This window comes from Elephas maximus, chromosome 6, assembly GCF_024166365.1.
Source record: "Elephas maximus indicus isolate mEleMax1 chromosome 6, mEleMax1 primary haplotype, whole genome shotgun sequence".
NCBI lineage: Eukaryota > Metazoa > Chordata > Mammalia > Proboscidea > Elephantidae > Elephas > Elephas maximus.
In genome coordinates, this window is record NC_064824.1 from 40,854,880 (window position 1) to 40,926,968 (window position 72,089).

The following is a 72,089-nucleotide window of genomic DNA, read 5'->3' on the forward strand; positions in this document are numbered from 1 at the left end:
TAATGTGAAAATAAAATTGTCTTTGTTTTTCATTGGCTTGGGGGGCATCTCACATAATAGAAGAACATCCCTAAATAGAAAGACCTAAATTCAGAACGAAAGAAACAGAGAAGGTGAGGTGAGAGAGATGTTCCCAGTGGATTCAGTCAGCACTAAGAAATTAAGGTTTTTGTTTTGTGCAATGCTAGTTGCTTTGCCAGTCTCAAGCTGGCACTGTGGGCTTGCTGTAGCTGCTGAGCCTCAGCTGAGTGAGGGAAGGAGACAGTTTGCTTCAGTTTTATTGCCCGGCTTCACCATGCGTCTCAATATGTTTTTGATTTTGTATTTTAAAAATAAGGTGAATGATCTCTAAAGGAAATCATTGCAGGCGATTTTATTCTTTGCTTTTTTCTAATGGACAATTAAAAAGCAATCCTGGTCCTATTCCAGAGATTTTCTCATTTCTTAGTACAACTGTAATTGAGGCGCACATAATAGTAGAATAGTGTTATTAGATATTATCATGTTTATTTTATTCATGAAAATGTGTGACACGCCTTATTTGTATTCTTTTTGAGGAAATGTCCTGGAATGGGTTTTGTCCCAGTTCCTTTTTTTGCCTGTCATAAGGTGTGTGTTAGCACCGAAGTTCCTAGGGAGAAGAATAGCATTTCTTTTTAGGGGGAGAGCAGAATGATTTTGAGCTTTGTGGAGTTTGAATAGGCTATTGTGGCTTGTTTTTTTTTTTAACAACACTCCAGTCCACCAAGTCCCACTGTGACACATTTTCTACCTCCAGTGGCAGATATTTATATTTCAAATTAAAATATATGAAAATGAATTTTCTTCTGAAAAATTTTTGGATTTTTTTTTTTCTCCTCAGGAACTATGAGATAATTGGAGATACCCTAGGCTATCACAAAACCAGAGCTGGGAATCACTGCTTTAGTGATGAGTACTTTGTAAGCCTTCAAAAAATATTAAAACCAGGACAGATTGTCTAATTTCTAGTGGGTGGATTCACTTCAGTCTAATGTAACGTGTTAGGAAATGCTCAGAGAGGAGGTTGTGGATTCAGAAAGATGGCTTTTATCCAAATTAATTCAAAGTGTAACAGGAACAGGTGTGTATTGGGGCAGAAAGAGTAAGCTGGCTAAATTAAATGATAGAGAAATCACCAGGAAAAAAAAAAAGTCTTAGCCCGGTCTTAACAATAAAATTCTCATATTGAAATCGATAATCCTGTAATAAAAATAATCATTTCAAAAAGGATTCTTTTATTAAGTATTTTTTATATGGTTGGCTATGAACCAAATATTGAAATCAAATATGGCTTTAGTTTAAGAATGATAAAGTTCTCTTCTATGTCTCTAAAAAGAATCTTGAATGAGAAGGATAAAAAGAGTAATTTGCAAATAAATTCACCTGCTGAATTTGTGCCTGAGGCTTACTATATTTACCTAATTCATTTTTGGCTCTTGCTTCGCTCTAGCCATGGAGACACACTGAGAAATTAATGCCAAGTTCTCCAGGGTTGCTGGAACGTTTGTACAAGGCAGCAGTGAATAAGTGAGGGCAGTGCAAGCCCCAGGGTTTGGGTCCTGCTCAGTAGGGGGTCTTCATTGTTGGTCTTAAAGCCTGAAGAGGCATTGTGTAGTCTGGCTAATTGGTACTGCTAGCCTGTTGCCATTTCATGGATCCAGGGAAGCAATTTGGTCCCTGTCCACATTAAGAGTTGGGCCCAAAATACTAGTAGTCCTGAACCCATAGAGTTTCAGCTCTATAATTTGATCCTAAAACCTATGTCAGCTTTGTGGCCTTCTAAGATGGCGAAAGGAATTTTGCCGTGTTCATAGATCTACAACTGTAAATGCAGTTTGAAAAGAAATTTAGGTTAAGTAAAGAAGTAGACTGAACGGGGATATGCTACCCTGAAAACACTTCTGTTTTCTAGGGTGAGCTCCTTTTGGCGGGGATGTCTGGTTTGGGCTTCATGAGGTTTTTGCCTGGTGGTCTGCAGAGTAATTTGCATTCCAAAAGATAGGGCAGGCTGCCTTCGGGCTTCTGAAATCTCTGGAAGTTGCTCTGATTAATAGAAGTTTCCCCAACCTGTTTTGGGGAGATAATCCCCCATCGCCTGGTTAATACAGGTAGTATCTGGTTAATGGAAATCCTGGTGGCGTAGCGGTTAAGAGCTACAGCTGCTAATCATGAGGCTGGCAGTTCGAATCCACCAGGCACTCCTTGGAAACCATATGGGGCAGTTTTACTCTGTCCTACAGGGTCACTATAAGTCGGAATCTACTCCATGGCAACAGTTATTTTTTTTAAATCTGGTTAATACTTCAGCAGTCTTGACTGTATTTTTCCTATAACGTTTTCTGAGGAATAAGGGGCCCTTTTTCCTTGAAACCTTGGTGGCGTAGTGGTTAAGGGCTATGGTTACTGACCAAAAGGTTGGCAGTTCACATTCACCGGGCACTCCTTGGAAACTTTATGTGGCAGTTCTACTCTGTACTGTCTGTACTATAGGGTCGCTAAGAGTTGGAATCCACTCTACAGCAATGGGTTTTTTTTTTTTTTTTTTGGTTTACTTTCTTGAAAAGAGGATATATAGTATTATTTGGAAAAGGGAACCTTTCATTGACTCTCTAGTTCATTGTTAAACTTTCCTTTTTTTTTTTGGAACTATCTAGATCTAAAAGTGCAAAGACACAGTGGACAACAGCTTCAGATCAAAAAGTGATGCTGTGGTCCTGAAGGTTCTAGTTTCTGTATGTTTTTCCCTCATTCTTTTTTTTTTTTTTTTCCTTTACTGTGGTTGAATTTTCATTCATGTTGCTTACCTCTTAAAAAAAAAAAATTTTTTTTTTTTTTTTTAGCTCTCTCTTATTTTTGGATTTATATTTCCTATTTTTAGATTTTCTGAAAGTACAAAATATGTTTCAAACACGAGAGAGAACAAAACTAAAGAAGCTAGTGAAAAATAGTTCCTTCTCTCATTCTAGAATGATTCTGAAGAGGCGCAATGGAACTTTTTTGATCAATCCCATTTTGCTTTGTGCTACTTGGCTTTCAGAACCTTGGTCGCATAGTGGTTAAGAGTCGGCAGTTCAAATCTATCAGCTGCTCCATGGAGACCCTATCGGAAGTTCTACTCTGTCCTATAAAGTCACTGAGTTGGAATTGACTTGACTGCAGTGGCTTTGGGATTTTTGCTTTTTTTTTTTGCTTGGCTTTCAGTCTACGGCTCAGGTCATTGGTAGCCCATGCCAACAAGGGTCAAGGATTTGCTGCTCACTTGGGCCAGTTTGCTACATGTTTTACCAACAGGTTGTATGGAGAGTCAGTGTAATCACTGTAGAAATGCTGGTCATGGAGACCAGGGAACATATGGGTGAATAGGTGAAAATCCAGCCCTACTCCTGGAAAAACAAAACCCATTTCCTACTGCCATTTTTGCTTCTGGGCAGAATGTACCATTTCAAATGCGTGCTTGTTACTCAACCTCCCTGGGTCTCTGCTTCCTCATCTGTAGTAGGGAGATAACATTTGCTCCCTTTCTACCTCACCAGAATCTGTGAAGATTAGATAATGGCTGTAAGGTCCTTACACAAAGGTACAAGCATTATTATAAACAAGGAGATTAGTTACTCAACAAATAAAAAAGGAAATATTTAAAGGATCTCCCCTCAAGTGTGTATTGCTTCATAATTTTGAATTCGTATCAATAGTTTGCCGTCTAATCCATCCTGATTTGGGCTTGGCTGAAAAAAGTTAGGTGTGAGTGTTTGATCTTGCTGTATAATATATTTAGAAGGTGAAAAAATTTGTTTGATAGTGAACATTTGTATTAATAAAAACAAAGTGGGCTTTGGATCTGAAACAGGTTTTATTTGAAAAAGAAGGTGAAGGGAAAGGTCTCTAGGAACATACATGCCACTGAGGAATATTTGCGTACATTTGATCTGCAAGTATGCTTCAGCGGTTGTCGCAGTAAACCTTGGAGTTTTAGTTGTAGCAAAGAGCCTCTGCCACCGCTCAGCAACATAGTGCGCTCTCTTGCAGCTTTATTATAGCATACAGCGACAACTTCATTTTTAACGCTAAAAGAAAAGAAGAAAAAAAAAAAAACCCTCTTCACTTAATTCAGACAGTGACCTGGAGGCCTCATTCCGACTGAAGGAGCCATTCAGAAGACTTCCAGACAAAAGCAGGGCTTTTTCCTAGCAACCAGATCAAAGCCAAATCTCCCAGAATAGCTCCCTCCCAGGTTTCCTTTGGCGCATAGGTTCACAAGGATTCTAAGGCTCGTGGTGTCCAGTTCAGGCTTCTCTTTCAAACTGAAATGGAAAGGAAAACTCCTGAGGAATTTTCGCAGACTCTGAAAACTGGCAAGCATTACACGAGCTCTTGGTCTTGGGGTAACATGGTGGTCATTTGGAGCATCCCTAAATTTGTTATCGCTTGCATCTGCTTGTACTTTCTGTCCGACTCCCACAGAACGAAGTCTCTGTTTCCTTTCTGCCAGTACCTAATATCAGCTATGCCCAGGAGCCGGCTGATGAAGACTTCCTGTTTGTTTTGAGTCACTGTTAGAGTGATAAATATACTTTAGCTTTCTGCTTAGGGAGGAAAGAAACCAGCTGCCCTGAACTAGAGAGAAAAATGCAGAAATTCCACTGAATGGCCCCGTTATCGTGGAGTTTCAAGGGCAGCACAAAAATGAAAACTGTAAGTCTGGGCAAAGTAAATAATTTTCATATACCGGCATCTTGCTGCCTGCGTTAGACCTCAAGTTGTTTGCCTTTAATCATTTAGGCGAAAGAGATGTTTTTCACTGTATTAGAAGGATTCAGCATTGTTTAGAAATTAAAAAAAATGTAAACTTACAGAGTAATGGTTAGCTATGTAAATAAACAATTACAATTGCGTTTTTTTGATCTGACCACAAGTTTTTAATGCCATTTGTGTATGAACATATAATGCTTCTGGATAGACAATGATGTTGAAGTTGTCAGTGGTATCCACTATTGTATTGAATAATTTACATACCTGATTATTTGGATATAGAGTAACCCAAGAACAAAAGAATATTATAAAATTATTTAAAACAAAAGCAACAGGAAATCCTTTATAGTTTGAATGGCACTTCCTAAAGTAAATAAAACTACAGAATTTTTAATTCGTCTTTTAATCTCATTTTTTGACCTGTTTTGAACAGGTTTTGGATTCAATGACCAGAGTATCCTTTGATTGGAATTACTCTCTTGATTATGACCCTGAAGACAGTGAATTTAGGAAGCATTGCTAATCTGGATGTCTTCACCATGATATTCTGGTTTCTGTTGGTGTAGACAACTTCCAGAGGTTGTGAGTTAGGTTGTGAGTTAGCAACTTGCATGTGCTTGGGATGGGAATGGATTGGTTATTTTCTCCCAGTGGTTATTGTCTCTTAAAACAATTTTCTAATAGTCAAAGAGGAAGAATTTACTAAGAATCTACAATAAATGCTTTTGCCAAGGATAAAATAATTGTTTAGCGAGAAAATTCAAAACAAATTTAACAATACTTCTGTAAAATTAGTGATGCAGGTATCGAGGCAGGATAGTGTATGCTAGCCTTATGACAATGTATCTGGTCTTACTTGTAAACTGAGACTTGAAAATGTACATGAATACAATCAATGAACTAGTTGCTATAGAAAATAGAGTCAACTCCAATTCATGGTTGACCTCATGTGTGTCAGAGTAGAACTGTGCTCCATAGGGTTTTCATTGACTGATTTTCTCAAGGAGATTGCCAGGCCTCTCTTCTGAGGTGCATCTTGGTGGACTCAAGCTTCCAACCTTTCAGTTAGCAGTTAGCATTAATTCCACATGAATATAAAAAAAAAAAAATACTTGTATATAAAGAAGGCTCCCTATGCTGGAGTCAGTGGTTGAGACATCAGCATAGTGGCCTCAAGAATAGTAGAATGACAGTGCTAAAGTCTTGATGGAGACAGAGTCCTTATCATACAAAAGCTCACATTAAAAAAAAAAATAAAAAAGAATATGATACTGATAGCTCATAAAGGAGAACATGCATTTAGAAATCCTGAGCAGATTAGATAAAGCAAAGTTGAATTTGCCAAATATTGTTTTCGCTTTATAAATACGTTGTGGAGGCTCTAGTTTTCACATACTTACTTCACTCACACAAGTAGGAGGTAAAAAGAAAAACTTTAAAATGTGATTGAGGATGAAAATTTTAAAGGATTAAATGATAATATTTTCTGTCATAATGAAAATTTAGAAAAACTAGACCCAGAGGATGGATGGCATAAGGAGGAGGAAAAAAAAAAAAAAATTAGTGGAACTAGAATTTTTTGTGGGTAGGAAAGAAGGGTATAAAACAAGTATATGAATTGAAATTGTTAGAAGATAAATATACCATGGGACAATTTTAGAGACTATTTCTGCCTCTGTACGTTTTTAAGAAAAAGGTTAAAATTTGATAGAAATATCTGAGATATGGGTTTAGGTGAGGTTTTTTTTTTCAAAACAAAATCTGTCATTTAAAATAAATTGGAGCTCTAATAGGGTGGGACCTATCACTTACCAAACATAAAAAGGTGTGAAAAGCCGCCCTTTACCTTTTTAGTGTTATTGAATGTCAAATATCTAGGGCTTAAGGGAGACTACAAACAAACAAATTACCATTCTCCTCAGCAACAGTAATTGCTTAGATTGGACAAAACTAGCTTTGGTTGTGACGGCACATTTGTGATGCAGCCTCCAGGAATGAAAACATTATAGCCATTCTGCCCACTTATAACCAACCTCCATTTCTTCATGATTGAATAAGAACATAATAATCACATATTTGTATATTACACTACAATTTACAGAATGTTTTCACTTGGAACATCTCGAGAGATTCTTGGTTGTACCTTGTTCTGATTGTAAGTGGAAATAGTAACAGGTGGTCCCTTGTCCCGGGCCCCTGGGGATGACTTCAGTCATGTGGTTCGTTTTTAGTGGGCAGGCATAGTTCCCAAGGTGCACTTTGCCTAACAAAACTTTTGGAGCATCTTGAGAAACAGATGCTGGCAAATTAGTGTTTTCATGTATAGTGGTAACTTGCAGCAAAGTGAAATCGAAGTGTGTTCTATAACAATTAACCCTGTATCTCTCTCAACTTATCATGGCGCCACGTTCCTGATTCCAGGTGTTTTAGACTATTCTATTGAAGCAGGTATGGAATAGGCATGGGAAATAAGGACTGTGGTATATTTAGAAACTTTTACTCTGAGTAGCTGGTTTTAAAAAAGGATTCATTTGCTAGAAAAATGGGGGTGGGGGGATGTTTTTCACACCTATTTTCACACTTCTGAGGTGATAAGTCCAGCCCTCACAAAATAAAATGGCAGGTTTCACACTAAACCCACCCCGGCATATCCCTAAAGTCTCCTAACTCATTTGTTCTTTGAGAATGAAGAGACAATAAGATGTCTTGCCAGTGGCAGAGAGCCGAGGTCTCCATCATTTTTGCTTTGCTCCCTTTCTTCCAGAGGTACATGCCATCTTCTGCATGTGATATGTGAGTCTCCAGGGCACTATTGTTAGGTCTCCAACGATTTTGGCTATAGGTCAACAAGTCTCTTCTATTTCCTAGTTTTAATCTTAATACTTAGTGAATTAAACAACCAAATTCATGAATTTTACCAAGTGAACTCACATAAAATTTCTACTGGTCTTTAATTCTTTTGACCACCATATGTATATCCTACCTCAGTTACTCATTGACATGGTTATAATTTATCTCTCATCATCTCTCACCTCTCAAAATGGCCTGTCTGAAAACCGAAGACACAAGGCAAAGATTAGTCTGAAGGACTAATGGACCACAGACTCCACCATACTGAGTCCAGCACAGCCAGGTGGTGCCTGGCTACCACCACTGACTGTTCTGACAGGGATCACAATAGAGGGTCCTAGACAGAGCTGGAGAAAAATGTAGAACAAAACTCTAACTCACAAACAATAACAACAACGAAAGACCAGACTTATTGGCCTGACAGAGACTGGAGAAACCCTGAGAGTATGGCCCCTGGATACCCTTTAGCTCAGTAATGAAGTCACTCCTGAGGATCACGCTTCAGCCAAAGATTAGACAGGCCCGTAAAACAAAACAAGACTAAAGAGGCACACCAGTCCAGGGGCAAGGACTAGAAGGCAGGAGGGGACAGGAAAGCTGGTAATAGGGAACCAAGGTCAAAAAGGGAGAGTGTTGACATGTCATGGGGTTGTTAACAAACATCATAAAACAATATGTGTACTGTTTAATGAGAAACTAGTTTGGTCTGCAAACCTTCGTCTAAAGTACAATTAAAAAAAAAAAGGCCCATCTGATCATAACCTAGAGTATAACAGAATTCTTGATTTACCTGCCCCCTTTAAATGTGTCCTTCACAATTTTTTCTCCAACTTATTCACACAGATGTTGAAAAGAAATTCCTAGGACTCCTTCTTGATTCCTTGTCACTTTCACTACCTTATCTTCAACCCATCAATAAGCCTTGTTTTCTTGTTATTCTGAATCTATCCAATTCTCTTTCAAGAGTCACCATCATCTTTTGCATTGATATGATAAGAGCCCCAAACTCGTTTTCTTGTTGTGTATTCTCTCACATCACCCTGTGTTATTTTCTACATATCACTTTCTGAAATCTTGTGGATTTATTTGCCTCCTTTGTGATTTGTCTAGCTATGGTACCTCTTAAGAGAATGTAAGTGGAGACACTGGCTATAGAGTTCAGTGTTCTATGTAGCATTTATAATCATGCCTGGAACATCACAGGCACTCAAAGAATATTTGTTGAGTAAATGAGTTTCCTCCTACACAGACTGGAAATATGGGGCACAAGGAAGTTAACTGACTTTCTTGGACTCACAAGATTAGCTAGTAGTAAACCTAAGGCTAGAACTTAAGTCTCTTGAATCTCAGTCTAAAGCTCTTGTTCTTGTACCAAATTGTACTTACTATTGTTATTACTGGTTAAGACTGTGTTGTATAGACTTAAGGAATGCAGTCTTCATAGCTCCTGGCTTGCACTGTGAGGCTGTCTAGAAAGTGAGAGCACTTAATTGTAAGATCAGTAACTATGTGGCTGGCTAAAGTCCAAGACAAACCTGCTGCACCAAATTCTACTCTTCAGCAAGTTTTAGTGTACCATACAGTGCAAGTAAACAGCTTATACAGACACCTAGAGACATTAATTTTCTGGGTGATCTGTCCAATCCCATTGTAGTCGTAATGTCACTTCCAAATATAAAACCATTTAATTAAAAAAAAAAAAAAAGAATTTCTTGTTCTTTAACTATTGAAGAAGAAAAATAAAGTAGGGGGATGCCCACTACCTGACCCCAGAACCTACTATACAGCTACGGTAGTCGAAACAGCCTGGTACTGGTACAAGGACAGATACATTGACCAATGGAATAGAATTGAGAACCCAGATGTAAATCCATCCGTCTATGGTCACTTGATCTTTGACAAGGGTCCACAATCCATCAAATGGGGGAAAAGACAGTCTTTTTAACAAATGGTGCTGGCAAAGCTGGATGTCCATCTGCAAAAAGATAAAACAGGACCCATATCAAACTAAGAAGTTCATAGAAGAAAAAATAAGATCAACACTAGAGGCCCTAATTCATGGCATTAAGAGGATACAAATCACAACCAACAACACACAAGCTCCAGAGGATAAGCTAGATACCTGGGATCTTCTAAAAATTAAACACTTATGCCCATCAAAAGACTTCACTGAAAGAGTAAAAAGAGAACCTACAGACTGGGAAAAAAAATTTTGGCTATTGCGAATCAGACAAAGGTCTAATCTTTAAAATCTACAAGGAAATCCAACACCTCTACAACAAAAAGACAAATAATCCAATTAAAAAATGGGCAAAGGAAATGAACAGACACTTCACCAAAGAAGACATTCAAGTGGCCAACAAACACATAAAGAAATGCTCACGATCTCTAGCCATTAGAGAAATGCAAATCAAAACCACAATGAGGTACCATCTCACCCTGGCTTTACTGGCATGAATCAATAAAACAGGAAATAACAAATGTTGGAGAGGCTGTGGGGAGATCAGAACTCTTATGCACTGCTGGTGGGAATGCAAAATGATACAACCATTTTGGAAAACAATATGGTGCTTCCTTAGAAAACTAGAAATAGAAATACCATATGATCCAGCAATCCCACTCCTAGGAATATATCCTAGAAAAATAAGAGTCGTCACAAGAATAGACATACGCACACCCATGTTCATTGCAACATTGTTCACAATTGCAAAAAGATGGAAACAATTTAGATGCCCTTCAACAGATTAATGGATAAACAAACTGTGGTACATACACACAATGGAGTATTACCCAAAGATAAAGAACAATGATGAATCTGTGAAGCATCTCATAACATGGGTGAATCTGGAGGACATTATGCTGAGTGAAATAAGTCAATCACAAAAGGACAAATATTGTCTGAGACCACTACTGTAAAACTCATGAAAAGGTTTACATACAAAAAGAAACAATCTTTGATGGTTACGAGGGAGGGGTGGGGTGGGGATGGAAAAACATTTAATGGACAGTGGAAACTTTGGTGAAGGGTAAGACAGTACACAATACTGGGGAAGCCAGTACAGCCTGTACAAGGCAAGGTTATGGCAGCTTCGTAGATAACATCCAAACTCCCTGAGGGACTGAATTGCTGGGCTGAGGGCTGTGGGGACCACGGTCTTGGGGAACAGCTAGCTCAATTGGCGTAACATAGTTTATGAAAAATATGGTCTACATTCTACTTTGTTGAGTAGTGTCTGGGGTCTTAAAAGCCTGTGAACGGCCATCTAGGATAGTCCGCTGGTCTCACCCCTTCGGGAGCAAAGAAGAATGAAGAAAACTAAAGATATAAGGGAAAGAAAGTTTAGTCCAAAGGACTAATGGATCACATCTACCACAGATTCCGCCAGACTGAGTCTAGTAAAACTAGATGGCGCCCAGCTACCACCACTGACAGCTCTGACAGGGATCAAAATAGAGGGTCCCAGACAGAGCTGGAGAAAAATGTAGAACAAAATTCTAATTTAAAAAGAAAGACCAGACTTGCTTGCCTGACAGAGACTGGAGAAACCCTGAGAGTATGGCCCCTGGACACCCTTTCAGCTCAGTGATGAGGTCAACCCTAAGGTTCACCCTTCAGCCAAAGATTAAGCAGGCCCATGGAACAAAACAAGACTAAAGGGGTGTGCCAGCCCTGGGGCAGGGCCTGGAAAGCAGAAGGAAACAGAAAAGCTGGTAATCGGGAACCCAGAGTTGAGAAGGGAGAGTATTGACATGTCATGGGGCTGTTAACCAATGTCATAGAACAATATGTGTACTGTTTAATGAGAAACTAGTTTTGTTCTGTAAACCTTCATCTAAAGTACAATTTAAAAAAATATTGTGCTTTAGGTGAAAGTTTACAGCTCAATTTAATTTCTCATTCAAAAATTTATAGACATATTGTTTTGTGACATTGATTGCAATACCCACAATGTGCCAGCATACTCCCTCCCCCTTTCCAACCTGGCTTCCTCATGTCCCTTCTTCCAGTTCCTGTCCTTTCCTGCCTTCTCATCTTGCTTTTGGACAGGAGTTGCCCATTTGGTCTCCTAAATTTGATTGAATTAAGAAGCATGTTCCTTACGTGTGTTATTTTGTGTTTCATAGGCTTGTCTAATCTTTGTCTAAAAAGTGGGCTTCGGAAATGGTAAAACCATTTAATTTTAACGGCCCTCTTCCTTTGGTTCTGAGTAGGAAGTATTTTCCACCTTCCAAGGCATATGTCTCTTTCTAGACTTGTGTTTTGGGTCCAATTTTTCCAGCCTCTTTCTTTTACCCCTAACTTTTAACTCTTTATTGTCTTCATTTACATGTCATTGTACACAGGCTTTAGAATCTGTAGACCTCTTCTGAATCCAGGATCTCCTATGAAATAGCTGTTTGACAGTGCACAACTTACTCAACGTCTCTGAACTTGATTTCCTCACTTATAAAATAGGGACAAGGAAGGGCAATTATATAAACTAAATAAGAAAGTGTATGCAAAGAACTCCCTGACACAGAGTGGACACTAAATGTTGCTATTCACATTATTATAAAAATAATCACATTTCCCTTATCTGAAAAAGTGCATTAACAGAAATGAAAACAACCCCCACATTCTCACCACTACTACCCCTAAATAGCCCTTCTTTGTTCAATATTTACCTTCATGGTAAAAATTCTTGAAGAATATATTCTATATTTATTCACTTCCCTTTCTCATAATACTGTTGTATCGGAACTGACTGAGAAAAGTTGCTGTCCATTGTCAAATGTTACACTTTTGATTTCTCTATGCAAATCATGGTTATTATTAGGGATTTTCTATTTCTCTTATGTCTGTTTTCTCACTTTATATCATGAGTCCCAGTCCCTCAGGAGAGTAAACTAACGTTCACTAAGCTAGCTTTGTGGCCTCAAAAGAACTGGCATTTTCTCTGTCAGGAGGAAATGCCCCATGGTCTTCCAAGCACAATTGGGAGAACCACGGTGGCGATGTGAGGCATTGAGTACTGTAACTGGGAGGTGCCTCAGTGGGCAAAGTTCTATTCAAGATAAGCATAGTTAAAAATGGAGAGGGCTGTGCCATTCTTTGAGGGAGGCCCAAATAGAATCTAGAAAAAACTAATTTGCTTATATAGGAAATACATTTCATGAGGAAATGCTCCTCTGTGTGAGGTGCCCTGTTTTAGAGCTATAGATGCTGCTGAAAGGTAATCTAAAGAAAGAACTTCATAGCAAGTTAGTGGACAATCGTGAGCCAGCCATGATAGCAAAGCTACCCTTTGGGAAAGTGAGAAGTGAGCGGCCCTCTCAGCACTGCCAGAGAAACATTGTCATAGATTGGGTGCATCCACCTATAGAAAAAGACCTCATCCAAGGACCAGAAGGAACAGTGGGAGACTGTCTTAGTGGGGCTGTAAATTATATCTTATAATTAGGTTTGTTGACTTCTTTTCCTTTTCATTAAATGTCTTTCTGCTATAGAGTAACCAGAGTTCTTCCAAGTATAGTTTTTAAGTACCTGCTGTGGGCCTCAAAACCAAGGGCATGAAAGTTCCTAGGGATTCACCTGGGTTCTCAGTGCCATAAACTTCTCTGGAAAAAGGGAGACTATTTGAAAAAGAACTCAAGCAGCATCCTAGACTGCATTCTGTTCTACCATTCTACTCCCAAATGCATAATACCCAACCTGGTAAAGCACAAACCACCATTTCCATGTTTGTTCAACGCATACTTACTGAATAAAATACCTATCACATCTTTTTTTTTCTAACAACTAAAATTGTTTATTGAGAAAAGAGTTACTTTTTATTTTGGTTGAAATACTGCAACAAGGCTGTTATTGAAGATTAAACAGAGTCAACCTTAATTGGACTCGGTTATCTCCAGGGCTTACATGAAGTACTGTCACAGACCATAGACATTTTGAGACCTCTGAGGTGCCACTTGGCATGTAGTCCCTTAAGGATTTCACTTGCAACAGGGATGAGTTTGCTTTTCGAAAAGAGAAACTACCTCCTTTTATTGTTTTGTATTATATTTATCATCACCTTATCTTCACTATGTGCCAAACAGTTTTCCACGGAATGATTGATTCTAATAATTAAAAGACGGCAATATTCTTTTGGTGGATGACTGTTTTGTCTGAGTTATAAAATATAATTTGCCTTTCTTTGTATCTTTGTTCAAAAAGAGATTCATCTTTAATTAGTTTGAGGTGTACTGTGGCTTACCTTTGTCTCCAAGTAAAATATTTTTCTTTTTCAAAAAGAGATGAATTCTGAGATGATAGGGTAAAATCTTTGCAGAAAGGATAAATATACTAAGATTTCCCTTTAGGAAGTTGCTTCTAAATTGCTGTAATCTAGTATTTCAGGTATTGAACACCTATTAAAGAAATGGTTGTTTGCATTATGTTACCTGTAAATTTGGTGACTCCCTTTCTCCATATTTATTTTTAATCCTGTTCTACAGCAGGAACGGAAACCCTGGTGGCATAGTGGTTAAGAGATATGGCTGCTAACCAAAAGGTAGACAGTTCAAATCCACCAGGCGCTCCTTGGAAACTCAGTGGGGGCAGTTCTACTCTGTCCTATAGGGTTGCCTTGAGTCAGAATCAACTTGATGGCACTGAGCTTAAAGCAGGAACTAGGACCAAAAAAATTAAAGCTTTTTTTTTTTTTTGATTTGATGGGTCTAATATTCATCAGTGAGCTGAATATGACTTACAACCTGTCCCCCTTTTATTAGTAATGAAACTGAGATACTGTAAGATTAAGTAAACTCATAATAGCAGGTTAAATATTGAGGCTATAGCCCACTGAACAAGGTGCTATGTTTAAGCCGGTACTGTTCGATGTTGTCCTCAGGTAACTTTACCATTTGGCATTACGGGATGGGGCCACTGAAAAGTAGAGTAGTTAACAACAACCATTGCATTTTGTTATTTTCATTTTTGTTGGAAAGGGGTTCTCACTGTGAAGGGAAAAGAACAGAAGATCAATACTGTGCCAATAACATCTTTTGTTCTTGCTGCATTGATAAATATTCCTGGAGCCTGCTGGTTGCCATTTCTTCTTTATTTAAAAAGAAAAGACTTACTTTGTTTTTCTCTTAATCAAAGGAATTCACGTCCATTACAGAAAATTTAGGAAATGCAGATAAATAAAATGAAGAAAATCAGAAACCATCCACAATCTCACAACTGAAAAAGAACCATTTTAATATTTTGGCACACATTCCTCCAACTTTTTATCTATATATGTTAATGCAAGTATTTTTTTTAATGAAATGCAAATCCTATTGTGATATATATATATATACATATACATTTTCCTCTTTTCACATGAGAATATATATGGAATACATTTCAGTAATATCCTTTCTCAACACCCTTTAACTCAGCTACACAATTATTTATTCAATCAATTCCTTATTGTTGAGCATTTAGGTTGTTCCCAATCTTGTCATGATTATAAATGTGGTAGCATAAACATTGCATGTAGCCAAATATTCAGCTACACTCTTGGTTTTTGTCTTAGCAAATAGTTCTAGAAATGGAATTGCTAAGTCAAAAATATGTGCAGATTTTAGGCTTTTTACTTCATATTGCTACCTTTTTCTTCAACAAGGTTACACTAATTCACAGGCTAATTTGGTTGTGGCTTATTAGTTTGGCATTTACAAACCTCACAGCCATCTCTCTTGTGGCAACCAAACAGACTATGTGGTAATACAAATTGATAATAAGAGGGTCAAAAGTAACTGGCCAGATTCTACAATGCCATGACTATTTCAGTTATTTTAATTTGGCATAATTCTCTTTCATGCCTGCTTTTAGTTGGTTGTATCTGGAGCTGCGATATGTTTTACTATTCTGCAAGAAGCCTCAAATCAGTTGAAAAAGGGAGCTTGTCAGCTCTTAGCCTTCAATTGCAGCCTAATGTGGTATATTAGCCCTCAATCCAAATTCAGGCAAATGTCATCCATTAATCATAGGCAAATGTAAGAAGCAAGAGTTATGATATTAACCAGAGAAATGTTCAAGGATAACTCTGAAGCACAACATGTAACCTATTCACCTACGAGGCTTTCATGCAAACTAAAACTGGCCAAAATTTCCAAAGCTCAAAGGGGTTTGTGCACACATGACACCTCAGGAAGAAGCCCCAGGCACAAACAACTTCATCTTCTAATCTTCTTGTCTCTTCTGATCTGTTTTCTTTTCTCAGCAAATTTTACTACGTGGAGTGGTAGAGATTATGCCTAATTTACGTTTTTGGATTCCAAATTGTGAAAAAACAAATATGGATACATCATGGTATTTTCATTAGCGTCTATTAATCTGTCTATAAGACAAAGTCTATTTGCGAGTCACGGACCAGCAGGGAAAAATAATTAAGATATCAACATCTCAATTAAACCTTCCTCCACTTGCACCCCTTAAAAAGTTTTCAGCCTCAAAAAGGAACTTAGTTCTTGGCAATATTAGCCTAAAATGCTTCTTCAGCTTTTCTTAGACTCTGGACATCTCAAAATGCACGTGAGGTCAAAATTGGCCCATAACATTAATTTTTTTGTGATTGTGGTTGTATCTTAAAAACTAAGCCCTTTTGCTTCCTTGTAAGAAAGCAAATTTGTTGAAGATAATTTCATTTTCCATTTTATGTTTGTAATACCTAAGGTGTCTAATCTTTAATAAGTATTTGTGTAGAATGAATGACAATGTCCTATGTACCCACAAAAGCGAGATAGTATTATTACTGGCGACACACTGTAGCTGAGAGAATCTCAAGATATTGCAGGGTCAATATGCCAAGTTTTTCCTTCTTGCTGTACCAGCTACTAGCTGTGTCACCTCTGGCAAGTTACTAAATCTCCCTGAAGTTTAGTTTCGTAGTTATAAACTGATGAAATGAGTACATTTTCTACTTAAAGAGTAGGCTGTTTGGGAGATCAAGGGAAAAGAAATAATAGAATTTTTGTAATCCGATCAGCACATATTAAATGAAAATTATTATTTCGAAGACACGTTTTCCTTAGTAGAATTATTTCCCAGTGTTGTAGTTGGAATAATAGCCTAGCTGAAGTCAACCTCCTTTTTACGTAGTGTTTCATTGTTCCTGTATTTTTACGAAGATAACACGTGCCTTCTAAGTTTGTTTGCCAACCGTGCTGTCCCCCCGTGATGTATTTTTGTAAGCTCACCATGCGAATTTTTTTTACAGCAACATGTAGAAAACTTAGCATAGCGGTGTTTATGAAAATACCTTGCAGGAGGAGGGAGCGGATGGCAAACAAATGTGGAAGGTGCATGTTATTTGCGGAAAAATACAGTAATTAAGTTTTATATCTAGGGATTTTTACTAGAAATGGTAAATGTGTGTGTGCATATATATTTTACTATATTTAATTATTTTTCTCTTTTTTTTAATTGAAGGATAGCATACATACAGAAAAGTGTATGTAGCCAGCACACTGATCAAGAGATCAGTACCCCACAAGGCCCTCTCTAGCTCTGTCCAGTTACTACCTAAGCCCCCCATCCCTAGAAGGACCAGGATCTTGGCTTTTCACACTATCTGTTAGTTTCCCATGATGTAATGCCCAAATAGAGTGGAGTCAGGTCACCTACCAAGCTGTGTGGTGTGGCAAATGGTCCAATGTCTCTACGCTTCAATTCTGTTTGTCTTTAAAAATAAGGAAATTGAACTTATAAAGCTTTTTTTTCCATCTCAGTTTTTAATGATTCTTCTAAAGGATGCAGTACAATATATCCAGGTTAGTTCTATTTTTGTAATACAACATCTGTGGTTTGTTAACTCAGGTGGAGTTTTGCAGAAGCTAGAGGTGGCCATTTAACTTTATCCGCTATCATGGCTACAGCCCAGCCCCTAACCCCACAGGTCATGTTATAAACAAAGACCCTTGGACGCAGAGTGAGAGAGGGATGAAAGACTGAAGGAAGTGAGGGTCCTTCACCACTACCATGAAGCTAGAAGAACAACATTAGAGCACTCTCCTCTGCTTGGTGCACTGGATAACGTCATATTACATGAAGGAGGGGAAATTCTCTTCAATTTGACGGTTTTAGATGCAGCATTCAGTTGCGGAATGAATTTAGCAATTAAAATATTGTTTGGGTAATGACATAAAAAAAAAGACATAGACTACTTAAATAACAGGATTAAAATCTCCTTTTTGCCTTAGTGATACAACATTTAGAAGGAAGCTATTGTCCTATGACTTCTGTCCTCTAAAGCTGAGTTGAGATGAGGAAGAACAAATTAGGATAACTTCCTCCAAATGCCAAAAGGCAAGCATTACCACCTTCCTCCCCAGCTTGTGACACGTGCTCAGCCGCTGGCTGAGTTTTCTCTAGTCTCAAAGGTCCCTGCACCATGAAGGATTTATTTAAGTGTTTTAATTTTGTAATCGTTTTTTGAATGAATTCTGCAAAGCAAAGGATTCATTTTTAAAGCAACCAAAGAGATAAGTGAACGAGAACCTACTTTCCAACAGGATCAGAACCTCAAGAAACTGTGCCCCTGATGCAAAGTGCACAAATACCATGGACTCAGGGAGCATGTAACCCTGCCACTTCCTGAGCCAGGAGATGTGCCTTCATCTATGACCTAAAATGATCTCTTCTCCAAGGTGCTCATACAGTGAGGTGAGAAGGCCAGTTGAGAACTCAAGTCTCTTTTTCTTGAGAAACACTTCCTGGAATTACAAGGTCCAAAGGTTGTGGAGCAAACCACTTCATTGCTCCCAATCGTGGGTGCCTCAAAGTACATTTTTAGCTCATGGCCACAGGTGCCAGGGATAGGGCCTTGGTGAACAACAGGTTCACAACAGATTATGTGCCATTTGGTAATCCAACTTTAGGAGAGACAGGAGACACATTTCCTCATCTGGGCTCTTACGGAATGTGACTTTTGGCTCCCCCTAAAGGGGAAACTAGTATTCAACTGGGAATGGACAATTGTGTCCTCTGGCTGCCTTGTTGGATGGAGAGAATACTTTCTGCTTACCTTTGTGAAAATTGCTTATATAGGACTAGCTACCCTCCCAACCAACATTTCCCCCAGTTCCTCCAATGCCGAACAAGAAACTCAACCCCCCAAATCTAAACTCCAGACAAGTAGCTTGAAAAATGAAGATAAATTTTTCAAATCGAAAAGCCGTGTGCTTCTGTGATTGAAAATCTTTTTCTTAGCGAGTGGGAGTTGCTTTCATCATGGCTGGTCATATGTTTTTGTTTTTCATTTTCTGGTGGAGAAGTTTTCTAGGGTATTTTTCAAACTTTCCAGCTTAGCAAAGCGTTGGCTAAAATTGAAAAGAGAACTAGGCGTTGGGTCGGAGGCAGCATTAGGTTTGTTCTTGGGGGGTGGGGGGGGCAGGTTGCTGACACAGCGAAAATAAGACAAAACACTTGAAACTTCTGGCTTTGTACTTCTCAAATGCCTCTTTTAGAAATCGCTTAAGTCATTATTAACATCCACCACCCACCTTCCCTTTCTGGTCCTGACATTGGGTAATAATAGATAATGTTGACATATGTTCCCTGCTGGTCAGAAATACTATACTTCTGTGAAAGGTAACATTTTAAAGCTATGACAAAATGTATTTTACTTGGATTGAACCTTCGTTATTGGACTAATCTCAGAATGTGGGCTGTGGGGTAAAAGTTTTAACGTTTTAGTTGTGAGAGAAAGTTTGTTGGGAGACTAAAAGCATCAGTATGGGGTGTGTTTAGATTTCACCATTTCGAGAGGTATTGGCTTGATGTCAAACTCTTATGTCCTTAGGAATGTAAAGGAAACATTCCCAGTATGTATGAAGAACAGCTGTCCATGGACACAGCAACTTTTAAAACTGATTCTACCTCACTTTACTGCAGTGTGAATTATGGAATCAAAAAAATTTTTTTTTCACTGTGTACCAAAGAATTCTGTTTTACAGGCCAGTTTCGAAGCGTTTAACTGCATGAGACATATGCTGCAGTTCTGTTGTTTGTTCTCCATGTGATGTACTCTGAAATATGTTTTAAAAAAAAAAAGAGGGAGAGAGAGAGAAAAGCATGCAAATTCTTCTGATCAAATGTGATCCTCAAAACTACTTTTGAAACTAATTTAGGGGATGAGTTAGGAAAGGCCCCAGCTGGCTTCCATGCTACTGAAGTCTGAACAGCTCTTTGCAAAACTGGAAAAATTGATTTTGTTTTGAAGGCTCACACAGACTTTAGTGTTGTGGAAGTTGGACAGAGTTTTTATTGAATCTGGTCCTTTGTGTTTTATGACAGTCTGAATGGGTGTTAAGATTCCACGAATAAATCTCCTGCCGTTTCTGAAATTTCTGATATAAACATGTGCTCTGTCAATTTGTTCTCTGTACAAGCGTCTTTCAGAATGTTAACAAACATGGCGTGCTGGTGGGTGGGTAGGCCAATGGGAGAACTCTCTGCCTTGCTTGGTAGAACTTTCTGGTATAATTTTTCTCTTGTTTCTCAATTTTGTGGCCACTGAAAACTGCGGCTGCCTGGGGGCAGGGTGGGTGGGGTGGCGTGGAGTATGAGGACTTCACGAGTCAGAAGAGCTAGCTCTAGGCCAGTTGGAGAAGTGTTGTTAAAGGTCTTCAATTGAAACGCTGGTCAAGAGGATTGTGGGTGGACCATCAGGAAATGTATCTTCTTCACTGCCTCAGGTGAATACCTGTGACGGTTACTGGGAGTAACATAGGTAGAAAAGGCAAGAATATATTTTTAAAATATAGTCTTCCTATATTCAGCATCAGTTTGTATATTTAAACTCAAATATCAAATTGATAATACCCTAAGTTTCCAACTAGTTACTGTAATTTAAAACAAGCAAGCGAAAACAAAAAGTCTCCATTTTTCTGACAAAACTTAGGTCATGCACAATATAAACACTTTTGAAGGAGAATCATGATTAAGTTTCAGGAAATGTTGTGTTCCACAATTAATGCTAGTGAAAAATGGCATATTGTATAATTTGAAATTTTATAATTTATAACTATTATTCTGATCTAACATCTGAGCTAACATCTGAAGCATAAGTCTAAATCTTTGTGGCCTAAATCTTATTCTTCAGATATTTAATGCCCAGACTAGAACAGTGATAACTGTGATGGCTCCTTTTCCTTGCATCAACAAGAATTTATTGTTATGTGATTAAAATGCCAAGCGACATCCAGCTATTTACTAAGTTTTTACACAATTGTCCTTCTAGGGTGGTTATCTGGTATAAAGAGCAATTCACTAGATATATATTCCCTTCCACATTGCCTTTCATGGAGACTTGGTAAAAGATCTGAGTAGTCATTTTGGGTGAATTTGCATCATGATGAAATCAATGAGTTAATAGGGACTTCATGGGAGATTTTAATACACTCCGTTATTGGCATATAAATTGGGCCAGTTACTTGATGTGCTATTCTTCGTGGGCCAAATTCTGCCCTCTGTTTCTTACTTGAGATTCCCACTGAAGTAGTAATTACCAAGTGGAAGAAGACTAAAAATGTTCGGCCAAATTCCGTTCTAAGTTGCTATCATGTAACTCCCAATGAAGTTAATTACAACTTAGTAAGAACTAGTGCTACAGAGTCTTAAGGGCTTTGGAACTCTGTGATCTGCCATCCAAGACACCAGGCCAACAGTCTGCCTTTAAATATCTCATTTTAAGAGGCAAATTGACTCTATGGAAGGTAAGAGATGGCAGTGCCAGCAACTACATATATAATGGGGCTTAAAAAGTAGACTTTAACATCTTTGAACTTGAAGAATTTCATCTTTTTGTAGTTTCCCTCTTTGGGAGAGAGTGTTTTATAGGAGCTTTAATTCGCTCTAGTGCGTTAGAGTCTATTGGTATGAGTTACCTCCTGTCCCATTCTCCAAGCATCCCTTAACTATAATAATATATAATTTTTATTTCCATTAATTGTAAAGCATTTGCTTAAGTCATCACTGCTTAGCTATTATTTCCTGGAGCTAAACCATTATCTTTCTTAAATACAGATGTTTATATTATGCATAATATAATTCCTGTCATAAGAATTCATTGTAACTTTTCAAAATTCCTTGGCTCTCATTTAACATATGTCTCAGTTTAGCCTTTTATTATTTTTTTAATGGAAAAAAATAGGTCCCATGACCTACTGGATAACAATACAGTATGTGCCACTAAATAGGCTCCCTGCAGGATTTTGCCTTCATGAAAATAAGACTCCAGGGAAACGAGAGGCCATTGCTCATGGTATGACATGAATGGAACTCACTGTAATCAGGACCATCTGCTGGATTGTTCCAGGTTAAGTCTTCTCCTGAAAGTTGGTTTGTGGAACTGCCCAGCCTCTGGGATCCTCTGGTTTTTGTACTTCAGGACGTTGGCAACTCAGAGAGTATTTTGAGATATGTATTAGGAATCAAGCAGGTCAGGAAAAGTGGTGGATAATGACTAGTTATGTGTCTGATGGAAGCTCAAAGACAGTTGAGACTGGATTCACATTAAAAGCCATTTCAGGTTAAAGCCATGGAAGGAAGAGCCAATTCATCCTTAGAGTAGACTGGGCTTGTCAAAGATTGATTTTAACTGCCTTAGGGTTGCCTTTCTGTATGTTGCTAACAAAGTTAACAGAGCAATATATATATATATATATATTTTAAAAGGGCATTAGAAATTCAGTTTCAAAATTAGAAGTATAGAGTTATTAGGATTGGAAGAAACTTACTTCCTACCATCCTCTTTCTTCTTTGTCTACCTTCTTACCTGCCGTTTTCCGTCCATTGCACCTTTCCTTTTTCCTTCTCTCCATAAGCATTTATTGAACTCTGTATTAGTCACCTAGTCCTGCTGTAATAGAAATACTACAGTGGACACCTTTAACAAACAGAATTTTATTCTTGCACAGTCTGGTAGGCTAGAAGTCCAAATTCAGAGAGCCAGTTCCGGGGGGGGGAAGCTTTCTCTGTTGGCTCTGGAGGAAGGTCCTTGTCATCAGTCTTCCCCTGGACTGGTTGCTTCTCCACACAGGAACCTCAGGTACAAAGGACACACTCTGCTCCTGGTGCTGCTTTCTTGGTGGTATGAAGCCCCCCTATCTCTCTGTTCCCTTCTCTCTCCTATATCTCAAGAGATTAGCTCAAGACAGGATCCAATTTTGTAGACTGAGACCTGCTTTATTAACATAACTGCTGCCTATCCCACTTCATTAACATCACAGAGATAGGATTTACAACACATAAGAAAATCACATCAGGCAATCACACAATACTGGGAATCATGGCCTAGCCAAATTGATACACATCTTTTTTGGGGACACAATTCAAACTCCTAGTATTTACCAGCAATTTTAAAAACCACCGGGTATAAACAAGGGGAGTCACGATTTCTGTTCACTTCTAGCTAGGGTGATTTTTTAAGAAAAGCAACAATTATAGAGGGTCTCTTTCATGTGGGAGCACTAAGGAGAGCTACCCACAGTGGTTTGTGGAAACACCAAGGTCTTAAAGGTCTTGACCACTGAAAAAATTATGTCATACCTGTTTGTAATTAAACAGATGAATAGTATTAAACTGTAAAATTAGTGCAAAGAAGTGCAACAAAGTTTTGATTTAGCCAGTAACAGACAAATAATACTTTCAAAAAAAAATTAAAATGATTTCAAATTATTTTTCTTCTCAGCTTCTTAGTTCTTCTCCTAGTTGGGCCTATTAGACCCATAACGATGGAAGCTCCTGACCCAGGATGGGTTTTCAGGGAAGGCTTTCAAGAGAAGGTGATGCTTGAGTTGAAACTTGAAGAACTTGGGTTTATCTAGGCTTGAGAGAGTTGGTGAGATGCTCTGGCTGGGGCCAGGGGAAAGGGCAGGATTTGTGGGGTGATGTGTATTTGAGGCAGATAAAGTTCTCTGTGCAAATGTATTGACAAAAATTACATGGTGCCATTGGTTTGGTGTGGGTGGAACATAGAGTGGGGATCTGTGGGAATTAGGGCTTATAACAGCATATTAAGGAGTTTGAATGCCATCTGAAAGAAATGGGAAACACTGAGAACTTTGAGTAGCAGAACCAAAGATTCATATGTTAGAATAATAACTTATTTGACAGCATTAAGAAGAGATTTGGGAATGGGGTAGAGACTGGTGGCACGGAGATTAGTTGGGAAGGCTGTTGTAACACTTCTGGCAAATAATGGGACCTTTTGAGTCTCTGAGAGGTGTGAAGGGTTAAGTGCCGAGATACTAACTGAAAGGTTGGTCTTTTGAATCCACCCAGAGGCGCCTCAGAAGAAAGATACGTATACTGAAGATGGATTCTACACTGACTACTTTTCATTCTTTATTCTCTACCCAACTCACCTTCTATGGAGCAGTTCTACTCTGTCCTATAGAGTCGCTATGAGTCGGAATCGATTCGACAGCAAAGGTTTTGCTTTTTTTTGGTTTGACTCACCTTCTGCCCTGTATCCTATTCCTTGAAGGTTCAGGTCTTTGCTTGGGAATTGAGAAATAAAGTCCTCCTTTTTTTTAATGAGTTGATATCGAGGGCAGTGATTCAGTGGAAGAATTCCCGCCTTCCATGAGAGACACCCAAGTGCAATTCTTGGCCAACGCACCTCAAGAACAGCCACGACTTGGCCGTCAGTGGAGGCTTGCATGTTGCTGTGGTGCTGAACAGACTTCAGCAAAAATTCCAGACTAAGACAGACTAGGAAGAAAGGCCTGGCTATCTATTTCCAAAAATCGGCCAGCGAAAACCCTATGGATCACAACATGATTGACTGTTTCCTCTGTCTTGCATAAGAACCACACCCGTGAATTTTTATCCTCTTACAGCTACAAAGATTTTGTTAAGCCTCAGGAAAATCATAAATTTACCTCGATTATTCTTTCAGCAAAGTGGGAATGGCATCAGATAGGCTGCCTAAGAATTGTATACAGTTTTTTTTTTTCTCTTTTACTTAGGATACTTGGAAGATGTCAAGTGCTAAGTGTTCTGAACTTTGGTATGAGATTTAAAGTACAAAATATCTCTGCATGATGATAGATCAGATTTTTCGAGAAATCCCTTTGGGGAAGTTTAAACTTCCATTTATACAATGAAAGTAGTATTTATCTGGCCCCTTAATGTGATTTTGTAAAATCTACCTTAAAATAACACAAAACAGCAAAGCTTTCTTCCTTAAGAGTGAACTTTTTAAAGAGAGTGAAAACATAGTTGTAACATTACTTTTCGTGTGGCATGTGAAAAGAAAATCCTGGAAACACATGTTTATTTTTTTCAGTTCCTGACCACTGTGTTTGGAAAAACTGCCAAGTGTGACTTAAAACTTGCAAATACAGTAACTTGCTTTGAAATTTGGACCAATAACATCTTGGGCTGTTTTATGTAGAAAAGGGAATTGTTATGTTAACTTTGACTCCCTCTGATCACTTTGCTTCCCTGAAATCAGTTGCAAACAGAAGATTAAACAGAGCGGATTCCAATGAATGAATACAACTAAATGTAACCGACAGTCTTTAATATACAAATACTGAACGTGGGACATTATCAATTCTCCAAAGAAGTACCCTTTATGCTTTTATACAAGTGCTTAAGAACAGACTTTATGAAAGGATGTTGAAAGCTTGCCAAACTTTCTTTGTATTTTGAAAGTCTACATCAAGAAGGGATAGTAAACAGTTGTTGAGAATAGGAAAAAGGAAACTATTAGCATTGTTTTCTTTTAAAGATAAAAAGAGAGTCCCAAGGAAAAGCTTCATAATCTTTGAAATATGTATATGTTGTTTAATCAGTTCGAAATAAATGACACTGTAAAATTTATGCTTCTGTAGCCAGAAAGAAAAGCTCATTACCTGTTAATTAACAACAACAAAAAAGGTAACTGGCTCTTTTTATTGAGGGCATATTTTAGGACAACCATTTCTACTTTATGTCATTTGGCAAGTTGCAGGCAGAGTGGGGGGGACCCTAGTTCTGAATTTTCAAAGCCAAGAAGGGATATGTGTAGTAAGTCTAAATACATCTGTGTTTGCTTTTTAAAATACAGTAGCTGATCTCCAAACTTTTCCTTCTCAGTTCCTCATTTTTATCTCATAGGAACTGGCCTGTTAAGTATTAACATGTTAAAATATTTTCATTTGATTTGCAGACAGACATCACTGTTGCACATTTTTGACCAGCATGAGAATATAAAAATATTTGTAAAATTCTCTGTGATCTAGCAATGGCAGTTAAGATGCTGGATACTTAAAACCTGTAGTAGGAGCTGCTGATTTATGAGTTAAAAGAATTTTTTCTTTTTTTTTCTACCCCAGGGTGGTGCAAATGTTAACGTGTTTGGCTTCTAACCAAAAGGTTGGAAGTTTGAGTCTACCCAGGGACTCCTCAGCAGAAAGGCCAGGTGATCTCCCTCTAAAAAATCAGCCATTAAAAACCCTACGGGGCACAGTTCTACCCTGACATACTTGGGGTTGCCATGAGTTGGAATTAACTTGACAACAGCTTTTTTTTTTTTTTTTTTTTACTGGTTCTATGTAACAAGGAAAAAAAAAAAAAACTTTAAAAAGTAATACTTCATAGTTTACTAAAAACTCTGATGTGTGTTATCTCATTTGAGTTTAATAAGAGCCCATAGAGCATGTGTTCATTATTATCCCATTTTTACAGATGAGGAAAGAAGATAGAAAAATTACAAGTGTAATTCCGGCTGCCCTTAACAAGAATGCAAACAAAAGAACAAGTAAACGAATATATTTTTAAATTGTCACTTCTGCCCTCTCTTGGGATAATTCAGAACAAGGAGGATGCCCTGTCTCTTTGTAATACTGACACCTAATAATGGAAGGAAGACGGATTTGTCTGATTGCTGAAATGGCAAGTCTGATACCCATTGGTTCATGTATGTATGGTGTGGTTAATATGTTAAAAGTTATTTTACATACGTTCTTCAAACTTTGGTGTGCACATGGGCCTCTGGACATCTTATGAAAATGCCAATTTTGATTCGGTAGGACTGGGATGGGGTTTGATTCTGTATTTCTGATCAGCTCCCAGGGTCTGTGATGCTCCTCCTGGTCCAGGGACCAAGTTTGAGTAGCAAGATCCTAGTGTTTCTTGCCTCCCCCTCTTAGGGCTGCCCCCTGCATGTATATTTTATTCTCTCCAGGGGAGAAGTCTGTAATTTTCTAGGTCTTTTGCTTGTGATAAGTGGATGGGATGATGGTGGGGAAGAGATAAGTTTCCCGTTTTGCCTTAGATAGAAATAATTTTTCTTCAAGCAATTTACCAGAAATAAAACAAAAGTATTACAACTCCTTATTACAACTCCATCTAACCACTGATCTAATTTCCCAATTTGTTTGGAACTTGGAGAAGAAAGGATTGTGTTATCGTTGTCATATTCTGTTTTCATGCCTTCATGGAGTTTACATTCTAGAGGGGAGAGACAGAGAAAAAGCAAATAAATAAAATGTACAGTGTATCAGATTGGTTTTTCAATTTTTTAACAGGATGATCAGGAAAAGTCTCACTCCAAAGAGGGCGGCTGAAGGATAAGTAAGACGATGTGCTTAGAAGAAATTAGTTTAGTGCCTGACAAAGAGCAGGTGCTAAAAATGTTAGTTTCCCTTCCTTCTGCACATCCAGAGGTGTGGCCTGTACTTGTTTTTTGTATTCAGGGCAGGGAAGAGACTTTCCATGTTGGTGGGTGCTCACATGTGCCATGCCTCCTAGGTTATATCTTGGAGGTTCAACGGCACTTGAAAAATTCTCTGCTGGGCCCCAACCAGATCCCCTGGCCTTTGGCTCCTATATGACACATGTATTTTCCTTATGAGTCTGTCATCAGTGACTGAGGCCTTGTCCCTCTGAGGAAATTCACCCATTCCGCCAAAAATAAGCTAGGGAAAATTCATGAAGTGTGCTTTTGAACAAGACAAGGAAAGGCTTCTGGTTTCTCTGCTGGTGGTCATTCTCCTGGGCTCTCTCTCTTCAAGAAGAGAGAATGTGTTTAAAGGATTCATGGATGAGCAATATCATGGAGTACATACCACAGTGGCTGGCACATGAAGGTACTCAAAAATAATGACAATTATTTTTTAAAAATTTATTATGGTGAAAATATACGTAAAATATATGCCATCTCAGAAACTTCTACTCGTACAATTGAGTAGCATTGATTGCGTTCTTCGAGTTGTGCAACCGTTCTTGCTAGCCTTTTCAAATTATTTCACCACCATTCACATAAACTCAATGCCCCATAAGCAAAAGCTTACCCCTTCCCCCTCTCTTCCACCGCTGGTAACCATGAATAATCTTTGGATTCTATATATTTGCTTATTTCATATAAGTGAGATTATATGATATTTGTCCTTTTGCGACCGATGTAGTTCTCTCAGCATGATGCTTTCAAGGTTCACCCATGTTGTGGCACGCATCAGGAATTCATTGCTCTTTATGGCTGAGTTGTATCATAATTATTTTTTTAATAAGTAGAAAAAGTGGATGATTGAATGCTAAAAAGGCAATATCTAATGAACGAAGCACTTCAGCTTCCTCTTTCACGCGGGGCCATTCTAGGGAAATGTGGTGGTGCTGGTGCTGGGAAGTATATTTCTGATTTAAATGGGTGACAAGTGGTTGTTGTCGTGATTGTCAGTATTATCAGTATTGGTTTATTCGTATGTTAATCTTGGTTTTAAGTGCAGACTCTATGCCAGTATTCTGTAATCGTACAGTAAATTAGACTTGTTACACTTATATTGAAGTTTCACAGAAGTCGTCAACTGGAATCACCAAAGAACTTACTGTGAAAACCACTGTAATAGCTATTTGTTTTAGGATTGACTCTTTGCCATTTGAATAAGCCTTTCACTTTGTTTTTATTATAAACGTATTGCACGTATTTCTAGGTCAACATTGAAAGACTCTACAACTGGGTTAATTTGGTGCTCTGAAACACAGTGTTCTAAAATGGATGTGCTCTGCATTTCTTGTTCCCACATGTAAAATGACCAGCAGAAATTCTGTTGACTCCCTTTGGTTTCTTCGTCTGGAATCCAAGCATAGTGTTTTATTCCTACAGAGGAGCTGGGACCATCAATTAGGCATTTGTTGTAAAGTGCTTTGATAGCTTGAAAGAATGACCTTTTATGAAAACAGGATACATTGTATTTATCCTTACGGTATTTTCTTGATTCTAATTATAACTCTTTTTTTTTTCCAACCAGGGAAGGAGATCGGAAAAGGGAAAATGTGAGTGGCACTGATTTCCATCACACACACACGAAAAAAGAGACTGTACAAAGCTGTAGAGGAAAGTCACACTACTACAACATAGGCTGGCCTGGGTGGTGGGTCTGGTGTTAAATTTAAACACTGCCTTGAACGGAGAGAGAGGGCCCTGTTTCAGAGTACCAGCTCGACTGAAGATTAGAAAAAAAAAAATCAAGAGTTGATGTGTCTCATTCTATATTTGTAAAATTAAAAATTCATGGATTGGCACAATTAGAGGAGACTTCATAGGTCTTCTACTTGAACCCACTTCATAGATGGGAAAATGGAGATTAAAAAAATCTATGCAACTTGCTCCAAATTACACAGTTATTCTCCTGATCTTAGTTCAGTGGTCTTTGCACATGGTAGGGTTTTAGAATATCATGAGCATCATTTCCCAAAGACCTAGTGATATTGAGGTGAATGCTTGTAAACCAGGCTGAGACTTTGGGATCTACTTCACTATGGTATGAGAACATGACTTGTTTGATCTAAATTTCTTTGAGTGGATTTCTGTCTGTGTTATCAGTACTCGGGGCCCCTGTCTCTCTTAGTGTTCTAGGGTTGCAGAAATGGACTCTGGCTAACTTAAATACAAATATACAGCTTAAATACAAAAATAAATATACAAATAAAAAAACAGGAAAGTTATTAGAAAGTTTACAGAAGAAGAGACTGAACAATCAAGGCTCAGAAAGCTCGGGACTAAAATGCATATTTTCAGGAATTCAAGTAGCAGAACCTGATGGAGAGTCTGCTCTCGGCACCAACGTCCTTGGTCCTGCATCTTGTCATCTCAGGAAAGCTTCCCATTTCAGAGCCAGAGACTCTGACAGACTAGGGTAGCTAACGTGCCTACGCTGGCCAGGAGTAGGGAGGCGGGTGAAACACTTTGAGGAACAGGTCACCAAGACTGGACGTTTAGGGAAGGGTAGTTCCCAAAAGGATATTGAGGAAGCATTACCAAAAGAGGGAGGCCTGGATTTAGAGCAAACAGAAACATACAAATATTTTGGAACCCACTGTATTACCATAGATAGGAAAGCATCCAGTGTACACAAATTATGACGTTGTAAGATAACTTTAAAAAAACTCAGATGTTGGCATTTAGTCTTAATTGATAGTTTTCATTTTTTACTTTCTGTAATAATTTCCAGTTTTTTTTAAGTCCAACTTTATTTACATTCCCATGTCCCATTTAAGTCAACTGGAACAAACAGCACGACTATAAGAATTTTGATCAGTTTGGTTATAAGTATTCATTCATTCAATACATTAATTCAACACATATTTATAACAGACTTTCTGAAAATAAAAGGCTCAATTTATGACACTGAATTGACAGAAGGGTGAACCAGATGTTTTCTTTTTTTTTTTTTTTTTTTAAAGTATATTACCTAACAGACTAAAGCAGTGGTTTTTAATCAGTACTCTAGGGTGGCCGACAGTTCCCAGGGGCTTTTGTCAGATAGTGGGTTGGGAACTGAGCAGTTGGACTTCTCAGTTCCTCTGTGACTCCACCTCTCCCCACCTGCTGCTCCCTACCTCTCACCCACCCTCTCCGTTCACTTCAATCAGAAGAGCTTCAGTCTTATCTGTTGAGTTTCTGAGCAAGGTTTCCTTTTATGAAAAAAAAAAAAGAAAATTTAGAAGTCATTGGGCTAAAGAGTATATGTCAACACATTAGCTTTTAGCATACTTATTAGGTTTATTAAATAAGTGCCTTCCTAGTCCTAACTCTAAATAGATAGCAGGCATGTCTATGTAGACATGGAACTCCAATCTTTTTGATTAAAAAAATTTTTTTTTAAATCACTCTAGAATGAATAAATAGAAAATGCTCACTATGGATGAAATTTTGGGGAATGTTGTAGCTGTTGTTAGTTGCCATCAAATCAGCTTCGGCTCATGGTGCTGAACAAAATGTTGTTCAGTACTGTGCCTTCTTCACGGTTATTGGTATGCTTGACTCTGTTGTTGTGGCTACTGTGTCAATCCCCCTCATGGAGGGTTCCCTCACTTTTGCTGACCATCTACTTTGCCAAAGGGAGTAATAAACCAAAAAAAAAAAAAAAAAACCCACTGCCGTAGAGTCGATTCTGACTCATAGTGACCCTATAGGACAGAGTAGAACTGCCCTGTAGAGTTCCCAAGGAGCGTCTGGCAGATTTGAACTGCCGACCCTCTGGTTAGCAGTCATAGCACTTAACTACTACGCCACCAGGGTTTCCAAGGGAGTAATAGATAGATAAAATACAGATGCTTACCTTAACTTAGTTGGAAAGACAAGGCAAACACATAAAATAATAAAAAGCCAACAGAAAAAAAAAAAATGATTTCAGTAGGCAGTACCCAATAATTGCAACCTGGATCACCTCATTCACATCTAGAGGGAATTAGAAGAGAAAAGAAAGTTTATGTATGATTAACCCAGGCAGGGAATGTTTCCTAGATGATGGTATATTCTGTTTGGATTTAAAGTTTGAGTCTAAGGATTTAAAAAATACCAGAAAGTCCTTTTATGCTATGAATTATTTCCACATCTCCAAATTCCTAGGTGCCTTTTGGAGAATTTTTCGGCAAATATAAAAACAATAATCTCATATTCTCTCTCTTCCTTTAATTTGATTTTGCTAAATCGGAACTGAAAAGCAAAGACACAGAGTTTTATTTTGGGATATAAAGAACCCAAAAATACCATTGCAGTCGAGTTGATTCCGAACTCAGGGCGACCCTAAAGGACAGAGTAGAACTGCCCCATGGAGTGTCCAAGGAGTGGCTGGTGAATTTTTGAACTGCCAACCTTTTGGTTAGCAGCTGAGTTCTTAAGCCACTGTGGGTATAAAAAAGGGTGGTATATTTTTATTTTGCCTGTTGCCCTAAGAAGAAACAATTAAGGTTAGACTAATAATTATCAAAACTGCACGGATGATTGGAGTTCTGTATCCACACATTTTACTTTGAATTTGGTCCCTGTCATTGCCTGGTGATGAAGTTTGACTCTATGGTTTTTCTTTATGTCTGTGCTCCAGGGCCCTGGCTCTGCCCTTCCTCAGTTTGAAACATTCCTAAAGTCATTTTCCAGTGAAATCCCACCCAGTGAATTGACTCACATCAGAAGGCATTCCAGAAGTAAGAACAATCCTGCCTTTTCTGTCATTGATGTAATGGTGTTTTTTAGCATACTTTAATAGTTGTGAGCAATATTTTGGCAGGCAGCTGAAATAACCCTAGATATCTGATTGTGTTACTGACTGCTACCTTCCAAGGGGTCCCTCAGGGGAAGAGACATTATTCTAAGAACATTTTTTTATTTCTTAACTTGAGAATGTTATCTGTTAACAAAATAGTAGATTAAAAAACAGAAGTTTTTTTTTTTCTTTTAAGGATAATCTGAAGAATATAACAACATACGCTTAACACACCAAGTTCTGTTACATGGATTCCTTAAAACAGACTGGTATAAACATATTGATAATGCCCGAGTCTATCCTTTTAACATAGTTATAAATTGTTAGATTAATTAAAATGCTTACCATCTAAAGTGGCGACGTTGTCTTTGAGATTTAAGCTTACAATCTATATTTTACTTTTATGTGAGGTTTTACTGGAAATTATTCCTCCTAAAAAATTAGCTAAAACTCTTAACTTGGTTTTCTTTGATTTGTATTAAACACAATTTGCAAAATTCTCTCTCTTTTTATTTTGCATGCTTTGGAATGCTTCCTGTTTTTGATCTAAAAAAAATTTTTTTTTCCCTTAAGTAATATGAGACTGTGACTATCTTAGGTTATGAATGCATGTTTAACTGGTGTTCAACACTGTTCAATTAGCTTCCCACCTCAGGTAAAAAATATCTTTCTCTTGGTCTGGCAGTTCTAAAGCTGCAAATTTGGTTGAACCTGAGATGGGTTTGTGCAAAACCAGATTGTTTTAGTTAAAGTAATCAGTGTACTGGGTGTTCTACCTGGACATCTTGGAGAACTGCCAAGAGTCCCCAACATTTCAGTCAGAGGCAGAGTCTAAGAAGCTGTCAAGTTTTTTGTAGGCCAATTTGCCTTTGCCATGGTTCTAACATTCTCTTCATTTATCAGGAAATAACTCTAGCCTTCTGGCTTCATGTTTTATGCTGGATTTAGTTTGCAGAAGTATTTCCTAAGAGGACATTTTTCCTTAGAAAAAAGGGCTTTACATCATAATGATGTTTTAATTACAATTGATCAAAAATGGAAACACTCCTACTTTTTGTCAGTGCCTTATGCCAAAGTGTCCTGCATATTTTATCAGTCACGATAAACTCAAATACTTAACCTAAAGAAAGGCGGTGAAATATCTGACCAAGAGTTAAAAGATGGTAATAACTGAGTAGTCATTACCATCAGGAATGCTAAACAATCTAAAAATAATTCATTGTTAAATGATCAAAAGTAAACCAAGCTTACTCACCATGGTCATTGTCAAATGTTTTTAAGAGAGCGTACTGCTTAAAAGTAAGAGGTTCAAAAATGAGAAATCTGGGTTAAATTTGCCATTGCCCTAATTGGCCATGTGATACTGAAAAAGTTGTTTCATCTCTTAAAAACCTCAGTTTCCTCATCTGTAATATCAATACCTCCTTCACAGACAGATTAAAGTGTTTAGCACAGTACCAAGCACAAATCAGAGTACCAATCACAAATTCATTAAATGTCGGCTGTTATTATCATGGAAGCCCTGGTAGCATAGTGGGTAAGTGCTACTGCTGCTAACCAAAGATTTGGGCAGTTTGAATCCACCAGGCGCTCCTTGTAAACTCTGTCGGACAGTTCTACTCTGTAGTATAGGGTCACTATGAGTTGGAATCGACTGGATCGCAGTGGTTTGGTTTTGGTTTGGTTTGTTATTATCACTACTTTTAATTTATTTTGTACCATCATCTAAATGTATTGGACTGTTTAAAAAAAAAATTTAATCCCAAAAGTGTTTTTGTCATTTGTCAATATCAGTTAAGAACATGGTAGCAATAGCTAGTGGAATATTTTGATATATTAAGAGTTATGCATAAAACAAATTATAATTTCTCAATCAGAAGTAATCATTGTTGATACGTTTGCAAATTTCAAACCAATTTTTTCTATGAATTTGTTTTGCACATATTGTTTGAAAAATGGGGCTTGCAATGTATATTGAGCTTTTAGTGTTCAATGTTATATTGGTGAGAACTATTTGTTTAGATGGTCTTCAAAAACACAATTTTTAAATTTAAATTGAATAAATAATATTCTATTATGCAAAATGGTAAGACTGTAACTTATTTAAATATTCCCCTATCATTAGATATTTAGGCTGCTCTAATTTTTACTTATTATGAATAACTATAGGGTCACTATGAGTCAGAATTGACTTGTTGGCAATGGATTTATGAATAACATTGTCATGCACATCCTTCCACATACAGATCTAAAAGTATAATAAATGCATTCAAATATCTGAATATTTTAAAGGAGTGTCATATATTCTAAGCACTTTCCTGAAAATTTGTACCAATTAATCTGCCCATCAGTGTCACCTCATATATTTGCGAACCCCAAGTTAAGACATTCTTTATCTTCTTCTTCATGTTGACCTGTTACTCTTACGTAGTAAATGGGTGAATTCGCCTGCTAATTTCCCCTGTACACACAAAATCTGCCTTAGCTTATTTTGATTGACATTTAACTGCATATCTTGAATCACATAGAAATTTCAATAGTTATAATTTCTTTATGAAGGAATTTTAAGTGGCAACAGAAAAAAGAAATGGATTAAGAAGAGAATTATATTATTGGATATAAGAACTGTATGAATTGAAAAATGGCTAATCATTACAAAAAAATAGAAAAGCCAGGCCAAGGTAATTTGTATTTTATGCCCTCATTGCAAAGGAGAAAGGCAATCAGAATGAGTGACTGGATCATCATTCCTTGTTCAAGTAACTGGTCCTTCAAGTGCGGTATATCTTCTTTGCATTATTATTCACGAATACCTTTCAGCCAAAGTATGTTTACAGGATGTCAGATTTAGTGGGCATGTGGTCAATGGAATTTATTTGAGAGGAACACATCACATGTGTAGTGGTAGCCTCAGTCTGCATCTAGGATTCAGTCGTTCATTCTTCAAATATTAATTGAGCACCAAGTGGGTGATGGGGTCCGTTCTAGACAAATAGTGAGCCAAAGATATGAAAACCTTTGCCCTCTTGGACTTTATATTTTGGTAAAGGAAGGCAATAATAAACAAAATAAATATGTTGCAGAACACATTTGGAGGTAATAAGTGCAACACAGTGAGATAAGGAAAGCGATAGGGACATTGGGGTGGTGTCTTAGTTATCTAGTACGCTGTAGCAGGAATACTACAAATGCCTGGGCTCAGCAAACAGAAATTTATTTTCTCAGGGTTTAGGAGGCTAGAAGTCTGAATTCAGGGTGCTGGTTCTAGGGGAAGGCTTCCTAACTCTGTCAACTCTGGAGGATGATCCTTGTCTCTTCTGAGCTCCTTCTACTGGGCAATCTTCATGTGGCTTGGCATCACTCTTCCTCGTCTCTCCTCTGCTCACTTAAGCTTTAATCTCTTTTATATCTCAAAAGAGATTGACTCAAAATACACCCTACACAAATCCTACCTAATTAACATAGCAAAGATAATCCATTCCCAAATGGGATTATAACCACAGGTATAAAGGTTAAGTTTTAGAGCACATATTTTGGGGGCACATAGTTCAATCCACAACAGGTGGGAATTGGGTTAACATGTTAAATGGGTGGTCAAGAAAGGCCTCTCTTCAATGTGACTTGAGCAAAGGCTTAAAGGAGGTGAGGAAAGGAGTGATGTAGATGCTCGAACAAAGTGTTTTCCAGAGTGTCCACTATTGAGAGTTCAGGATTGTCTGGTCAACTGGGACGTTGGCCCCACAAAAGCCTTTGTGAAATGGGACAAAGAAGTCTGAGAGAGAACAAACCCTAAGGGAAAAAACTCTATGCATAATGAGCTTGATCCACAAGGCACTGAGGAGGGAAAGGAGAAGGATCCTGTCTGGTGGCTTATATATGAATCTGGTCCTGGATATGTCTAGAAAGATCCTTGCTAACATTGAATTGTCATAAAGTATATTACAGCAGAGGAAGACCTAACCTCCCCTTTTCTACAGATAGCAGAGCAGAAAGGACTACAATATTTAGGGTGCAGGATGAAAAGCAGCAGTGACCACTATGCTTAGGCCTCAGGATAATTGAAATGTGGATATTGGTGGGTCTTGTGTCTTGTGGGATAAAGGCCACTGTCAGTGAAGAACTACTGCTCTGCATCATGAGAGCCAGAGGAGCTAAATTGTCAGAGTGGCAAGAATTATAAATTAGAGGCAGCAAATGGCAGAGCAGTGTAGACACCAAAGGAGGGGGGGGTCCGTGGGAAATGTCCCTTGGGAATCCCCAGAAGTGCATGTGGGGGTGGCCTTTATAGGGAGGTTGAGGTTCTGTTAGAGTAATTTATGTATGAAAGTTATTTTAACCTAATTTATCCCCACAGGCAAATATGTAGATCGTTGGGTGCTTTCTTAGCATTTTTCAGTGTTGAACTAAAATTCTGAAGTAAATAAGCTTTCATTAAGTTTTTCCTTCTTTAGCCCAAGGATACTGAAGACCAGCTGGTCAGGCTGGCAGCTGGAAAGACCAATGGTAAAATCCAGTAATACTCTCCATAGCAGGGAAGCGGGAATAGCACCACAGATTTGTAATTCAGTAAATCTTGCCAAAAAAACTGTGTAATGATCACAACTCTTATATGCTGCTATTTTTTTACTTGGTCATTTAAAGGCCAGATCAGCAAGAGATCTTTCAAACATGATTTTATTCTGACTGATAATTGATGCAAAGTTGCCAGTCAGCTAGATTCTCTCTCTAAGCCTTCAGTAAGTACCTTTTCTTCCTATTCTGACTTTTGAAGTGTATGCAATTTGTCTGTCTTGGTGTAAAGGAAATTTCCAACTTCTGTACAGGTTGAGAGGGAGAAGAATGGAAATACAGATGTGTAATAGATGCTGCTTTCCCCAGTGACTGGGGAAACTTCTCTCTAGCTCGTGGAATTATTGAGGCTGTTAGACACACCTATTATTCTACATTAATGAAGACATAATTTTTTTGCTAATTGGTGCAGGTTCATCTAAAGAAGGTGGACTCTCACTTGAAATAGTTACTTATTTGGGAGTAAAGAGATAAGAATAATTAAATTAGTTAGCTTGCTGTATTTCATGGATGCTTGCAGAAGATATGAGAGATCTGAGTCCAAAACAAAGGACTTGATTACTTATGACACGTCAAACAGCATGAGAATCAGCATAATTGGTGCCTGGAACCCCTAATCCTATACAGCAACATGAAGTGAGTCAGACTATGTATGTACATATGCAGTAAGTTGTATTACAGGATAGAAATCCTGTGCTTCAAAAAAGCCAAACGCACTCCTATCAAGTCAATTCAGACTCACAGTGACCCTAAAAGACAGAGTAGGACTGCCTCATAGAGCTTCTGAAGTTGTAAATGTTTTACTTAAGCAGACCACCACATCTTTCTCCTGTGGAGAAGCTGGTATGTTTGAACCCCCGATCTTTCAGTTAGCAGCTGAGTGCTTAACTACTGTGCCACCAGGGCTCCTTACCCTGTGCTCAGGAAACTCAAAAGTTTTGTGTTAGACAATAAGTCTGCCTGTCCATTGCTCAAGAGGGAGACACTATCTTTATCTTCCCTGACTGTTCCTTGAAAATGCAGTCCAGGACAAAGGCAATCAGTGCTTTTTCTTGCAAGGTATACAAAATGTGAGAGATCCTTAGAGAATTGCCCGTCAGCATCATTCCAATTGGTTTTAAGGAAATAAGCCAAAAAAGTGAAAAAGAAACCTAAAGCCTTTTGATTTTTTTAAGACTATATCTTCCCTGGTAGAAGCTCTGTCACAACCAATAAATTTTCAATTTACCATCATCTTCGGACAATTACCAACATCCTCTGGGGCAATGTGGACATTTCTGTTGTGACACTGAAGCTACTGAGGGACAGTCCTTGTGTTCTTCAACCATGGTTATTTTAGATAAAAGAACTTATTTTCCTTCCTAGACTCTGTCTTATGCTCTGCAAGTCCAAGGGCATTTAGTCCTAAGCGGGTAGTTCTACTTATCTGTTTACTTAATGTCCTGGGGTTGAGTCTGTGATAGAGAAGAAGAGATTGCTGGAAAGGAAGTCTGACACAATGACCAAATCATAAACCGTAACTCCATTAAGTCCTCTTTTCATATTGAATAGGCAATGAAATTGTATTACCTGCCTCTACAATGGAAAGAAAAATCAATATGTGCTGTTTCTTCATTTAATGAATGTGCTTCTCTAGCCTCCCTGCTGCTGCTACCCCCAACAGTTTACCTTACCATGATAAGAAACACTGTAAAATGTGGGGTGGGCCTGAGTCTTTAGAAGGTGCTTTCTCATATCTGTCAATCAATAAAGTTTTTAAACAAGTCAGTTGTCACTATGGCTAACAAAAAAGTGCATAATCAGGATAGAGTAAAGCATAATTACTTGCTGAAGCAAAGATTTCTTCTACCACCTCCTAGGATGTCTGGGAATTGTAGTTAAGCGTGTATTGCATAATAGAGTGCTAGATTGGGGGACGCTCTTCAGCTCCATACAACTGAGCTATGCTATCTTGATTAAGCCACTTAACGTCTCTGACTCTCCGATGTTCATACGCCAAATGAAGAGAATAATTTTTGTTTTGTTCAACTCACATGTTCACAATGAATATTAAAATTAACAACATACTGTATGCATATGAAAGTGCTTTGGTAATCAAGTCTGGTATAATTGTAATACAGTATTTCAATTATGTCAATATTTAAGCAACTTTTTTATAATATTGGCATTGAGGAAATGTTTAATATTTCCTCAAGCTTCAGCTTTTTGCAACATAGGAAGCATTATCTGATCCATAAAAAGAAAAAAAAAATCTGTGTAAGAAAGAGTAATGTTCTAGAATGTTAGGAAAATCTAAGAAACAACTGTACAAGATTGTTCTGATTTTTCATTAATGTGGTTTTCTTAGTTGCACAATTCCCAAAGGTAAACAAGAGTGACGACCAAATAAGTTCCGGGAATGTTCTCTACACTCTCTTCATCTGAACTTCCTGTGATAGTATCATTCTCAATTTATGAGTCGTGGTAATATTAATATTTTTTTTTTTTAGCAACTGGAAAACAGGAATCAACAAATATACTTAGGATAGGTAGTGGGGAAAAAGGCTTTGCTTCCCTACTAGAGTAATTCTTGGAAACTTTGACCTACGAAGTAACCTACAGTATTTGCTTTTGTTCTAACTTTGAAGATAAACATGAAATCCATATGATTTCATAATTTTTAGCAACCAACACTGGAAATCAGTAAACACAAATACTGACGTTTGTTTGTTTGTTTCTTCCCCTGATTAATTAGCCACTAACTTGGAGCCCTGATGGTGCAGTGGTTAAGAGCTTGGCTGTGAACCAAAATGCCCACTTTTCAAATCCACCAGCTGCTCCTTGGGAACCCTGTGGGGCAGTTGTATTCAGTCCTATAGGGTCACTATGAGTCGGAAGCGACTCAATGGCAGTGGGTTTAACTTATGTAAGTTCTCATCTTGAAACTAGTGATGGCTGACACAGAAACATTTCTAGGATCAAAACTGAAAGCAGGTAGATGCCGTGGTTGTCTAGCTAAGAATACCAAACCTGTCTGAATTGAATGTTTGTTGATGTTGCTAAGATTTGGTTCATTGAACAACTGGGTGAAATTCATATCATAGTTCAGATATGACTGCACACTTGGAATTTCTTTTACTGGCTAAGTAGGTGTCGAGTGTGTGTGTGTAGGAAAGCTACATGGCACAGTTAGCTTGTAACTCAGGTGTTAGTTCTTTCCTGCGATACCAAGAACCAGTGGTTTCACTGGAGTGGTGTTGGCTAAACCTAAGGGAACAAAGGAGAATGATAGAGAAGGTAATAGGAAGCTGAGTGAAATTGTTAGGCTGAGTCCTGTTTCCTGGATAAATTTACGTCAGTCAAAAGCGTTCCAGGATATCTGCTTGCTAATACCCAACTTGGGAAGGTCTGAGTCACTCTTTGGGACATTATTTAATGCCTCATGTATTATTTTCTTAGGGCAACCATAACAAAGTACCACAAACTGAGTGTTTTAAGAAAAAGGAAGTATTCTACTACACTGAATGGTGCTGGTGCTGAGGGGTTGAGTAAGACAGGAACAAAGAAGAGAATAATGAATTGGGCATCATGGAGGTCGCTGTTGACTTTGGCTGAAGCAGCATCAAGATGATGGGAATGGATGTGTTTTCAAGCATACAGAGGAGAGAATTTGAGGTGAGCAAGTAGAGACAATGCTTACAGATGACTTTTTCAAGCTTCTGGGATATGGTTTGCTTATTTCATTAGTGCTCGGAAAGTAACAATCACTCTTGATTTCTCTTTTTGTCATAGCCAAACTCCTAACCACATCTTTAAAGGTACTCATAATACAAAGTACAAAAGTTCTGGTCATCCTTTTAAAAAACTCATAGTAAGAGAGAGATGCACACAAATGCAATGTACCGGTAACTCTGTTAGAGTGGTAGGGGATTATGAGTTGGGAAAAGAGCTAATATTTATTTTTCTTGCATTATGCTAGACCCTTTGTGTATGTTATTTGATTTAGTCCTCACTACATTCTTTTGAAGGAGGCTGGGTGGTACAAGCAGTTTGCCAACAGTTGCTACCCAAAGGTTGAAGGTTTGAACCTACCCAGTGGCTCTGTGGACAAAAGGCCTGGTGAGCTGCTTCTGTAAAAATTACAGTCAAGAAAGCCCTGTGGAGCAGTTCTACTCTGTAACACATGGGTTTGCCTGAGTCAGGGACCAACTCATCAGCAGCTAACAACAACAGCGTTCTTTTGAGATTATCCCAATTTTACTAACTGGGAAAGAGAAGTTCAAGGAGGTTAAGAACTTGTTTTTGTGTCAGAACTAGTAAATGGAGGAACTAGAATGAATCCAGATTCACTAATCCTAGTGCCATATTCTCACTACACCATGTTGTTTTCGTAGTGGAACAGGGAACATATAAAAATTATGCTTAGCAAAATTGTGAGTAATCCTTCCTGAATCATAATATAAGGATTTCATACTTTATCAATATAGTAGAGTTGCATCTTCTGCAGTGCTGTTTAACGCCAGTGCATAAGGACAAAATTATGAACTGATCCTTGAAAATCCATTCTTTCACCCACATGTCCCAGGGAAATGCTTACACCATGAAAGGCACTTAGAAACTGAGACCAAATGAAGAAAGGCCAGACTTATGTCTCCCTTCTCACTCAAGGAAACACAGTCATTAAGGGGACTAAGTGTAATATTTGCTTTATTATTACTGTTATTATTATTTGCCATGTACACATGATTTATTTGACACATTGAATTCATACAGTATATAAAACTACTAATAGCTAATATTAACAGAAAACTTAGGATGTATGGTCAGTATACTGGGAACCTGACATGCATGGTCTTATTTTAATTCTCATGCTAACCCTTTGAGGATTGCGAGGATGATGCAGGACAGGGCAGTGTTTTGTTCTGTTGTGCATAGTGTCACTGTGAGTCAGAACCTACTTGACGGCACCTAACAACAGCCCTTTGAGGTAAGTATATTTACCCACATTTCACTGATGGGAAGACTAACTCGCTTATGGTCATACAAGTATTAAGTTGGAGAATTGTTTTTCCAACCACCAATGACTCCAAAATGGGCACGCCTTTCATTGTGCACACGGCCTCCTTGTCTTTCGGACTGTACCGCTAGTCAACAGTAAGGATTTGTTTGGCTGGCACAGTCTCCCTAAGCAGGGCTCCCTAACCCTGTGGTCTGCCTGTTCCTCATCAGCAATAGCTTCTCCCTTTGTCTCCATCTCACACTTCCTTTCTTCTCTTTATGAAGACTCCCTACAGTTCATTTTCCTTCTTCAGTTCCTGCCAGAGCACACTGGTATCTGTAGATTAGCTAGAGAATTTGCATAAATGAGTCTTTAAGTTAGAAGGGAAACTCCCGCCAAAGTCAGAAACCATTTACAACCTTGTGACCTGATTTAGTTGTGAACACAGTAAACAAATTTCTGTCAGAGTAAAAATTAGTTCTTTGCCTTTCAAAGTTGTCAAAGCAACTGTTTAAAAAGTTTAAATGCTTGCAAGTACAACCTAACAGGCTCAAAAAAACTTAGCTCAAAAACCGTTGCCGTCCAGTTGATCCGAGTCATAGTGACCCTAAAGAACAGAGTAGAATTGCCTCATAGGGTTTCAAAGGAGCGGCTGGTGGATTCAAATGGCTAACCTTTTGGTTAACAGCTGAGCTCTTAAATACTGTGCCACCGGTGCCCCATAATTCAAGTCAGATATAATTTGATATTTTTATTAGCATTAGTCCTCTTCTAAAGGATATTTACACCTAGTTTTTCCCAATTCTCTTAAATGACTCTCTGGATAGTGCCTCATTTCTGTACCTAACTAATGAGTATTTGACCAATGCCTGCTTGGATAACCGAAATTTTAGGGTTCTCCCTGAGGGATTTTTCCCCACCTCCTTTGGCTCTGGCCTAGCTTTGAATGCAAATTCTCTGTCTCTGGAAAAAAACAGCCCAAGATATGACTTAATTCACGTCTTTCAAGATCACAGTTTAAGACACAAGGGAATAGATGAGGAGTAAAATCAGAGCTTGGTAGACTGGAGTGCCTTTTGCATCTTTTTTTATTCATGATTTTGTATTTGAAACTGGAAGAAGGCAGTTATGACAATTATATATGGGAGTCCATCTAGTGGGGTTTGGCTTGGAAATTAATTCTGAGACATTTTATCAGACCAGATAGGCTAGGTAATGTAGTAACAAACAACACCAAAATCTCAATGGCTAACCAAAATGGTATATTTTTGGTTGTGCAAAACCTTCTGCTGGTCTAGGCATCTCTCCAGGGGTTCTTTATGTGGGAGCTGAGCGATCCAGGCTGCTTCCGTCTTATGGCAGAGAAGGAGAGGACAGAGTGTTAACTCAAACCAAACTTGTTGCTGTTGAGTTGATTCCGACTCATGGCTACTAACCCTAAAGATTGGCAGTTTGAACCACCCAGCAGTGCCACAGAGGGAAGGCCTGGTAATCTGCTTCTATAAAGTTTATAGCTAAGAGAACCCATGGAGCAGCTCTACTCCGTAACACTTGGGGTTCCCATAGAGGATTATGTTTTGGCTTCTAAGTATTTCCTCTTGAAAGTGACACACGTATCACTTCCAGTCCTAAACTATTGGCCAGAATTAGTCATAGTCCCACCCAACTGTAAAAGAGTCTAGGAAACATGGTGTGTGTATTTAGCAATGAGAGGAAAACTGAGGTGAGCATTAGTCATGTCTATTACAGATACCTTCAGAAAATGTTGATCCAAGTCTTATGTTCTTGGAAATTCAGACGCTTGGGGTACATGAAATATGGACACCCTGGTGGCATAGTGGTTAAGAGCTACGGCTACTAACTAAAAGACTGGCATTTCAAATCCACCAGGTACTTTTTGTAAACTCTGTGGGGCAGTTCTAGTCTGTCTTATAGGGTCGCTATGAGTAGGAACCAACTTGATGGCAGTGGGGTTTTTTTTGGTGGGGGGTGGGTACATGAGTGCAACTGAAGGTGGAAGAGTGTGTAAGTAGAGGGATGAGATCCAATCTTGAAGTTACCACCAGCATCTTTATTTACATGTCTGGATGGTGAAATTGCCCAAATTTTCTTATGTTATCATCTTACCATGTAGACTATTAAAGAAAAACAGACTAAGCTCTTTATTGTTGTTGTTTGTTGCTGTTGAGTTGATTCTTACTCATGGTGAGCCAATAGAACTGCTCCATAGGGTTTTCAAGAATGTGAACTTTCAGAAGCAGATCACCATATCTGGCTTCTGAGGAGCTTCCAGGTAGGTTCAAACTGCCAACCTTTCAGCTAGTAGGCAGGCGCTTAATCGTTTTGCACCACCCAAGGGCTCCAAACTCTTTATAACCCACCCCACTGCCATTGAGTCAATTCAGACTCGTGGTGACCCTATAGGACAGAGTAGAACTGCCCCATAGGCTTTTCAAGGCTGTAATCTTTATAAAAGCAGATGGCCACACCTTTCTCTCTCAGAGTAGCTGGTGGGTTTGAACCTTAGACCTTTCAGTTAGTGGTTCTTTAAACTCTTTGTAGTCATGGAAATAAATAAGCTTTCATGAGATATTTTATAAGATCATCAAGGACTTTGCATTAAGGGCCTGGGTTTGGATCACCATAGGTAAAAAATAGGAAGTATGGATTCCTGTATTTTTAATTCTGTTCCTTCCAAAGTTTGTTGTAGGCGCTGACAATTACCTTACAGTTGAGGCAGCAATGTTGAATCAGAAAGGGAATGTAGTGAACCTGGGCATATGCACAATGAATAAGCCAGAACTCTGTGCGCCTTCTTTAGGGACAGGAATGGGATCTTTCATTTAACACATCTTCCTAGTTTGTTACCCTGGGAGCAAGTTTGATGTCAGTTTCTCATTATGAGAATAGGGATCAGGCCCCAATGTCTTACAAACATCATATATATGTGTATATACTCTCACCTCTAAATTTTCAAGGTAATAGAAAGTAATCTAATTATGTGGATAATTAAAAACAACCAAAGTGCAAGTTTAAAACTTGTACTTTTATGACTGCAAAGCAGGCTATCAAAATGACAGGGTGTCTGGATGGGATCGTTGCACGCACCCAGATTAAATGAGTGCATTAGTTGATTGTTTCTGGTATGAAGATAAGCAGAGAAAAGTATAATAAAGTTGACATTTAAGTGGACCTAATTAGGCTTCAAGTTTAACACTCTATTAAGATGAATGGGAAGGGGTCACCCCTGTTCAAGCTGCAGCATTGTCTTAGTGTGTCTGGATTTTGCCTCTGCAGACAACAGTCTGTCAACATACATTCTCACAGTCACCCCTGTAAAGCAGACTAGAAATTTAATTCTTTCAAAATTAAATTGCAGGTTCTGGAGGCCACAGAAAAATCCATGGGGAGATCATAAATTCTCCAAGTTCTGCAGCTGTATTGGTAATAAACAACAACAACAACGATGATACTTTCCCATGTCTACTGAAACTTTTGAGCACAGACCTCAGTCTTTCCTGAATATGATCTGGTGAAATGAACAACCTCCAGCTTACCATTGAAGGGCCCTGTCCACACAGAGAGAGAGTGAGTTGGCTAAAGTTACAGAGCATGTCCCTGGTAAAGCCAGAAATAACATGGAGGGACTGTTGAGCTTTTGTTGCAGCAGTCTGTCACTCACCAGGGAAAGGGAATAAGGAATAGTGATCTCATCCACTAAACTGAGTGAACATGCATTTGAAAGAAAACTCAGGAATCAAAGGACAACACAGCACAGAGATGTGTCTTCAGGGAAATGGCAGGGTAAATTCACCCATGCAGCCGTATGGAAATTGGGCTCAGCAGTGAGTGAATGGGAGAAGAGTTTTTAATGACCAAAGGTACATGGCTGTGGACTTAAAATTATGTGACTCTGGAGCCATATTCACAATTGTCACCCAAAAAGCCACTGGGTCACATATGCCTCTTTGGGATAGGATTCAGAAACTAGATGTCTGGAGACTGCGTGAGGAAAAGCAACATATGGCTTGAAATGTGTGGGTGGGTAATGGGTCATGATTTTCTGAGTCTTTGAAAGGGGTTATGGGTGCATCTTCTATTATATACTCAGGACTGGTAATTTCTAATTCTGGTTGTGCTAGATTGGATGCATGTCATTGGACAAATAATTTCACTTTGCTAAGTTACAGTTGCTTTTTTTTAAAATTAATAAAATGAAATACGACCTGCTTATCAACAGCTTAGGTTTTGTGGCTATATTATTCAGTAAGATTGTAGAGAGGAAGTTTTGGTGTACAAGTGGTGTCTAGATAGACTCATTACTACTTCCCTCTCTTTTCTAAATGGCTGTATTTGTGAAATTATTATAAATTTTGGAAATGCTTGAATGGGTCAAATAGTAATAAAATAACACCAGCATTTTTCTTTATTATAAATAAACCATGTATAGAATCATAGATCTTAGGATTTTAGAACTGGATTCTTTGAGCTAACTTACTACCAAATGCTAGGATTCGTTATTTCAGATCCTTAACTCATGATATGCCATAGCTTGAATATTTCTAGTAAAGGAGACCTAAGAATAGGACATCCTTTCCTAGTATTGGTCATCTTGGGTTGTTAGTTCTCAATCTGACTCTTAATATTCTTTATGAAATGATGGTATATCTTGACTCTGGGCAATATGATGCTTCAAAGATTTCCCTTAAGCTTTAGTATTACATGAGGATTCAATGAAGCATTATAAATGTCCTCATAGTTATTACATCATTACTATTTGGTTGTTCCCACTAATTGAGAAGAAACAAGTTAGTATTCGGAATATATGCTTTTTCACAATATATTTCATCTTTTTATTTTTGCTTTAAAAACCCCCCTTGCAGTTAAGTCGATTCTGACTCATAGTGACCCTATAGGACAGAGTAGGACTGCCCCATAGGTTTTTTTTTTCTTTTTTAAAAATAATTTTTATTGTGCTTTAAGTGAAAGTTTACAAATCAAGTCAGTCTCTCACACAAACACCCACATACACCTTGCTAAAAGAAAACCCAGTGTCAATTACTCTCCCCCCAATGAGACAGCCCACTCTCTCCCTCCACTCTCCCTTTTCGTGTCCGTTTCGCCAGCTTCTAACCCCCTCCACTCCATAGGGTTTTTTAAGGAGTGAGTGGTGGAGTCTAACTGCCGACCTTTTGGTTGGCAGCCGTAGCGTTCAATCACTGGGCCACCTGGGCTACCTGAGCCGAGTAAGCACTGTTAATATACGCTTTAGGGAAAATCAAATTAATTGATGTTTATCCTAGTTAATTTTCAAATGTATTTATAATTTACTTTGCTCCAGAATAAGTTGTTTAATGCCATTTCCAATAACACAATGACAAGAAACAAAGAAATAGCAAAGAGAAATAAAAGGTAGTGAAAAAATAAAGATAAAACTGGGTAGAGATACATATGTGAGGTCATTATACATTTATTTGTGGTGGGTCCCAAATTTGTCCCGGAACTTGCTAGCAGCCAAATCAAAAAAGAGAAATAAGATCAGTTACATGACTAATAGTATCTGTTGTTGTTGTTGTTAGGTGCCGTTGAGTTGCTTGTGACTCACAGCCACTCTATGTACAACAGAAGGAAACACTGCCCGGTCCTGTGCCATCCGCACAATCATTGGGGGTCTTTCTCTTTTTCAATGACCCTCTACTTTACCAATCATAATGTCCTTCTCCAGGGACTGGTCCCTTCTGATAACATGTCCAAAGTATGTGAGGTGAAGTCTCATCATCCTCACTTCTAAGGAGCACTCTGGCTGTACTTCCTCCAAGTCAGATTTGTTTGTTCTTCTGGCAGTCCATGACATATTCAATACTCTTTGCCAACACCATAATCCAAAGACATCAATTCATCATCAGTCTTCCTTATTCATTGTCCAGCTTTCTCACACATATGAAGCTATTGAAAATACCATGGCTTTAGTCAGGTGCACTTTAGTTCTTAAAGTGACATCTTTGCTTTTGAACACTTTAAAGAGGTCTTTTGCAGCAGATTTGCCTGATGCAATACATCATTTGATTTCCTGACTGCTGCTTCCATGGGTGTTGATTGTGAATCCAAGTAGAATGAAATCCTCGGCAATTTCAATCTTTCCTCCATTTATCATGGTATTACTTACAGAACCACTTGTGAGGATTTTTGTTTTCTTTATGTTGAGATGCAATCCATACTGAAGGCTGTAGTCTTTGATCTTCATCCGTAAGTGCCTTCAATCCTCTTTGATTTCAGCAAACAATGTTGTATCATCTACATATCAAAGGTTGTTAATGAGCCTTCCTCCAATCCTGATGCCATGTTCTTCTTCACATAGTCCAGCTTCTTGGATTATTTGCTCAGCGTACAGGTTGAATAAGTATGGTGAAAGGATGCGACCCTCACATACATCTTTCCTGATTTTAAGCCACAGGGTAGCCCCCTTGTTCTTTTGAACAACTTCCTCCTTTGGCTTTGTTCAGGTTCCTCATGAGCACAATAAAGTGTTCTGGAATTTTCATTCTTCACAGTGTTATTCATAATTTGTTATGATCCACAGAATGCCTTTTTATAGTCAACAAAACAGAGGTAAACATCTTTCTGGTGTTCTCTGCTTTCAGCCAACATTCATCTGACATCAGCAAATTTATCCATCCTTCTCTGTCCTTTTCTGAATCTGGCTTGAATCTCTGGAAATTCCATGTCATTGTACTGCTGCAACCACTTTTGAATTACCTTTGCAAAATTTTACTTGCGTGTGATATTAATGATATTATTGAATAGTTTCTGCATTCTGTTGTATCACCTTTCTTTAGGATGGGCACAAATATCTTCCAATTGTTCAGCCAGGTAGCTGTTTTCCAAATTTCTTGGCATAGACAATGAATATTTCTAGCGTTGCATCCATTTGTTGAAACATCTCAATTGGTATTCTGTCAATTCCTGAAATCTTGTTTTTCACCAATGCCTTCAGTGCAGCTTGGATTTCTTCCTTTAATACCATCAGTTCTTGATCATATGCTCTCTCCTGAAATGGTCGAGTGTTGGTACAGTGATTCTGTGCATTCCTTCCATTTTCCTTTGATGTTTCCTAGGTCATTCAATATTTTGCCCTTAGAATCATTCAATATTACAACTCGAGGCTTGAATTTTTTCTTCAGTTTGTTTAGCTTGTTTTTTTCTTTTGGTTTTCTAACTCCCGATCTTTGTACATTTCATTATAATATTTGACTTTGTCTTCTTGAGCTGCCCTTTGAAATATTCTGTTCGACTCTCTTGCTTCATCATTTCTTCCTTTTACTTTATCTACTCTACATTCAGTGACAAGTTTCAGAGCCTCTTCTGACATCCATTTTGGTCTTTTCTTTCTTTCCTGTGTTTTTAATGAAATTTTGATTTCTTCACGTATGCTGTCCTTATTGTCATTCTACAACTTGTCTCTTTTTCAGTCATTAGTTTTCAATGTGTCAAAACTATTCTGAGATGGTCTCTAAATTCAGGTGTGATATCCTCAAGGTCGTTTTTTGGCTCTTATGGACTTGTTTTAATTTTCTTCAGCTTCACCTTGAATTTGCATATGAGCAATTTATGGTCTGTTCATCAGTTGGCCCTGGCCTTGTTCTGACACATGATATTGAGCTTTTCTACCATCTTTTTCCCACAGAGGTAGTTATTTTGATTCCTGTTTATTCCATCTGGCGAGGTCCACATGTATAGTCCCCATTTATGTTGTTGAAAAAAGTTATTTCCAGTAAGTGGTTGGCCTTGCAAAATTCTATTATGTCATCTCTGGAGTCGTTTCTATCAGCCAGGCCATATTGTCCAACTACTGATCCTTCTCTTTGTTTCCAACTTTTCCATTCTAATCATCAGTAATTATCAATGCATCTTTGATCAATTTCAGGCTGTAGAAGTTGGTAAAAATCTTCAGTTTCTTCACCTTTTGCATTAGTGGTTAGTTCATAAATTTGAAATAATAGTTGCATTAACTGGTTTTCCTTATAGGAGTATGAATGTTATCCTATCACTGACAGTGTTGTACTTTAGGACAGGCCTTGAAATGATCTTTTTGACAATGAATATGATACCACTCTTCTTCAATTTGTTGTTCCCAGCATAGTAGACCACGTGATTGTCTAACTCAAAATGGCCAATACCAGTCCATTTCAGCTCAGTAATCTGTACGGTATCGATCTTCAAGTGACCCATTTCATTTTTCACAACTTCCAATTTTCCTAGATTTTTACTTCATACAGTCCACATTCCAATTACTACTGAATATTTGCAGCTGTTTCTTTTCATTTTGAGTAGTGCCACATCACCAAATGAAGGTCCTGAAAGCTTTACTCCATCTACTTTGTTAAAGTCGACTCTGCTTTGAGGAGGCAGCTCTTCCCCAATCATATTTTGAATGCCGTCCAACTTGAGGGAGCCCTGGTAGTGCAGTGGTTAAGTGATAGGACTGCTCGGAAACCCTACAGGGCAGTTCTGCTCTGTCCGCTAGGGTCACTATGGGTTGAAATTGACTTGATGGCAATGAGTTTGGGTTTTGGTTTCCAACCTGAGGAACTCATCTTCTGGCACTATGTCAGACAACGTTTCACTACTATTCGTAAGGTTTTCACTGGCCAATTTTTTACAAAGTAAATTGCGGGGTTCTTCCCAGTCTGTTTTAGTCTGGAAGCTCTGCTGAAACCTTACCACCATGGGTGACTCTCCTGGCATTTGAAATACCAGTGGCATAGCTTCCATCATCACAGCAACACGCAAAGCCATCACAGTACAACAAAGTGACAGATGAGTGGTAGAAAAGTACCTAGAATATTAAAAAAAAAAAAGTCTTAGTAATATCTGAAACATTAAAAAAAGTGTTGAAAGAAACTGGATGATTCCTGGTGCTGAGACCTGGGAGCAGTTTCTCCCATGAATTCTTTCAGGGATGACGCTATGATAGAGTAGAGAATATATTCAGCAAACTTCTTATAGTGAATTCCATAACAGATTTCATAGAATTTTTTCTATAATAAATTAGAAAATGCCCAAGTGCAATTCATAAAAGCAGTTAAATGGTGGCTATTCTTTAGTGGGACAGTGGTTAAGCGTTCACCTGCTAACCAAAAAGTCAGCAGTTTCAGTCCACCAGCCACTCCTTGAAAACCCTATAGGGCAGTTCTACTCTGTCCTATAGGGTTGCTATGAGTCAAAATCGACTCGAGGGCAGTGGGTTTTTTTTTTTTTTTTGGTTATTCCTTAGTGCTTGGTACTTGGTAAGTTCTCAATAAATATTTATTAAATGTATGGGACAATTGATTGATGGAAAGTGGCTGCTCAGAAATTTAGAGACAATGCTCTGATCTACCAAGAAAAAAAAAATTGACATGTATAATTCCATCAGATGTATTTATATCAATTTCTGTTCTTACTATTTTCAGTATTTTTGTGTAGAAGAGTTATTTATTGTGGGGTTTATACTTAATAACCTGTAGTTAGGAAACTGACTATGTAGTTTTAGCCACTATTACGAATTACTTGATTTCCTGTGACATACATTCTTCTTAGAGCTTGGAGCAGTATCCAGCCTGTAGCTGGTGTTCAATAAATGTTTATACAAAATGGATGTATGGGGTAATTTCTATTATAAAAGCCAAAAATCAAGTCCACTGCCAACGAGTCAATTCCAAGTCATAGTGACCCTACAAGACAGAGTAGAACTGCCCCACAGAGTTTCCAAGGAGCGGCTGGTGGATTTCAACTGCCAGCTTTTTGGTTGGCAGCCAAGCCCTTAACCACTGCACCACCAGGGTTCCCATAGTATGCCACCAGAGTTCCTAATTCCTATTATAACACGATTTATTTATGATGAGGTTAGGAGAAGGTCCTGTCCCCAAATGCCAGCATTGTATGTATTTTAATTATCTCTGTCACAGGAATTCTATTATCTCCCCTTGTGAATTTTACCACCTACGAGTGTTCCTGTTTCTTTTCACTGGTCCTTTTCTCAGAACACATACCCATCACTTCAGTCTTTATTATCTCCAACTATCTTCAAGAAATCAAATAAATCAATAACTCCTCAAACATTGAGAAGATAAAAAATGAGCCAAGATGAAAAACAATTGTTCTGATTCTGGTTGGAAATCATTTTACCAATATTTTTGCAAAACTAGTTTCAGTCTCTTGCGTATTGGCTTCCTCTCCTACTCTATCCTCAAGGCAGTCAAGTGTTATGATAAGATAAAGGCAGCAAGGAATGGGTCAAATGTCCACCACAAGTTATGAAAGCCCAGGAAGGTCTCCAAACACAGATGAATATCATGCATGATGACCTCATTTTGGGGGGAAAAAGAAAAAATCCATGTTCTTTTCAATAACATAATATTTTATTTGTAATGAAAAAGCTTTCGAGAATCATTTAACTTTGATGTATGATGCCTTCAACTTAAGCTGAGAAGCAGTCTCTCCAGTTTTCAAAACAAGAGGCATCTTTCTGGACCCCAAAAGGAGGGGAGGGGAACAAATCCCAAATAAACAAATTTAACAAAACAAAACAACAAAACGTGGTCCGCAATCTCCAGCAGACCCGTGGAAATATGGAGAGCTTGAATGCTCAAGTGTTTGCAAAAAGTTCTGCTCTATTCATCTTCACTAGGCTCACCCCACCGGCAGTTCCACCCCTGTCAGGAATATAATGGCGCACAATCGCGAAGCTGCCCTGCGCTTGTAACATTCACAGGTTCTCTCTCCCCCCAAATTTGAGCTGAGGCACTTTTCCTTTCTAAAGAGCAGCATCTGGCCTCTTCGTGCGCTCATTTGCATGCCAATACTGGATTGCTCTCCCAGCGCACAGCTATTTAATAGTGGTGCTGGTGTCCGAGCTCTGGGAACAAACCAAATGGTTTGGGTGTGCTTTTGTGTGCAATGCGGGTCGTTGCTACAGTGTGCTTATTAAGAATAGTACACATTCATTATAACAAGATTGCTCTTTTGCTCAGGGGCCATCATGGCGCATTCTGTAAATGAATTAACAGTAGCATGCATTTGTGTATTATGGGCCCAGAAGATGCATTTGTTTATTAAATAAATCTGCAACATTGAAAGTATAGTTGAGAAAAAAAAATCCAGAAAATAATCAGAGTGCGCATGTACAGTAGCTATTTGTTTTTTTTTTTTTTTTTTAGAAACCTCAAGGCCTTGGCGAGTTTTCCTCCTTTGTTTCTTTTAAATAACCAAAGATCACAGGCCACTCTATAGACTAATAGCCTGCAAAAAATTGATGTAAGAAAAAAAATATATATAGAAGCCAAACAGTTACAGAATCATTAAACATTTTCAAAAGTGGTATTGTAAATAATCCCATACTTTAAAACTGAGTTAATACTGATTTTTTTGGTTTTCTTAAAATTCTTTTTTTTTCCTTAAAAAAGCTGTTATTACTATTTTTAATTTAATTTTTATTCTTGGTTGAAATTTAGCCTGCATCATATATGTATACACACACATGTACACACACACACACATTCATATGTATCTATATCTTTTTTTTTTTTTTGATTGAACTTTGCTTTCTTTTGAAATAGAAGCTTTGCTTTTGGGGCATTCAGCTAATATTGATCCATTTATTTCCAACTTTGCAGCCCAGGTATAGCTAGTACATTAATAAACATGAGTCAGCCTGGTGGATTTTATTTGGGTTAACTAATGATTTTTTAAAGCTCAATGGCAGGTCACAATTGCATTGAGAACGCAGGGTATGTTTTTAGATGTGGTTTCTCTTTATTTCTTTTCATTTATATTTTGTATCTTGCTGTCTTTAATATGTAATCTGATATGTTGCCCACTTAAAATATAATGGAGAGAAAGTGGAAATACTATAAAATATGAAATGCTAAAAGAGTCTAAAACCACAGCAGGGCTAATAGGAAGTCCTAATAAAATCAGCCAAGGGACCATGAACAGAAGAAAGAGTCATATATTCAAATATTTGAAATACTTTATTAAAAGAACCAAGGTCTTTAAAATCATAAATTGATTTATTTGCTTCCTTGAAATATTTCTATAAAATCCAGGGGTACTAGATTAAATTTGCTAAAACATTTTTAAAAGCCTGGTGGAAGGAATGCATTAGGAGTTGGAGATTTTTAGTTTAGCAAAAGATCCATGGCACTATCAAAAAAAAAAAAAAAAAAAAGCCCAGCTAATTAGTGTGTCTGCGTGTCTGCAATATAAAAAAAAAAACACGGTGGGATTTATAAAAGATATTCCATATGCAGCAAAAAAATCCATATGCAGGATTATACGTTTCTCCCATGCGGGACCTGAAACACTTACCATTTTGTCCTTACAGAAATAATATTCAGCTATGCTATTTATTGGGGGGGGGTCCCAAAACAACAAACTACAATTGTAAAAATTGATTTGAACATTATGGAAAGGAGAAGAAAATATTTGAAAACCAGGTTTGTTTTCTTTCTTTTCTCTTTTTGGTCAAAAGCTCTATTTTCCCCAGCATTTTATTTATTCCGTTGCAGCTTTTGGAGCCAGCCAATCAGAAAGTCTGTAAGGGCCTGGGCCCAGGCTGGGTGCTGAGCTCCAAATGCGATTCCAGTCCTGACAGGGGGATTATAGGAAACAGATGACTTACGCTTCTAATTTGTGGCCTTAAATTGCAAACAGAATTTCAGGAGTCGAGCAGAGTAATAAATGGCAATAGAAAAAGCCACACACAGCCAAATCAGTATGTGGTGGTTGTAGGTTAAACTAAATGGGAAGAGACAGGTTATGATGGTTCAGTGTATTACAGAGAAGAAAGTCTTAAATTACTAGTGCTGAGAGGTATTGCTCCATGGCAGACAGTATTGCATTGTGTAGTCTACAGATATCACAAGCAGAACAATAAAAAAGCAGGTTTAACATAGAACCTGTTGCTGGAGGAATGTTTTTTTTTCTTCTCTCTTTTAGAAATGAAAGCGGTGTTTTATGTTTGTTTTGACCTCTGCTGTATACTTGGCCTCTTAACATCTGTTTTCTACCGTTGCCGTTTTTCACACCAAATTAAATGTCGCAGAGTCTGATAAAATAAGTTCAAAATATGTCCAAATTATTTTTGTTGACTTCCAACAAATGTCTCTGTAACTCTCTTCACACGGAACAATACCATCTAAATGCCAAAGTAGAAAATTATTTTCCTTTCAACATTTTAAGAGCTAAAAATAAGGAATTTGGAGGTGTAGTTAAACTCGGGAAATATTGCATTGGCCTTTTTGGTAACTTGTATGACTGTTTCAGGCTTGCTTTAAGGCTGTCCCATCATATGAAGTTATGTGCATTTATTGGATAAAAATTCCAGGAAAATTGTTTAGCAACAGCATATGAAAAAAAAAAAAAGCCGTTATTCACAGCTGCTTCACACCGTAAATACCAGCGAGAATCAAAAGAGATCCACTGTTTTTCATGGGGGAACCAATATGAATTTCTTGTCCTTCATAATTGCTGTATGTGTGTGTTTGTGTGTGTATGCGTGAAAATACAGAGTAAGAGATGATAATGACACGAATTTCCACTGTCATAAAAAGTCATGCTGTCGTAAGTTTGTGGTATGAAAATAAAAAGATGTCACTGATTTTCAGCTTCATATCCAATAAATGTTTTAATCAAAAGAAAAATTTTGGTTTTAAAGAATACCATCCCTTTCTTCTTTTAAATTCAACATATCTGCGTATTGGGATTGACAACTAATTCAAGATAAAGATTGATTCAAAAACAATTACCCCATCCTATAATATTTATTGCCAATATATCAGAATAACACTTTCCAAGCAAATGATAGAAATGGGCTAACTTTAGTCTACAACGCCACACTGAAAGTGGGGTACCTATAAAGCACCGTTTTCCTTCCACTCTCCTTGTGAGTAAGAAATCTATCACAGAAAAACTTGGGTCTTTTAGACTATTATACTCCCCCCCCCCCAAAAAAAAACCCCAAACCCACTACTGGCAAATTGATTCTGACTCATAGAGACCCTATAAGACAGAGTAGAACTGCCCCGTAGGGTTTCCAAGGAATGCCTGGTAGATTTGAACTGCCAACCTTATGGTTAGCAGCCGTAGCTCTTAACTACTTTGTAACCAGGTTTTCCTTAAACTATTATATGAACTTTAAATCCGAAGCTATTATTTTATATACTGAAGAAACCCTGTTATCTGCCTAGTAACCTAGGGAAAAATAAACTATTTTCATTGTAATATTAAGCAAATCTGTTCATAATCATTGAAGAAGACTGGCTAAATAGATTTAGAATAATCATTTGAAAAATAATGCTTGTTAGAACCACTTTATATTCTGTGCCTTGGTAATATCCGTGTAGGTTATAGCTATTTCTTTGTAGATGGTGTGCCTTTGTTTTTAAATCACCTGGCTAAAAGAGAAAACAAACCTTAGTTGAAAGCTTTTGTCTCTAACACAGAAACCTCTTTTCATGCTTGTCTTTTTTTTTTTTTAAAGAAATGCTCTATTATTATTTGTGTCATAGTGGGAAGACTGGGTCTCTATAGGGCCTGAACCTTTTCAAACAGGAGATAGCTTTTGTTTTTGTACGCCTTCAACACCGATCACCTAATTAAATCTGATATCTCTGGCTGAAGCAAAATGATTTGTAATAGTTCTTTGGAGTTTACTTAATTAGTTTTGATGTCTTTTGTGTGGTAAATGTAGTGATATTTTCTAAAATGGAGCCACAAAAAGAGAAGGCAAATGCAGCCTGGGGAAAGGATGGGGGAGAGGGGAGGTGACCGGGAGGACAAACCAGTTTGACCAGACCATGAAATCAAGGTGTAGTTCCAACACAAGGGCTTGCAAACCAGAGTCATTCATTAGCTGAGAACATCAAGCAGATTTGAACTGGAAAAAGGCTTCCTGTCAAATGTAGGCTCGGGCATCTGTCGGGCCTCAGATTCTACACCTTGATCAGCCCAAGACACTGACACCATTTTCCTTAACAAACACCAACAGCCTTTATTCTCCTTAATTTTAACATTTCTCAGGGGCTGGATTCGCTTTCTTCTCCTGCTCTGTAGAGAGTAAAGGGAGCTTGTTAAATTGCTTAGATATTTTGACTGAGGTTGCTCTTTGGCCACTTGCCTGTAGTAACAGTGTCAAAGCATAACTTGGTATAATTGCTATATTTGCAGTCAGAAGAGTGTTCTGTTTTTATGTTCAAGCTGCTGAATAAAAAGGAAGTGTCATTTTGTAAAATTCTGTAGATTATCCTTAAAGTTCAGGCAACATACAATTGATGTCATACCTGGTATGGCTTACCTTCATTGCCAAGATGCAGAAGAGGGAAATAGTGTTGAAATAACGGGGTTTTAACTATGTCAGTTAAAAGCTGGTAAATTCCTTTGTTTCCTAGGCTGTGCCTGGAAAACAATAAAGTAAAATTAAACTTAAAAATGAAAGCAGCAGAATTGGGTCCTTTACAATTTAAAAAGTAACTAGAAAGCATTAAAGATTTTAATTGTCCATTGTGTCACAATTTATGTAGAGTATGGATTTTTTTTTTTTTTATGGATTAGAAATCCTGGTGGTGCAGTGGTTAAGTGCTTGGCTGCTAACTGAAAGGTAGGTGGTTCAAATCCACCAGCTGCTCTGTTGGAGAAAGATGTGGCAATCTGCTTCAGCAAAGATTACAGCCTTGGAAACCTTATGGGGCAGTTCTACTCCGTCCCACTGGGTCACTGTGAGTTGGAAAGCGACTGGACAGCAATGGGTTTAGATTAGAAATGACAATTTTTTTTTAGATCAAAGCACAGTTTATTAAAAAAAGATTTAAAACTGAAACTCTACCAGCGTGGTCACTGTACACATTTAAATGACTCACAAGAACGAAGCTTTTATTATTTTTTTCCTCCCAAGATCTCAGCACCTTGTTGTTTGTCAAAAGACCTTCACCGAAAAATCTGACTCCAAACTGCACACAAAATAGACGGCCTTGTAAACACATGCAACGACGCCATTGGTAATAAAGCTCTGGAGTTGGAGCCCGTTCTATTATTCCACAGTTTATTATTATAAACAGGATAGAAAGCAAGAGTAGTTGAGAATTTATTCTGAATAGAACTGAACTTGTCATTATCTCCACCGGCACTCTGCACTCCTCTGCTGCCGATTTTAGCAACATTGCTTGTCATCTCCAAGGGTCTCCATCCCTCTTCCCTGAACAGATCAGAAGCACCTCTTCTTTTGTAGAAGGTGTTAGACGGCTCCTTGCATTCTGCCACCAACAAGTGCACTCTGCTGCACTGACATTTCACAGCAACCTGGCTTAGAATCTTCAGAATTTCTGATCCTGTGCCAAAGCCTCTATAATCACGAAGAAGTCCTCAGGATACACTAGCTTGCCAATGCATGGGTCCTATGTAAAACAACCAACCAACCAAACAAAAAAACCAAGAAACACACACACAAAACATTAAAAACAACCCAAGCCTATAGCGGGCTAGTCATCCCTACTAACAGCGACCCTATTTGACAGAGTAGAACTGCCCCATAGGGTTTCCAAGGAGCGGCTGGTGGATTCCAACTGCAGATCTTTTGGTTAGCAGCCAAGCTCTTAACCACTATGCCACCAGGGTTCCAAAATAGTGCGCGGCCAAACCAACAACGTTGTGTCCTTCCGGAGTCCAGGGCTCTCCGGGCACTTCTGCAGCTCTTTCTCGGCTAATATTACTTTCTCTACCACATAATCATATTTAGCCCGTTTTTTGATCAGCCGCAGGATATCACTGCAGTTGGTGGCGGTGGCTGGGCAGATCACGAATTGAGCCATTTTCGTCTTTTGCTTTTCTTCCCCTTTGCGGACCAGGCCCTGTACTTGACACAGCAGGAGGCGGTGGTTCCTCATTCGTCTCCCCGAGCGTCCTCTTCTCAGTTAGGCTGGCGCCATGACCCGGCAAGCAACAAAGAAGTTTCAGCAGAGAGGTGACTAGAGCCGTGCGTTGAGAAATGACAATTTTTTTTTTTGATGGACCGCAGCTTAATACAGATGTGCATAATTTACAGACCTTAGCAATATCCATTGTGGAAATGAAGATTGTAATGGAGCTGTTGTATTGATAGGTAGTAATAGATGGCAATCTAAAACCATATTTTTCATAAAATTCACTTTCCAGAGGATAGGGTTCTATCCAGTCTGTATTTTGTATGTTTTCATAGAGTCGTTATATTAGGAAAATCTGCAAAACCGGAGTTGTTTGTTTTTCCTCTCCTCGATCCATACTCATGGCCCTGGAGTCGATGCTGACTCATAGCAACCTGTAAGGACAGTGTAAAACTGCCCCACAGGGTTTCCAATGCTGAAATCTTTACAGAGGCTTCTGCCACATTTTTCTCCTGTGCTGCGGCTAGGAGGTTCCAACAACTGACCTTTCCCTTAAGAGCCAAGCACTTAACCACTGTGCCACAAGGCAATGTGAAATTGGAGACAAATAATAATGGTGAAAGACAGGAAAACAATGGCGATCCTTCTGGCCTTTTCCACGAAAGATGCACACATGCAGGTCTTCAGTGATGAACCATGCAGAGCGAGTGCCAACTAAACATTTCGTAATACTGGTGGGCACGGGCTGGCAACGCTAACATTCCTTAGTCTGAGAAAAATGATTCTTCCAGTTAAGTAGATCTTCCCTGTGTCTCACAAACCGTACCAAACTGCATGCTACTGGCAGGTAATGGCTTGTAATTAGCATAGCAGGCAGGTAATGACTTGAAATCACCTGCCAATTGTTTCTGAGTGTTTGCTCTGTTTCAAAACTTGGATGAGTGAGGAAGTCATGGGTGGGCTATAAGGATGCAAACAGAGAAAAGGGGGGCACATAACTAGGAAACCTCTTTCTGAATAGAATTTCTGTCCATTTGTTTCTTATTTTACTCACAGGCCTTTCCTGAGCAGCTCCAAAGAGGCACGGAGGATTGGCAGGTTGCATTACCTGCCTGCTGCTCCAACTGGGAGAGAGAGTGCCTGTTGAGAAATTGTGTGCCGTTTTGGCATCAAACCAACGTTCTTAGTTTCAGCCTCCTCTGTCGAAAACCGGGAATGAAAGAGCAATGTTAGTTCAGCTTGTTTGAAAAGAATCATGAATTACTCAAAGCCAGATTCCACTTCCCCATTACCACCCACTTCTTTCACTTTCACGAGCCTTCCCCAACCTCATGGAGAGCTGTTGGTGTTGAAGCAAGAATTGCTGGGCCAGGAGCCTATGCAAAACTGAGGCTGGATCACTTATCCAAGGATCCCACAAATGTGTTAGAATAGTGCTCATGCACAAAAATGTATATAGGGACCAAGTGAGTAACAAAATAGAACGTATTAAGAGACAGGTGGGAGGAGAGGAAGTAATGGAGATTTGGACAGTGTGTAGCTGCTCTAAACTTGAGCAATGGCTATTCTGCTCCAGTCAGTTGTTGGAATATGGGCACAGGGTGGCCAGATTTCCTGTGTTTTTAAAAGGGACCAGAAATCTGGAGTTTTACATAAAAATCTCCCATTTTAAAGCGCTGAAACTAAAACAAAATTTAAATATTTGCATGGATGAAACAAAACCAGTGGCCTGATTTCAGGCCACAGGCTGCTAGCTGGTGATCTCTGTTTTAGATTATATTTTTCCAATTTGGCATCTTTTGTTTTCATAATCTCAGTAGACCAGTAGAGGAGATGAAACGAAGTGTGGACTTACACACGCAACAAGTGTTACGTGGCTTTTAAAAATTTCTTATGATTGTTGTATACAGAGGCTTGGAAAAGCACCTGGTAGAAGGTGCCTCATGTAGTGTCTGCTGGGTTTTGGGCTTTCTCTGTCACCTACCTGTCGTCTTCCCTAGTCCGATCATGTGGAACTCTTTGAAACTTACTTTTAGAGAACTACTGGGTCCAGACTGACTGGTTCCGGTAAGTCATTGTTAATGACAATCAGCTGGTCCAGGATTCCCTCCGGCCAGCAGTCCCATGGCTCCAAAGAACACAGTTTAGGAGCTGGGAAGCCCTGGATTTCATTTAATCTGGGCTCTGCCAATTTACTATCATGGTAGCCCTGGGCAAGTCACTCCATCCAACTAAGCCTCTGGTTTCCTCATCTGTAAAATAAAAGTAATATACCTACCTTGCAGGACTGGTCAGGATTAGAGAACAATGCTTAAATTATTCATTTTATTAATCTTTCATTTAACGTTGGAGTCAACAGCCAGATAAATACCTTTTACTAGTTAAAATCCAAACCAGAAAGAAATTTTGCATTTATTTGAATTCAAACCCTTTTATGCTTTTCCAGAATATTTGAATAAAATTAGGAAAACTTGTTGGTAAAGTTATTTTCAGTTTAAACAGTATCCAGTAAAATCATACTCGAAGTCTAGAACACGAATGCTATTATACGATGAGTTTTCCCTTTAAAAAATGTTCAAAAGCTAATCAGAGTAAAATGAATCTAGCTTTTCAATATAAAGTCTAAAGGAAAAACTTGGCATCCTTTTATTTTGGTGCTTGGCCTTTTGGACAAAATGATTTTTTTTTTAAACAACTGGGTTACTGTTTTTTTTTTATGTACAAGTAAGAAATGTACATTTCTAGCAGGTAAAGGTTACTAGAAATAAATCACGTATAGTTTGGGAGTGACGCTGTAGGTGAAATTGATCACTCTCAATGTGCCAAGGAATGGAGGCAGAAGAACTCCAATGGGTGTTTGGTAAATAAGAGAGCAAGATTTTGGTGGCATCTTCATCAACATAGCCTCAAAAAGGTCTTCGTGTTCACTCTTTGAGCTTTCTTTCTGTGCAACTGCTGCAATTTTAGAAGTTTCTCACTATTTTGTATCAAACTACAACATTACTTGCTTGTCAGTTAGGTTATTATTTTTTTTAGGGGGGGAGGAAGAGTAGTAACATAAGTACTCAAAGCTTTATACTTAAGCTAGAAGAGAAAATTGTATCTATAGGAAGACAAAAGTACAATTGGCCTAATTTGTTCTCTTTCCAAATGCATATTTTATATATAGTTGACTGAGCAAGTTCATGGATACCTTTGTCCTTTTTCTGCCTACCATCTCTTTTGTGTAATAGGTTGTCTTTACAAATAGAGATATTAAATGTAGTCTGACATTCAGCGACTAGCTTTTAGTCTTTAGATTTGATTATATATTAATTAAGGTCAGATTACAGCCTTATAGTTATTTGAGGTTTCTTGGGATTAAAGATAATTTGACACCTGAATTATCTGAAGATCCAGTTTGGATTAGAAAAAGCAAAACTGAACCATAGCTATAGAGAACCATGAACTGGATTTATCAGTTGAATTACATGGACTATTTAAGGACAAGAGAAATGGTGTTTTTTAATCCATTACCTTTTTTTCCCCCTGAAGCATGTGACTATAACAGAAGGGACTTAATAACTGTCTGATGGCTACAGATCTTGAGATATCACTCATCTTCCTCATCTATTTGCTCTTATGTGTGTTCATCTCAATATTAACTGGAATATTAAGTGATAGATTTAGTTTTCCATCAGGTAAGACTCTAATAAAATTGAAACAGAGAAATCCAAACACATTATGAACAATTGCATATAAAACCTGCAATTCTTAGATAGTTTGAAAGCATGAAAATGAAAAGATAGCTCTCTGCAACTATGGACAACATCATGTTTGTGTTAGGGAAAAAAAAAATCCCTTAAGGTCAAATTAATTATTCTGCTAAATAACCCGAATTTCCTGTTAAAATTTGTGAAAACTTAAAAAGTAGAAGAATTTAAATTGCGCTGCTAAAAAAAATTATATCAGGTACATCCAGATTTTATGAGTCCTTATCAGGGACTCATGTACGTGTTCTCCAATTCAATTATTTTCTTTTAAAAAGCTAGCTTTGGTGGGACCAGGGTGGGAGAAGAAGGTGGAGGGAGAAGGAAGCTCAAGAGGCACGTACATAAATTCTCTTAATTTCTGAGAAATGTGGGTCTAACAATTACTTAAGACAATACAGTTGATATGGCTGTCAGGAAGGACTCTTTTCAAAAGAATGTTTTTATAGAATATCATTGTGACACTTTTCTCAGACGGATGTCTTTAGCACTGTTTGATTAATGTAACGTAATAAAAGAGATGCACACCAAAGTGTCTGTGCATGTCTTGTTAAGTATGTTTGATTCATTATATGTGGTTCTCAGTTCTTTCCTCTTTCCGCAGTTCATTTTTTATCATTTCAATAATATATCTATAAATATGAAAAAGTTGGCACTTTCAAAGTCTTTGACATATATGGCTATTAATTCATAACTCTAAAAAATTGTATCTTTCAACCTGTCATTCTAAAGCTTGTAGAGTTTATTACAGTAAGTAACCTGTGTTAGAAATTAGATTTTGAACTTTAGCGAGAAGATAAATAAGCTCATGAACATAAAGTTAAAGAAAAGATACCTAGATATAGTGCTAAAATAAAATTACATGAAAAGATCACTTACTAAAGATTGTAATTTTAAACTCCCTGAAGATAACATTGAGGTTTATATTGGTGACTAATTACCAATTATTTTCCAACTTCAGATATCAAATGTTGTACAAGCTTGTAATAAAGAGCTATCAATACAGAGTTGTTAAAAATGGGTTAATGGATTAAGCTTCATGGTTTACAGATCAATGAGACACATAGATGGTTTTAAGTCAGGGTGTTCTGAAGACAAAATAATGTTTATGTAGCACACATTGTGTGTTACTGTTTCAACAAAAGCCTTATAAGCTAGGTGCTATTTTACAGATGAAAAGCTGAGGCTGGGGGAACATGCCCAAGATCACACATCTGTTAAGGGACAAATGCTGGGCTTGGAACTTAGCAGTCTGGCTCCAGAACTTTGAACTCCTTATTATTATTTTAAACCCTTTGTCTTCCATTTGACTCCAGCTCGTGGTGACCCCATGTGTGTCACAGTAGATCTGTGCTCCATAGGGCCTTTTTTCTGAAGTGCCTCTTTGTGAACTTGAACCTCCAACTTTTCAGTTAGCAGCTAAGCACATTAACTGTTTGCATCACTGTTTGACTCTTCATATCCTTTGTTGTTGTTGTTGTTAGGTGCCACCGAGTTGGTTTCGACTCATAGTGACCCTTTGTACAACAGAATGAAACACTATCCAGTCCTGTGCCATCCTCACGATCACTGAGCCCATTGTTGCAGCCACTATGTCAATCTATCCCTTTGAGGGTCTTCCTCTTTTCCTGCTTTACCAAGCATGATGTCCTTCTCCAGGGACTGATCATTCTTAATTACATGTCCAAAGTATGTGAGACGAAGTCTTCACATCCTTGCTTCTAAGGAGCTTTCTGGCTGTACTTGATATCTTTTAGTGCATAGGTAATAGCTTGGCCCTCTTTACTTCCCATGTTCCTTTCCCTGGTTCAATTCTGAAAATAATGGCCAAGCACCAGGATAGCAAGTCTGGAATGTTCCACGTAATAAACTCTGACTCACAGATGATTTGGGGGTTTTGGGTGCCAGGCCAGCACATCATGTATGAATAAGCTTGTGGCAGAGGCTGAGGGTGAGGCCGGTGGACATGGTTTATGTTGGAGCCTCACGGTGTTCTGGGTGAGTCATGTGCACTAAACAGCAGAGTCATGAACCATTTACACCCACCCAATATCAGGTTCACTCTGAGGTTGTTCTACCACAGCCATTTTACAGCTCTCTCTAAAATCACAGAACTTCTTTTGGCCTTTTCAGCAGATGATCATGGAGAATTAAAGAATAGATGGCCCTAAGGTCCTGATGGTTCTTTCCCTGGCAGGTTATTCCTCCGTCTGAGCTAAGGCATGTGCCCAGATGGTACTTTCTTCTGTCCAATGCAGCATGGAGGGAGATAGTGGTCTTGGGGGTCAGTTAGATCAAGGTCTAGCTTCAGCAATGCCATCATTCTATCTGAGACTTTGGCTTATTATCCTTGGATGTAGCGTCCTTACAAAAATATAAAACTTACAGAATGGGATGAAAGTTGTTTTATGCATTTACGGGAAATTAACACAGAAGAAATTTTAGCATCATTTTCAGTGGCCGCTTAGCCAATTGCTTCAGCTCAGAATAGACTGATGCCAGATCACTAATCAGGGATGTTAATTTTATTCTTCTTGGTATCCATTTGGAAACCCTGGTGGGGTAGTGGTTAAGTGCTACGGCTGCTAACCAAGAGATCGGCAGTTCAAATCAGCCAGGCGCTCCTTGGAAACTCTATGGGGCAGTTCTACTTTGTCCTATAGGGTCGCTATGAGTCGGAATTGACTCAACGGCAGTAGGTTTTGGGTTTGGTATCCATTTAGTGTCAAACAGGAGGAAGAGATGGTTTAAAATGTGCACAAGTCTTTCTAAAACTATAAATAAAGTCAAAAAACCTAGGCAAGGGCTAAAAGAGGGTCAAAAGAACAAGATTCAACATTGTAGGCTCAAAGCACATGTGGCACTTTTTGGGAGAGGAGAAAATGTGTTCAGTCCTGCTCTGGTCAAGAGTTGTCTGTCTGTAGTTTAGCAGTACCTTCAAGGCTCTGTACTCTTCTACTCAGCCTCGGTCTGCTATTGCTCATGATCAATGCTCTCATGCTAGACAGGGAAAAAACCAAATAAAAAACCAAACCTGTCGCCATCGATTTGCTTCTGACTCATGGTGACTCCGTGTGTTACAGAGTAGAATTGCTCCATAGGGTTTTCTTGACTGTAATGTTTATGAAAGCAGATCACCAGGTCTTTCCTTCCTGGCACCCCTGGGTGAGTTTGAACCACCAACCATTAGGTTAATAGTCTAGTGCAAACCATTTATGCCACTCAGGAACCTCATCAGGGAAAAGGGAGCCAATGACATTGCTTGGGATAATAAATTTGGGGGACACATTGCTAAAATAAATAATAAAACCATAGTGCAGAGGAACCCTCTGGTTTTGGAGATAGAGAATTGGAAAGAAAAACTCTGTAACTTTAGAGTGTAGCAGTCCTCTCCAGTGTGTGGTCTGTGTACTCCTGGCTAAGTTGCCTCACATTTCTGGGTCTTACTGTCCCTTAGAAAGAAGGGTCTGGACCCAACGGTCTTTAAGGCTGCATTGGAGTTTGCATGCAATCAACTCTGGGCTTTTCTAAATAAACAATAAATAAACTTGTGGTAACTGTAGAGAAGGACTGTGTCCTTGCTGATAATTGTAAAGTCCATGATGTCAAAATGCAGGGTGATAAAAAGTGAAGTTGAAAAATGAGGAAGGGGTGTGACAGGGTGTAATCTAAATAGTTTTGAAGGGGTGTGCACTTTTTAGGATGCCTAAGGTCAGGGTTGAAAAATATGTGTCTTCTGCTAGCATATTTCAAAGTTGGCTGAACTACTTTTTGGTTAAGGATGACCTTGTCCAGAAAGAGGGAGGACATTAATTAAAGCAAGGACAGCTCCAAGGCTCAGATGACACTTTTTCTACGGGAAGAAAGCTTTGGATAATAGTTTTTATATCGAGGCTTCTGAAGAGAACACTAGACTTAGCAAAGGTTAAGATTTCACCTGGAAGGAGGCATAGAGAAGCGAGGGAAAGAGAAGAGATGTAAGAAGCCTATTGTTATGTTAATTATAAAATATATCAAATTTATTTGTGGAATTTGTATGTTTTTAACATATATAGAAGTAAAGAGGAGGGTATAATCAATTTCCATGTACCCATCATCAAGATTCACCAACCAGTTCATGGCCAATGTTGTTTTATCTATATTTTCCCTTACTGCCATCAAGATTATTTTAATGCAAATCCTTCCTGTTGTTATATAATTTCAGCTGTAAATATTTCAGCACATATTCCTAGGAGTCAAGAACTCTTTTATTTAAAAAGCAACAGCAGTATTATTTTTACACTTAAAAAATTAACAAAAAAATCTTTACTCTCATTCAGCATGCAGTCGGGGTTCAGATTTCTTCAATTGTCTCATGTATGTTGTTAGGTGCTGTCTAGTTGGTTCCTACTCATAGCGACCCTGTGTATAACAGAATGAAACACTGCCTGGTCCTGTGCCCTTCTCATGATCCTTGCTATGTTTGAACCCATTGTTGCAGCCACTGTGTCACTCTATCTCATCAAGGGTCTTCCTCTTTTTCACTGACCCTCTACTTTACTAAGCATGATGCCCTTCTCCAGGGATTTGTCCCTCCTGATAACATGTCCAAAGTACATAAAACAAAGTCTCCCCATCATGGCTTCTAAGGAGCATTCTGGCTATACTTCTTTCAAGACAGACTTGTTCATTCTTCTGGCAGTTCATAGTGTATTCAATATTCTTCACCAACACCATTATTCAAAGGCATCAATCCTTCTTCGGTCTTCCATATTCATTGTCCACCTTTCACATGCATATGAGGCGATTGAAAATACCATGGCTTGGATTAGGTGCCCCTTAGTCCTCAAAGTGACATCTTTGTTTTTTTAAATACTTTACGCAGGTATTTGCTGCAGATTTGCCCAATGCAAGACATCATTTGATTTCTTGACTGCTGCTTCTATGGGTGTTGATTTCGGATTCAAGTAAAATGCAATCCTTGACAACTTCAATCTTTTCTCCATTTATCACGATGTTGCTTATCGGTCCAGTTGAGAGGATTTTTGTTTTCCTTATATTGAAATACAATCCATACTGAAGACTGTAGTCTTTGATTTTCATCAATAAACACTTCAAGTCCCCTTCACTTTCAGCAAGCAAGATTGTGTCATCTGCATATCACAGGTTGTTAATGAGTCTCCTCCAATCCTGATGCCCCATTCCTCTTCATACAGTCCAGCTTCTCAGATTATCTGCTCAGCATACAGATTGACTAACTATGGTGAAAGAATACAACCCTGATGCATACTTTTCCTGATTTTAAACCATGCGTTGTTCCCTTGTTCTGTTCTATCTCATATATATATTTTAACAATTTGCACAAATCTGGATTCTAATAAGGTCCATACATGACTATTGAATAATATCTCTCTTAAATCTCTTTTAATCTATAGGCTGCCTACCTTCCATCTTTTTTTTTTCCCCCCTGACATTTATTTGTTGAATAACTGGGTCATTTTTCCTGTGAATTTTCTGATTTTAATGATATAATATCTGTGGTGTCTTTTGACATGGTCCTCAGTCTATTTGCTGTAAATTGTCACTTGAGGACATGATTAGATTTAGATTCAGTTTTTTTTTTTTGGTGAATATTCTTCCTAGCTGAGTAGTGTATTCCTGTCAGAAGACAAGCAACGTCTGGTGGTCTCTGTGTGTTGTTAGTAACCATTAGGGATTATTATCTAGATACCTTAATTCATTAGAGGTTGCAATATATTAATTTTGTTAGTATAATTTCTTTTTAATCTATTAGCTGAAATATTCCTATTACGTGAAATTTCCCCTTTTTGGTTACACTGAGAAAGTATATACTTATTTATATATGAAACTTAGGATAAATACATGATTTATCCCTTTATCAGTTCGTAGCTTGTCTCCTTCAAAAGTGACCAATGAGAATCGTGGGCTTTTTTTTGTTGTAAAATATTAAAAAATGTTTATCTTAGACTTTTAAGTCAGACAGACATAAGTTTGAATCCTGGCTCCACCACGTTACACCAGAAAGAATCTTTCCTCCTCTTTCCAAGGTTAAGCTCAATTCAGTTTTGACTATCATGGGTCTCCTCTGCAGGGAAATGTTCTCTAACTTTTTTGACCAGGTCAAAACCTTACCAATGTGCAATTGCACACCCATTTGTTTAGTGCCTGTCTTCTCTGCTAGACTATAAGCCCCATGAGGGTAGGGGCCATGTTTTATTTTAATGCATTACAACCAAAACCCACTGCCATTGAGTTGATTTTGACTCATAGTTTAGAACCAAAATAATGTACTAGCGATGAGGTCCGGAGACGTAAAAAAATGGCGGGTGTGCTGTTACACCAATAGTAACGAAAGATTTTTTTATTTAACTAGGTATTGTATCCCCATTGTTTAGTGCAGAGCTTGGAAAACTGAATGCATTCAATTTTAAATATTTGTTTAATGAATGGTAACTTGGGTTAACTAATTTAACTCTAAGACTTATTTTTTTCATCTATACATTCAAGTGGTAGCTGGTTTTTTCTTTTTTAACTGTTTCATATCTAACAACAGTGGTCACTTAACTCTTGCTGCAAATTATTTTGTTGATATCTCTATCTAAAAAGTACCGCTTGAGGAACAATTATGAAAAAAAATTCCTTTTATTTATGAAACACTAAGTCAGATGAATACTTAACAACATTTGCAGAGCTCAGCAAAAAGTTCTGAAAGGTGGAAGAGAAAGAAATAGTATTCATTTCTGCCTCCAAAGTGTTATGGGGGAGGCAAGGTAATGCTTGAGAGTTATTTTAAAATAACTGCACAGAATTATATAAACCTAAAAAAAAAAAAATTTTTTTTAGGTTTATATCTAAATCGGATGCTGTTATTTGCTGAGAGGTCGTTGGGATGAATGGGGTAATTTAAGTGTGGGAAGGGTCTCCAAGTAAGTTAGATTTTAAAGGAGATGAAGAACATACTTTGGAGGAGTATTCGTAGGTGGAAGCCAAAGTCTAAAGTTAGGACCAGTCTCATTCTCAACAAAGGAAGGGGTTGCTTTAAGAGGATTAAAAACTCCCTTGACTAAAAATATCTCTTCCACTGATTTGTGTTCATTAAATCAGAGTCCATCCTTCTGTAAACACCAGAATTCTAGCCTTTTCCTGCTCACAGCATGCGTTTCCCACCTCCTTAATTTTTCTCAGGCTCTGGAATGTCCTTCCCGCCTTTCTTCACCTGGCTTCTTGTTGTTTAGTTGCCATTGAGTTGATTTCAACTCATGGTGACCCCATGAGTGCAGAGTAGCCTTTCAGAAGCAGATCACTAGGCCTGTCTTCTGAGGCATTTCTGGGTGGGTTCAAACCATCAACCTTTGGCTAGTAATCCAGTGCTTAACTCTTTGGGCCACCCCCCTACCAGGGACGGGGTATTCAATAGGTAAATCTGGTAAGTACTGTGCTTACCGGATCATCTGTAGTGAACAATTTCACATGGGTTTCACCACATCAAAGATGTAAAATTGAAACCCATGTGAAAATGTTCACTATAGATTAGTAAGTAAGCACAAGAAAGCCCGTGCTTACCTTGCTCACTGGATCATCTGCCCCTGTCAGGGACTGTCAATTTGAAAAGAGGCTTTGATTCTGTAGGAAGGTGCTGTGGGGTTGGAGAAGAGACAGATACCAGACATACCTAGAAGCAGAATCTCTGATTGGGTGAAAAAATGTGAAATTGTTTACTACAGATGATCTGGTAAGTACAGTACTTACCTTGCCTATTGAGCAATCTGCCCCTGCCTCCTTCTTATTTTTACATGTGCCAGGAGTCACTTGTTTAGGGTGTCTTTCTCAGCCTTCTCCCCAACTCCACCAGGTGGATGAAGTCCTTGCATATTTTTTCCCATTACACCTTATACAAATCCCATCACAACGTTTCCCACATTGCTTTTACACACTGACTTCACTGAGCTATGAGGGCAAGAACTCTCTTATTTATCTTTATAACCTCTGCACAGTGTCCAGCATATACTTAGTGTTTAAGAAGTAAACAGATAATTGAAATCTTATCTTGTAAGTAGAAGGGAAAGTTGAAGTCCAGACTGGTCTCATTCACAACAAAAAGAGGAACTGCTTTAAAAAGGTTAAAAATTCAATTGACTAAATATATCTCTTCTGTTAGCCTGAGGTGATTCAAATCAACATCTACCGTTTTGTAAATACTGGGCTTTATAGGTTTAAATTTGGTTAAGATACTTAGTTACCTGGAGGTATAGGCCAGTAAGCACAAACCTAAGTTAGTTTATTTGACTCTTTTTTAGGAGTAGTAAAAGGTGGTAAGGAGTCTGGTAGTACAGTGGTTAAGCACTTGCCTGCTAACCTAAAGGTTGGCAGTTTGAACCCACCACTGGCTCTGTGGGAGAAGAAACCTGGCGATCTGCTCCTGTACAGATTATAGTCTAGGAAATCCTATGGGGCAGTTCTACTCTGTCCTATATGAGTCGGCATCGACTAGATAGCACAGAACAACAACAACGGGTTGGTAGGGGAGTTGGCACGGCCAGCAACCTGATTCCAGCTTAGGTAAGCAGCATAGGCTGACGTTCAGGCTAGGCTGAGATGCAGGGAAAGAAGAAAAGTAAATTGCTCAGTTTTCTTTTTTTTTTTTTCCTAGAATGATCCCTTTGTGAAAAGGCGGGAGAAGGTATGAAGAGTTTAGAGCATAGCAATCAGTCATTCAGTCTTTAAACCAGATTGTAGAAACTGAGCAGAGGTGAACTATAAAGGATTCAAACAGGAGGACAATTGTTGGAGAGACTTGAAACATGGACAGGTGACAAGGTTGTATGTAAAATTGCCAGCAGTATTGCTGCATAAACGCATGATAATATTTCCAGAAAAAGAAAATCATCTTGTATTAGCAGGGCTTTGAATACTTACTCAGAGAATCCCAAAAGCAAACGCATTGCCGTTGAGTCAATTCCAACTCATAGTGACCCTGTAGGACACAGTACAATTACCCCATAGGGGTTCCAAGGAGTGGCTAGTGGATTCAAACTGCCAATCTTTTGGTTAGCAGCCAGAGCTCTTAAGCACTGCACCACCAAGGCTCCAGATTTTATACAGAGAACCCATTCGTTTACCCAGGCCCTTAAGACAGGCAGTTATCTGCCTAACAGAGCTGCTGTTTGCTGTAAACAACTATCTACCTGGTGTCAGAATTTCTGAATAGATAAGACACACTTGTGCTCAGGAAAGAACTTCTGCAGTCAGCACAGCAAATTTTTTTTTCTTTTTCTTTTTTTAAAATTGTGCTTCAGATGAAGGTTTATAGAACAAGCTAGCTTACCATTAAACAATTAGTACATATATTGTTTTGTGACATTGGTTGCCAACCCAATGACATCTCAACACTCTTCTCTCTACTTTGAGTTTCCTATTACCAGCATTCCTGTCCCCTCTTGCCTTCTTGCCCTTGCCCCTGGGCTGGTGTGCCCATTTAGTCTTGTTTTGCTTTATGGGCCTGTCTAATCTTTGGCTGAAGGGTGGACCTCAGGAGTGACTTCATTACAGAGCTAAAAGGGTGCCTGGGGGCCATGCTTTTGGGGTTTCTCCAGTCTCTGTCAGACCAGTATGTCTATTTTTGTGTGTGTGTGTGAGTTAGAATTTTGTTCTGTGTTTTTCTCCAGCCCTGTCTGGGACCCTCTATTGTGATCCTTGTCAGAGCAGTCAGTGTGGTAGCCAGGCACCATCTAGTTGTGCTGGACTCAGTCTGGAGGAGGCTGTAGTGCTTGTGGTTCATTAGTCCTTTGG

General features: G+C 38.3%; 1 long non-coding RNA gene and 1 pseudogene across 1 annotated transcript; one reads left to right on the forward strand and one right to left on the reverse strand.

Moving 5' to 3' along the window:
• Nucleotides 1–19,186: 19,186 nt before the first annotated feature.
• LOC126077670 (uncharacterized) lies at nucleotides 19,187–45,843 on the forward strand. Its single transcript, XR_007517823.1, has 4 exons — nucleotides 19,187–19,222; nucleotides 28,873–28,897; nucleotides 40,117–40,332; nucleotides 45,036–45,843. It is a non-coding gene; the product is annotated as an uncharacterized LOC126077670 (long non-coding RNA).
• A 10,702-nt stretch (nucleotides 45,844–56,545) lies between these two features.
• Nucleotides 56,546–58,500, reverse strand: LOC126078208 (diamine acetyltransferase 1-like; annotated as a pseudogene).
• Nucleotides 58,501–72,089: the final 13,589 nt, after the last annotated feature.